We start from the raw sequence: 72,089 nt of genomic DNA on the forward strand, positions 1-72,089 counted from the left end.
AAGTTTGGAAGATCGTCCATTGAGGATGAGCAAACAGTTGGCTTTATTGGCTTGAAACTTAGGAGAATCTAGCACTGAAAGAGCTGACCATGTGAGTGGGGAGCCCTTGTACGAAGGCTGGAGAAAGAGAAAAGAATTCAGCCAAGGGAAGAACCCTGGGTTAATCAGACATTTAGGAAGAGCTTTACTCTGCTTGGAACAGGGCCAGTTATAAACAAGCACAATTATGAGCAAACACGGGAAGGAAAATATTGAAATTTCAAAATTTAGAAACTGCCCAAAGGTCAACAAAAAGAAGAATTTAATATTCTACCACTTAGTAGGATGTTATCATTAAAAATGCTATTTGTAAAAGCTTATAGTATCACAAAATGTTCATGATAGTGTCTGTTTTCCTTTTAAAGTACATAATATTTAAGCAATGTAAAAATAGGCATAGCAAAGTCTGGAGGGAGATACATCAGAAAGTTAACAGGAGTTATTTTAAATGTGCAAGTCTATAAGGTTCTTCCTTCTACTTTGTTATATCTTTCAAATTCACTAAATAATGCTTTCTCACAGGGGAAACAGTCACAAAAAGAATTTTCTTCCATCCCTTGCTAAGATAACCACGGTTACAGTTCCAGAATAACACAGAACCTGGACACATAGTGGGCCTTCAATGCATGCATGACCGTATCAATACCTGCGACTGAAGGCAGTTGCCTGATACACTCTGCCCTATAAAAAGCCTGCCATCCATCTCCTAGAGAGCCGCGTGTCCTGCCGTCCTGGATCTTGCAGTGCATGATGAACAGTTCTGCCTCTACCATCTCTGTCCACTGACATTAAAGCCTTGATGGGGCTTTACCTGGGGTTCCCAGGAACCATTCCTATTAGACTCTCTGATGGGTCCCAGGGGGAGTTAAAGCTCCTGTTGGCTCCTCTGAAAAAACAACAACCAGCAGACTGTGAGCATCCTTCTAGTCACTTGTCCTGCAGAGAATCAGAGATGATCACTTCTTAATTTAGTGTAGCAGACTCCTACCTTGACATCTCACTGTCCTTCTGACTCGTGCAGTCACTTCCAAGGCATCGGGCTCTCTGGAAGCTGGCATGGTCCATGTGGTAACTGCATCAGGGCCCCCTGCCCATTGCTGAACGTTAGCCCTTAACACTGCTCACAGCCCTTTACCTGTTCATTCCAGTTCTCAGGGCCAACCCTATTAGTACATATTAGTATCTCCATAAATAATAGATGAGATGTGAGACTTGGGTTACTTGTGCAAGGCCAGGCAGCCAGTGCAAGGTGAAGCCTCAACACATCAATATTGTTACTCCATTTGTTACTGTGATCAACTCTGTGGAGTTCCTTGGAGTGCCCACGCAAAGGGGGCCCACGGCCGCAGGCATAGCCCTGGACCCAGGCCTCTGAGTATCTTCTGAGGCCAGGCCTCAGAAGTGTGGGTGTTCGGGAGCTGAGAGATCATGAGGCTCAGCCAGGATGAAAATTACAAACAGAGGAAAGGATTTCTTTAAGTAGGGCAGGGGGAAATGTCACTCAGGGGTCCAGAAACTTCATCAGAACCTGTCTTCGAGTTCAATTTCAATTCCTGTCTTCCAGAAGTGATGGAAACAGGATCCAGAAGCCTGAATGAGATGTCTGGCCATCTGGCCAGTGCTGCCGCCATTTGGAACCCAAACAAGCCTCTCCAACAGCCTCTCAGGCCCCAATCCTGGAGCACGCTGGGCAGGGCCTCCCCAAAGAAATCCCTCCCATTGCTTGTGTATTCCTCCAGAGGTTTCTGAGCTCTACTAGACGAGCTTTGCTGTGAATGAGGTAAATGTGGTCTTGGTCCTCTGGGAAGGTAGATAAGTTAAACATTCCACACAGTGTGGAAAATGTTGTGAATTGGAAAGCAAGGACAGATCCCAGCTTGGGAGGATCAAGGAAAGCATCAAGGGAAATCTTTCAGTATAATAGGGAAAGAGGAAAGAAGGGATGGGGGATAACATTTTGGTTCTGGTTTTGTTGTTGTGGAAGATTTTGTGATGAAAAGTCTAGGGGGAAAAAGGCAGAAAAAGAGTGGAAGAGAAAAATTTTAGGTATGATGATAGTCTGTGAGCTTCAGATGGAAACCTCAGTCCTCCCTGAATCCTAGTTCTGCCCAGTCTCCTCCTCTAGAAGAGTGACATTCTATCCTCTCCTCAGACTTCCCATTTTAGGTATCTCTCTGACCCAACCAAACTCATTTAGAAATGTGGGAAGAGGAACAAGACAATAATCATTCTTTGAGGGTGACTTCTGGTTCCAGTTCTTACATTTAAAGAACTTGGGAGTCATCACTACAGTCTTTAAAAGAAGCAAAAAGCTGAACAAACTGTAAATCAATTACTTTTCTTGGAGCCTTCCGAGAATTGAGGTCACAGAGTAAATCACTACAGAAAATCTTCAGAGAAGGTGAATGCAGAGAATCAGAGTCAATATAAGCTCATCTGAAGCAGAAGCCACTGGAGTCATACACAGGTAGAAACACATAAAAGGACACTTTGACGAATCCTGAAGGATGTGTGTGGGCTAGCATGAGAGTGAGAAACTCCTGGGGTCACTGTCTTAGGAGGGGCTCACACCTAATCATGGGTTTTACCTCCAAGAACTCCATCAGGTTCTCACAGTGAAGAACAGTGAAGAAACTCTGATGTTTCTGGTGCGGGAGGGTACAGGTGGAAAGAAAGATAACAACCTTTAAAACATTTTGAAACATCCCCGAGTGTTCTCCACAACAGAGACCTACTGAGCAGGGCAAAAACTACCAAGCCTTATCCCACATGGGAGAAGGGAAATTACCGAACTGCAGCCCCCTCCAGCCTTCCTGTCTCATATAAAGAGTGAAAAGAAGAATAAAATAGAAGCACTTGTGAACATCACAACCCAGAGACACAGGCCTACTAAAAGGCTGAGATTTAATCATATCCCCACCTCCAACACCTTATCACCACATCCACAGCACACCAGTGTAGCAGTAGGATCATGGCTGAAGGAGCTACAAGGCATAGGCTCTACTTAAGGATGAGATTTAGGGAAACCTAAAGACACCAAGAAAGACAGAAACAAGGACACTAGAGGAAATCGAAGCCTCTGACGTGTACAGCTACAGTAAATATTAAACACACCCCAACACATAGGCAGATTAACATAAAACTTCACACTAAAGGTCTATTTACTTCAGTTCCTATTACCCAACACATCATGTCTGCTTTCAACAAAAAATTACAAGGCATGGTAAAATGCAAGAAAAAGCAGTCTGAAGAGACAAAGCAAGCACCAGATCCACCTTCAAATGTGACACAGATTTTGTAATTATCATACATTGAATCCAAAATAACCATGATTAATATGTTAAGTGTTCTAATGGAAAAAGCAGACAATGCACAAGAACAGATGATGAATGTAAGCAGAGAGAGGGAAACTGTAAGAAAGAATCAAAAAGAAATGTTAGAAACCAAAAACACTGCAAGAGTAATGAAGAATGCCTTTGATTGACTCATCTGTAGATTGCATGTGGCCAAGGAAAGAATATGTGAGTCTGAATATATGTCACTAGAAACTTTGCAAACTGAAATGCAAAGAGGAAAAGACTTTTTTAAAAATTTTAATATCCAGAATATTCAAGAGCTGTGAGACAGTTTCAAAATGTATAACTTAAGTGTAACTGGAATATCAGAAGGAGAAGAAAGAGAGAACGGAGGGGAAGAAATATTTGAAGTAATAAAGGCCAAAGATTTACCAAAATTAGTGACAGGTTAACCATAGGTTTTGGAAGCTCAGAAAAAAACAAGCCAGATAAATACTAAAAAAGTGCATACCTGTACATATAATATCCAAACTTAAGGAAAATGAAAGTTAAAACCTTGAAATAATCTAAAGGAAAATAAAGACCCTACCTCCAGAGTGTTTCTCCCTGTTTGGGATAAGAATTACAGGCTTCTCATTATAAATGATGCAAGCAAGAAGAGAGTGGAACGAAATATTTGAAGCATTGGGAACAAAAACCCACCAACCTAGAATTTTATATCTAGTGAAATTATCTTTCAAAAGTGAAGGGGAAATACAAACTTTCTCAGACAAACAAAAAATCAGGAAATTTAGCAGCAGCAGACCTGCCCTGCAATAAATGTTAAAAGCAGCTCTTCAGGGAGAAGGAAAATGATAACATGGATCTACATAGAGGAAAGGAAGAGAAGGAATAAATGAAGATAAAATAAAACTTTTATTTTTCTTATTCTCAATTGACCTAATAATAATGATAATATATGAGGTGTTTATAATATATGAATAAACAAAGTGAAAAACAGCAATGATATAAGGAATAGGAGAGAGGAACTGGGAACTCTCTTATAAGGTACCTGCACTACCTATAAAGTGGGATAGAGTTATACAAAAGTGGACTTAACTTAGTTGAAAATGTATATTACAAATTTTAGGGTGACCACTAAAATATTTTTTAACGAAGAAGAATTGATATTCTAAGAGAAGAGAGAAAATGGAGTCATATAAAATACTTGTTTAAAACCAGAAAAGGCAAAAAAAGAGGGGAATAAAAAAAGAATAGGTATAATGAATAGTAAACAGTTGCAGAAATGGTAGATATTAATCCAGCTATATTAAAAAAATCACTAAATATAAATGTTCGAAATTCACCAATAAAAGAGGCTATCTCAGCGGATTAAAAAACAAGATCCAATTATATGTTGTCTATAAAATACCCACTTTAAATATAAAGATATAGATAGATTAAAAGTAAAAGGATGGAGAAAAATGTACCATGCTAACACTAACCAAAAGAAAACAGGAGAAATTATATTGATTTCACACAAAGCAGACTTCAGAAGAAGGAAAGTTATCAGGGATAAAGAGGAGCATTGCATAACAACAAAAGGGTGATTTCTCCAAGAGGACACAAAATCCTTAATGTGTAAATCTAACAAGAGTGTCAAAATATGTGAGGCAACAACTGATAGGATTGCAAGGAGAAATAGATGAATCCGTTGTTATTGTTGGAGACATCTTTCCTCTATCAGAAATGAACTGATTCAGCAGGCAGAAAATCAGTAAGGATATAGTTGACCTGAACAGCACTGTCAATCAACTTGAGCTAACTGATGTTTGTAGAATACTTCATCCAACAACAGAATACACGTTCTTCTCAAACTCACATGGAATATTTAACAAGAAAGACCACATTCTGGGCCACAAAACACACTTCAACAAAGATAAAATAGAAATCAAACCAAGTATGTTTTTAGGCCATAGTGGAGTTAATCTGGAAATCAATTACAGAAAAATAGCTTGAAATTCCAAAACATTTGGAGATTAAACAACACACTACTAACACGTGGGTCAAGGAAGAAGTCTCAAGAGAAAAAAATATTTTAAACTAAATGAAAATTAAAATACAACTTATCAAAATTTGTGAGATACAACAAAAGTAGTACTTAGAGGGAAATTGACGGCATTGAATGCATCTATATGAAAAGAAAGATTTAATATCTCTGAGGGACTTTGGTTCACTTACCTGACTGATGTCTGTTTCCAAAATATTAGGAAACATGAATCCTTCTTTAGATAGCACAGTGACAGAAGAAGGAGCACCATCCCACCCATGAAGGCAAGGATGTGAATACCTGGGAAGATGAGCTGGAGCTCAGCCATGGTGCAGTAAGGCTCCTCAGATAGGGAAGGTGGTCCAGGTCATGGGAAATGCATTGCTGCCTCAGGCAGCTGGGCATTAAGAGTGCACATTCTAGACTAGAGTTCCAGGCCCACGTCACAGAGCTTTAGCACAGACACCAAAGTTTCCTGAGGGGAAGGGAGGGGACAACACAGGAGAGATGAACCCACAACCCTTCCCCCACCATCCAGCCCAGCAGATCTGTCCATACCTCCAGGGCCCCTTAGATACCTGCAACCTACCTTTCAACTCCACCCGTTCACCATACCATATATTTACCTTGGTGAACTTTTCTATTTATTCTACCTGTTACCTAGATATTACCTGAGACCGTTTACTGCTTGATGATCTCCCTTTGGACCCCACATCATCTTTGAAAGTCTGCTATGCCCAGGGATTTACACCCCCAAGATCTACTCTGCCCTCACTTACAGCTTCCCCTGATACTTAATGTGTTCTTACCTCTAGGAATCAGAAGTATACTCAGCAGCAGCCCCACCCCCAATATCTCCTCAAAAGAATCCACTTTCACCAAGAAGCATGAGAGAGCAGAGTAGCCTGTACCAATGATTAAAAAGCGTGAGAAAGAGGGAGACAAGGGCATGGCTCACCCATGGACCCACGGCAAACAACTTGAAAATCTTTAGTAGTACTTTTTTTCCCAAAATCCCTCTTAGGCTGTTCAGCCCCTAAGGGTTCTCAAATCTAGTCCCCTCCACCCAAACAGTGTCTCACCCTGCTGCTCCCTCTCTCTTCTCTCTGCCAAATCCCCTCTTTCCCTGAAACATTTTAATTTTTACTTAATTTTACAGAGCAGTTGTGCTGGACCATGACTCACAGAACCAAACTCATCTTAATTTAGGGAGTGGGCTTCTCTTTAGCATAAAGTCTAATGAGCACAAATGTCATATTTAGCGATCTTTTGTTGTTGTTGCTGTTTTTTGATCACACCTGTGGTTACTTCCTCCGTTAAAGGTTTTACGATTTTTTTCCCTTCTACTTTCTGTCTTTTCACCAAAATTCCCATCAGCATCTCAATACCTTTCTAAATAATAGTGTCATTTTCATTTATGGTACACATGTATTTATTTCATCTCCCCATGCTAGCTAGTCATTTAATAGTCCTAACTCTTACAGCTTCATTATTCAGTGCTAAACTGCTGAAATGAAGCCCTGTGTCATGTCCTCCCTCTGCCTGCCTGCATTCCTTCGCTGAGTCTCAAGACTCAGTCTGGGCTGTAGACACCCAGTCCTCTCCCTCCCATGTGAGAGGGTTTACCAGTAATGACAGCTCCTTTCCCCGTCTTCTCCTGCATCCACAGCTTCACCATCATCTCCACGCAATAGGAAGGTACACTTCAAGCCCACCCCTCTCATGGACCCTTCCTCGACTATAGGAGGTGTCTCTGTTCGGAAGAATCCCTCCACGTATCTTTACATCTCCGGCAGTGTTTTTTTTATAGCGAGTCTGGTCCTGACTGCTCCTGAGGTCCTAGGACTCACACTTGTGAAAACATCCTTTGAAGTCTGAGCAAGATAAGCTCCACCAAAAAAATGTCCAGTTGAGAAGGGGTTATAAGAATGATACATTGACCATATTCTTCAAAAGTGACCTCGTTGTAAATGAAAGGCTGAGAAACTGATCCAGATTAAAGGAGACTGAAGACACATGACAAGTAATGCAGTTTGTGATTGTAGGCTGAATCCTGTAGAGGCGGCTCAAAAAAAAGCCACAAAGGACATTACTCAATAAATTGTCAAAAGTGAGATATGAATGGGAGATTAGTTAAAAGATTTATGCCAATGTTAAATTTACTGCAGGGGATAACCTGCTGTACGTAAGAATATACTTTTTCTCAAGAAACACACAACAAAATATTCAAGGAGAAAGTGCATGATGCACAGAATGTATTCTCAAATATTTAGGAATGCATGCATATTTTTCATATATGTGTGTATGTTCATATAGAGAGAGAAAGGGGATAGAGGGAGGGAAGGAGACAGAAACAGATGAAAACAGAGGAGAGACATCGAAAATGGGTCAGGGGCCGGCCCCGTGGCCAAGTGGTTAAGTCCTCATGCTCCACTGCAGCGGCCCAGGGTTTTGCTGGTTCAGATCCTGGGCACGGACCTGGCCCCACTCATCAGGCCATGCTGAGGTGGCATCCCACATAGCAGAACCAGAAGGACCTACAACTAGAATACACAACTACTTACTGGGGAGATTTGGGGAGAAGAAGAAAAAAAAAAGATTGGCAACAGATGTTAGCTCAGGTGCCAATCTTTGCAAAAAAAAAGAAAAATGGGTCAAAATATTAACAGGTGAATCTGGATAAAGAGTATATGATTGTTTGCCATCTATGCAACTTTTCCACAAGTTTATTTTCAAATAAATACATTTTAAAAATGAGCCATTGACTGTTGTCCTGAATTTTACCTAACCTTTGAGATTTGTGGCTTTGACTCCAGCAGCTGCCACCACCAGCATACCTAGGCCCCAGAAGTGTGCAATGGTGACTTTAAAACAGTTAACTCAGGTTCTGTCTCAGGCAAGAAACCCAGGATCCTCTTTGCATATTTGAAGCGTGCTAACATTTCAACAGAGTTACAAAATACTGGAAAGAGCACCCCCCCAAAAAAAAAGATTTTTAAAAATTATACACAATATAAAAAAACAAGAAAAAGAACAAAAAATTCAACGTGTACAGCATGGAACCCTTAATTTCTTTCCTATTTGGTGTCACCCGGTCTTCGGTCTTCTGGCATTTTGAGATGTGAGTTGGTTTGCTGGCATTTCGTCTGCTCTGCTAGTCTGCTAGTTACCACACCTCCACTGGATTTCCATCTTCCAAAAATGTGTTGACATCTTTTGTCCTGTCCTCTCCTTGTCATCCTCAAGTGCTTATTCTTTTTGTGTCCTTGCCTTGTTTTAACAGCTTTATTGAAATATAGTTCACATACTTTACAATTCACCCGTTTAAAGTGTATAATTCCATGGTTTTTAGTATATTCACAGACATGTGTAACCATCACTACAGTCAGTTTTAAAACATTTTCATGGCTTCAAAAACAAACCTTGTGACCTTTAGCTGCCATCTCTCCCTCCCCTCATCCCCCCAGCCCTAAGCAACCACTAATCTACTTTCCATCTCTCTAGATTTCTATATTCTGGACATTTCATACGAATAGAATAGTACGTGGCTGTGACTGGCCTCTTCGCATGGTTCATCCATGTTGTAACATGTATCAGTACTTTTATTGCGAAAAAATACTACGTTGTCTGGATATACCACATTTTATTTGCCCAGTCATCGGTTGATGGACATTTAGGTTGTTTTCACCATTTGACTGTTATGAATAGTACTACTGTGAACATTTGTGTACAAGTTTTTGTGCGCACACGTTTTCATTTCTCTTGAGTATGTACCTAGAAGTGAAATTTCTAGGTCATATGGTAACTGTGTGTTTAACTTTTGAGGAACCGTCAGATTGTTTTCCAAAACACCTGCACCATTTTTCATTCCCACCAGCAGTGTATGAGAGTTCCCAGTTCTCCACATTCTCACCAACACTCATTATTATCTGACTTTTTTATTCTAGCCATCCTGTTTGTGAAGTGCTATCTCATAGTGGTTTTGATTTGCATTTCCCTGATGACTATTAATGTTGAGCATCTTTCCATCTAATCTTTTTAACAGTGTTTTGGGAAGGAGAGGAGTTAAGTGTTTGAGCTGCTATGTTTAACTCAAAACACAATAGTTCATTGTAAATGTATGACAGGAAAAATTTTATTCTGAATATTTGAAAACACATAGTGATGTCAAGTCCTTATCACATGTACAGCTTTCTCCTTCTGTACTCTCTGCATGCTGTAGTCACTGTGTTGTTAAGGGACTGCAACACCGTGCACTGCATTTGCTCAGGAAGATTCCTTTCTATGAGGGGTTGAGGGAGGAGTTCACTCGGGTGACTCCTCAGGCTTGACTACAGGGCCGAGCAGAACTGATGGCCAAAGCCTCTAAAGCTCAGTGCTTTTGGTCCCCATGGCTGTGTCCATCTGTTGTGGGTCAGTGTGCCCCACAGGTGTAACTGTCAAAAAATCGTGAGAACTGTGACACGGGCACAAAGCATACGTCTGAGAGACGGGTGGCAGGATGTTCTGATGGGCTTCTGCCCTTTAACCATAGTGTAGGAGATGGGCCGTATCACACGTGCCAGATGACAACTCTGAGAGCGGGGTGAGGGGTACATGGGAAGATACACTGCTCTCATACGTGTTTAAACATTTCTGTAATGGAAAGCTTAAAACAGTGAAAGTTGGGTGCCTCATAAGGAGACGGAGGGGACGAGAGGATCCCTGGCAAGGGGGCTCAGTCTGTGAAGACGAGGGTTTAGCTCTCGCAATAAGAACATTTAAGGAAGTGTAATTCCTCTGAGGTTAGGAAGGAAACCTCTTTTCATATACCAGGAAAGAAGGAAAGGAGGAATGGGAAAGGGTTTTTGTGAAGGTGTTTTGACGGAAAGTTCCTATCTCATGGCTTCTAGCTCCTCTGTGAATGGTGGTCCAGTACATCTACTGAGCAAGTGGAGACGGCCTAAGTTTGAGGAAAGTGAAGGAGATTTGAAATAAAGTAGAGAGGCAGCAGAGAGAATGGACTAAGGAAACAGTGACCTAAGCCCCATTTGTAATGGACCTTTTTAAATGTTGGTTACCTGACAGACCATCAAATTTACCTTGGAGAGGGAGGAGATGAAGACAGGAGCTAGGTGGATAGATGAAGGGTAAGTGGAAAGATGAATGGCCTGGAGTTAAAAATTATTAAGGGGGCCTGTACACCAGAAGGATCAGGGATGAGGCCAAAGGGTGGAATGTCAAACTGTGTTAATCCAGATGTCAGAAGTGTTCCTGGGGATAAGCCCTGGAGTGTGGCAGTAACTGTCCTGGAATGGAAGTAAAGGACCCTAAGATGAGATGATGTAGGATCTGAGGGGTCGGGCTATTGGCTGGTCCATCCACATGGATGTTCGAGCCCTCCACGGCCTCCTCACCTCTTCGGTTCCCTGCCCTGGGCCCTGTCCCACCTTTTGTCCCTCCTAGGGCCTCCACAGAATCTGCATTATTTTTTGACCCTAAGCTTCAGACATTGGAGGGTCAATGGCATAACTCTGGACAAGAAAATACAAGTGTGGAGTGAGAGAGGGCTGTGGTGGACATCGGTTTTGTTTTGTTTTCTCTTTTAAGACCTAGCATTCACAAGTCTTTCTGCAAGAACTACCTCAAGTGCCCTCTAGGGCACTCACCCCATGTTTGAGTCCCAGTCTATACAAGTGGAGTTGCCTTCCCTCCAGGCCCTATTGTAAGGGTGGGTATGTGTGCAGTCCATGGTGAGTCCCCCAAACATCTGTAACCTGGTGCATAGTCTAGGACTCGCCTCTGGTTCATGAGCTGCAGGTGTTCTTGGGGAGACCAACCATGGCTCCACCGAGGCCATGAATATCAAAGGAGGCACCTCCATCCTGAATGTGAACTTTAGACAGTAAGGGCAAGATCTTGTGTATTTCCATCAAGCATGGATGGAAGAAAGGCACCAAGATCACCTTCCCCAGGAAGGGGATGCCATGCCTGATGACCTCCCTGCAGATATTGTTTTAGTGCTCAAAGAGCAGCCCCATGCCTTTTCAGAATAAGGCATCAGTGTGCTGTGCAGTGGTCTGATAAGCTTCAAGGAATTGGTGCCTGGATCAGATTGAGGAAGGGACAGGGGGAACAGGACAGGGTCACAATATGGATGATGAGGCATAAACCTTTGTTCCACCAGCAAGGTCATTCCTTCCTCTCTTCAGTTTTTCTTACCTTCCCACTCCCTCTAAGGCATCTTTTCCTTACTCCCGACTTTATTTTACCCTGGGAGGTAGGTGGCTGCCTCGTCAACATTACTGCCACTGACAGCCAAGTGATGCTTTTGCTCTGCAACAAACTGTCATCAATCAGCAATCTGAAGAAATACCCAGGGAGGGGAACCACTTCCCCCAGCTGTCTTTCCAGTAAGGAAACTTCAGTGTAAAGTCTAAAGTATGCTTCCCCAACACATTAAGATGACCCACGTGACAGATTCTTAAGCAGCATCTGTGCTGTTCCTAGCCCCTCCCCCACCATCCCAGGATCCACTGCAGCAGTAACCCCCAAACACTTCTCTCCAGGGTTCACCCACCTGTGGGGTCCTCCGGTCACTGACTTATAAATCATGATGAAGCCACTGTTTCTTCTTCACTGTTATCATCTGAAAAATGTACCTGTCCTTGACCCTCTTCAGATATAGAAGACCTGTCTTCCCTACTGCTCTGCAGGATATGAAACATCCAGTGAGGGGAAGGTGTGGGCTGCTCTACATGTTCGTTAAGGCTAAGCTAAGAGGCAGGAGACAGAGCCCATCTCAAACTCATCAGGGAGGAAATGGGCTTTGGGGGGCACGTCATCTCTCTGTCAACAAGAGCTCCAGGGGACTGGCCACCTGTTAGAAACCAAAGGAAGAGAACAGTAAGAGCTGGACTAACTCTTCCTTTCCCAAAGCACAAGCCCTGAGTTACCCGAAACCCATGCCCCCAACACAGTACACAGAAAAGACTTCACTATTCTTAGAGAATCATTTATTTGGGAGAATCAATATTCACCACGAGAAGGAATTACTTGGGGGCAGGAAGTTTTCCTCTCTGGAAATGCTGGAGAAGCATTTTCTGGTGACATAGCAGAGACAGATCTCTGAACACTGTACCTTCAGCAGTGGTGAGAGTGGCTGGAGGGCCCTGGATGGCTTGGCTCCTGCAGGTGGGGCTTGGATGGGGCACATGTTCCCTGTGGGGCACAGATGAGGGATACCACTCATCTGATAGCTGGTTCCTAAAGGCCACAGCTTTCTGGGGGTGTCCGTCCTCATCTCGGATCCGTCTAATATTTGCAGGATCACTCTGGCCAGCAAAGACAGCTTCTTGGCGGCAGGGCTTTTTTGTGACTTTACAGGTGGGAACCCTGTAATTGGAAGGATATCCCTGGATGGGATCTGCCCGACCCAGCACTTCTGCCTTCTGCTGAGTTTTCCCAAACTTCCTTGGGGAAGGAAGGGGCTCTTGAGGGCAGGTGACATCTGTTGCATGCCAACGCCCTGGTTTCTCCTCTGGGAACTTCCCAGGAACCATCACGGTCTTCTGAGCTGTGGTCGTCCCAGTAAGGGCAGTTCTCTTTTTAACTGGGCCCCTGCTCTGCGCCGATGATACGGGGCTGCCCTTTTCCTGGGAATTTTCTTGGCTTTTGCCTTTTGTCCCAGGATGAAGCCATTGCAAAATGTGGTTTATCTTTTTCCTGAAGAGGCCTTCAGGAGGAGGCGGTCCCTTCTGTGATGGGGTCTGGGAAGACTTGTTCCCAACCGTCTCCTCTAATGCCTTGTTGTGAGTAAAGAAGCTCTTCCTTCTAGGTTGGGATGTCCCCAACCCTGCATCCCCTCCACCAAGCTCTTCTGCCTTGGGTCCCAGAGGGCTCGCTGTCTTTGCAGCTGGTGGGAAATCCTTATCCTGGCACCTCCTTAAGACTTGCTTCGGGACCCAAGGCTCCTGCTGCTGCTCCATGCTGATTCCTTTGTCCTCCAAATGGGCACGCAGCACCTGGGAAGCTCCCATGTCCCCAGTGGAGACACCCTGGGCATGAGTCAGTGACGCCTTGTAAGTCAAGCTCTCTGAGGCAAGGGACCTATCAGTGGGTTGGCCTTGGACCTGGCTCTGATTCCTCTTCTCTAGTTTAAACTTTAATTCAGCAAACAGCAGTTCTTTAAGGCCTGATGATTGAGGATCTTGGGGAGCTGGTCTTTTTGGTGGAGGCCTTTCAGTGGTCCCGGTAGTTTCTACTTTAGTCATCATTTGGGAGTTTCCTGGCTTGCTGGTTGTCAAGATGTTGCCAGTTTTTGACTGAAGAGCATTGAGCTCCTTGGCCCTGAATATCTCCTTGGATGAAGCTGAAGGTTCAGACTTATCTGTCTTTTTGCCCTGTCTTGTTTCTACTCCATCCCTGGAACTCACACTCTTCCCCTTTGGCTCATGTCTGGCCTTAGCTTGCCTTGCAGGCAGCTTTGGGGGGTATCTGTTCCCTAGGGGAGAAAGTCTCAGACTGGCTTTGCCTGTGACGCCATGTGTGACAGGCAGAAGAGTCTGTCTGGCACCCTTAATTTGCTGAACATCCTCTGCAAGCTCTTGGTTCATACCAGAGGGTGATTGTCTAAAGGTCGCCTGTCCTTCCCTGCCCATAGGTGAGGTGGCAGGGTGAGAATGATCCAGGACAGGGGCTGAACTTGTTGTTCCCACTTTGTCTTGATGAACAGGTTTAGAGCTTCCTCTAAAGGGCTCAAGGCCCCCAGATTTGGAGTCCACCTCAGAAATCAGGTTGGCTGAGGAGGGAAGGTAGGAATGGGACAAGGACTCGGATGCTGCACCTTTCAAATTAAAGATCTCTATGGATTCAATGACCCTGCGGGGAAGGCCCCACAGCATCCTCATACGAAAGCTTCTAATATGGGCTTCCAGCGTCTGTCGTGCACTGAAATCAATGAAGGAAAGGTCCTGGAAGGTATTCAGGCAGTAGTCCCCACCCACTGATGGTGGCAAACTCCTCTGTGTTATTTGGGTGTGGGATTTCACAGAAATCTGCAATGATTGCTTGATAGCATGCCATGAACTAGGCACAGTCCCAGGGAGCTGACCCTCATTGATTTCCTCAAACTTCTTGCTCAGATGTACTTCTAGGACATTTTTAAATTGTTTCTGATCTAGACTTGCACTTGAGGCCCTTGAATTTTTCCCTGACAGACTCGCCATGTGACTAGTTAGGTCTTTCTCAGAGTCACAGCCCAGATCGTTATCTGAAGAGCTCTCTGGGTCACTCAACAGATGAGCTTTTGGGCCGTTCTCTGAGCTATGTCCCTGATCCTTCTCTATATCCTTCTTTAGCTGAAGCATTTCTGAGCCCCTCTCATGGAAGCTTCCAGGATGGCTCAGTCCACCATTTAGATTTTTGTTCACAGAGACACATGGGAGTCCATGATTGCGCTCTGACTCAGGTATCTCTGAAAAATCTCTTAGAGGCATCATCAGTGACAGAGACTCATGGATCCTGCGGGGCAGGCCCCAGCGGTGTTGGATGAGCCTCTTTCGAAGGTGGTGGTCTAGTTTCTTCCGAAGCTCATCACTGAGAGGAAACTCTCCAGGAAGGATGGAGATTGAAACATGGGCCTGGGAGGCCTGGAGGTAAGGAGAACTGGGAGCTGAAGGACAAAAGTCTTCCCTAGATCTTTGGACCACGGAGGGTAAACCCCACAAACTTTCCCGTTGCTTCTGCAACACATTCCATTCCAGTTGTTCAATTTCAGATGAGATGACAGACTCTGATTCATTCTGGGGTCTATGGAAACACACTCCACAGATCTCGGTCTCAGGTGGAGGACCAGACGGTAGGATGGGGAGTGGGGACTGAAGGTGGGCCTGGGGTTGGACCTGAGTGAGAAGTAGGGGCTGGGATTGGGGCAGGGTTTGAGGCAAGGCTTGAGGCTGCATCTCAGGCAAGGACAAAGGTAGAGTATGGGAAAGTACTGGGGATTCTTCAGCTGTGGAGGCGTTAAATATTGTAGTGAAAATGAAGATAGAGGAACAGTCACCTGAGACATGGTCAGCAGGGGCCAAGGACTCGCTGTGCATAGATGGGAGACCCCAAAAGAGCTGGACATGTTTTTGTTGTAAATGGTCCTCTGAGGTCTTAGGATATGGGGGCTGCTGGTGCACAAGCAGCTCCTTTGGTTTCCCTTTGCTGTTCCAAAAAGACAGGGAGAATGCTGAGTCATGCTTATCAGCAATTGACTCTAACATTTTCTCTGAAGAATTTAATTGGTAGTCTGGCCTACGTTCCTTTGGAAAAGAACCCCTCATCAGAAAATCAGTCCTCTTTTGGACTTGTCTCTCCAAGAGTGCCAGGACATCAGGGCTGAGAAATGGGAGGTTACCAGGCTCCACAAGGTTGTTAGCAGGGTCTCCCCTCGAAAAGCACTCTGAAGAGTGGAGGGCAAGAAACTCTTGGTTGAAATCACATTGTGCCAAAGTGGAAGGGAACAAGTCTTTGGCACGAGCTTGCCACGAGGAGAATTCTGAAACCGAGAGGCTTGAAGGATCAGTGCCTTTGATTGGTGGGACACAAGTAGACAACCCACCAGGGCTATCTGGAGATGAGTTCTCCAGCACGGGCTTCAATAAGGTGGAAAGTGAATCAGATTGAGTCACAGTTAAAGCACTGTCTCGTGGTGGTGAAACAGACAGGGTTGGTGGTGTGTGATGACAAGTCAATGAATCAGTGGGATCCATTGTCTGGGACACATTTGGTAAGAGGTTGACATCTTGGGAAAGGGTTGAGTCGAGAGAGAAGATGGTATGCACAGACAAAGTGGCCTCTGGTTGGAGAAAAGGATCCACTGTCTGAGTGCCATGTGGTGGCAGAGGGGGAAAGGCAAGGGGTTGGGGTGGGGAATGGTCCACTGGGAATTCAGAATCTGAGGAAGGAAAAGGCCCCGGTGGCACAGAGTGACCCACTGGTGAGGGTGAGTGAAACTCAGCTAAGGGTGTCATTGGGTTAGGTGAAAGAATGGAGGGGGGCGGTGGGGAAGGCTCAGGTGGAGGGGCTGGTGTTAGGCCTCCTGGAGGGACTTCTGAGAAGGCAGAGGACAGAGTGAATGATGACTCAGTCACAGAAGCTGTGGAAGCCAAAGAGGACACAGAGAGAGTATCATCTTCCAGGTCCTCCAGGAACAGCAGCCGATTGACCTCCGCAGCTGTGCTATTACACACCTCACAGGAGGGGTCTGGACATAAGAGTTGACGAAAGTGGGTGGTATCGTGAAGCTGGCCTGAGGGGCTGTGGGAGACAGGAGATACAAAGCTGCAGCCAGGACCAGAAGAAAGGAGGACCTGCTGGCCTGGGGTGGGGGGAGGGGCCACCTGAAGCCTGCTGCCCCTTCACATTGCCCCACATCCATGACTTCACAATACACTCAACAGCCCTCACCCCAAGGCCTTCATTCACATACCCGTTCCTATGGCAACCCCCTGGCATGACTAGGGCAGGCTGCACTGAATCCCTGGAATTGCATAGAACATGCTAAAGAGGGATCAAGAAAGAAGTGGAAAGACTGGTTACCCTTTCAGAATGGAAATCAGCTTCCTTATGTCTTCTGTTTCCTTCTTGTAACGTCTCCAACCTGGGCAACCAGGAGAGTGGGTTATGGAGGGAGTGGGTAGAAGCATAGATGTTAGACAGGAGTCCCTTTATGGGAGACCTTTGGGACATTAAACTCTGAAAGCCCCAAGAATCAGCAGATGAGGTCAAATGGTCAATGATATTAACAAGGTTCATATGTGTATGTTGCTTCATTTGAAAAGTACTTTCACATACATTATCTCATGTGATGCTCGAAACCACCATGTGAGGAACACATGTCAATGGTTACCTCAAAGATGGATCTGATCATACAGGAAGTCAAAGTACTTTCACAAGGTCAGGAGACAGAAACTCTGACTCTTGATATCTAACATGGCCACCTCTTGGGCAATACCCATTGTCCAGGTCCATCACTGCTTCATGCCCAGAGGTGGGCAGAGCAGGAGTCTGAGAAGCGTTTCAGGTTCTGACTGCCTTCCGATGAGCCTCTCCTCTGAGGGCTCTGTTTTCTGACAGGGACTGTGGCTAGCACCTGACATCCTCAGAGGTCATGGACCTGGGACCTCATGGAAAGGACAGGAAGAGTCACCCTTGGAGAGCTCAGGTGGAATAAGCAGGACCTTACCTCCCGATGTTCCACCTTTCCTTCTCCTCTTGGCTGTGCCCTTACGCTGAGAACAAAAAGAAAAGAATCAGAAGCTGGGACTCATTTCTCTGCCTTCTCTCTCTAGGAAACTCAGATACGCATTATCCCATGAATAATATGACTATTTTAATTAATAGAACTTTGTGTTCCTTTCTGTTATTAATTTTTTTAAATGACAAAGTATTTCAATTGTTCCTTCTTTGAAAAACTCAAAGAAAGATTTTGTCTATGAGGTCTACACTTGGTATTCTGAGTCAGAAGTCCTCTGCTCAAGGAGGGCATAGACTCTGAGGCCGACAGACAGGTCTGTGCTCCCTCAGATAGACCCTGTGTCCTGGACAGAGCTCAGACTCCAGCCTCTGCTCAGAGGCTCAGCCCTGCTCTTCTGATCTGCCTGATACAAATGACGCCTGACATGCGAATGTGACTCACGATCCAGCGCTGGGAACTCTGTTCTCCTGCAGAGATCCCAAACTCTCTAAATAACCCAATCTGGGGCCATGAAATCACTGTTTGGGATTTTATCTCAGAATCCTCCACCACACCCAGATGGTCTGTGAGCTTCAAAGGGAAACATTCCCTGCTGAACCCCTAGCCCTGCCCGGCCTATGCTCCTAGAAGGATGCTACTCCCTCCTCTACTCAGACTTCCCATCTTAGGTGTCTCTCTGAGCCAACCAAACTCATTTTAAAATATGGGGATTAAGATAGAAACAACAATAAAGAATCACTGTTACAGGCTTCCCCAGCATTCCTTACCTTTTGGAAAGCTTTGGTTTTCCAGAAGGTTGATAAAGATGGAATCCCCACCAGGTAGCACAGGAACAGAAGGAGCAACCACAACCCACACAGGAAGGTGAGGTTGGGGTCAGTATCTAAGAATGCTGAGCAAACGCGCAGACACAACTCAATAAGGCTATTCAGAAATGAGAGAACATTCCAGTGACTGAACTCCATTGTCTGAATCGCAAGACTGCCTGAAGCAACTGAGCTCTAAGAGTGCCAGTGCTTGCCTATAGTCCCAGGCCTGCATCACAGAGCACAGAAGAGTCACAAAGGGTTTCTGAGGATGGGGGAGGGGACATGAAGAGGGTGTGCCCACAGCCCCTCCCCCAACCACCAGACTGGCAGATCTCTCCACTCCTCCTGGGCCCTCTAGGTCCCTCTGCCCTGCTGTTAGACACAAAATTAGGGTTCTTTTGCCCAATGCACCAAAATAGCCGATTAATTATGGCATCAGCCTTTGGGAAAAGAGATCAGCTTTATTCTGAAAGATCCATCTGCAGGGAGAACAGGCGGCATGTGCCCTCAGATCTGTCTCCTTGATTCAGAATTTGGGGAAATTTAAGAGGTTAGGGAGAACAGTGTGGCACCTTGAAACACTGGGGGCACGGGTTTTGATTGGTGGGCTTCAAGCATTTATGGTAAGGTTTTACACATTTATGATTGGGTTCTGAACATTTATGATGAGGTTCTACACTTTTATGATAGGGTTGTAAACATCCATGATGAGATGGGGAAGGAATTTTAACACCAAATCTTCCTGAATGAGGGACCCCTTGCTTCTGATAAGAGTCTGACTTCTAAGTTTCCGTTGTGTCCCAGTCCTTGGGTTCCGTGGGAAGGGGGATCCGTGGTTCTGCAGTCATTTTGGGTCAAGACGTCTTTTGTGCATGCTCTGGCTACATGACTCTGAAGATTGTCTGAAGGATAATTCTTAGTCACTCTGTTGATAAGAGATGGAGTCAGTTGAACTAGTCCCGGAGGGCCCGGGGTGACACTGCCTGTAGTCCTATTTTCCAACTCCACCTTTTCATCAGATAATATATTTACTTAATGGAATTTTCTGCTTGTTCCATCTGTACCCCACATATCACCTGGGTCCACCTTTACTCTTTGGAGAACTGGACTTGGGTCTCACCAATTCTAATGCCTTGCAAGTCTGAGATACTGCCCAGAAGTTTTGCTTGTACCCAGACATTTACACTCAGGATTGTAATCATTCCCAAATCTATCCTTTCTATAGAATGTTTTTTCCTTACATGAACCCAGATACACAACTTAAAGTTCTACACTTTAGTTTTGTGAATACTGAATAGCAAATTTTAGGGGTTTTTTTCAGTCAGCCTTTAGCATCTTCAGAGAGGATGACTCAAATAATTAAATGAATAATTCATTATTCAACGTTCACAAAACTAGATAAATAAAATATATTTATAAAATAAATGTGAATAATTATGCCTTCAAATGATCTTGGGGGTAAGTCTGTAGCACTTATTTTTCTGAAGTTAGTGAAGCTTAACCTGCATAAATACTTTCAGACACGCACACACACACACACATCCTTTGACAAACCAAATGACAAGAGACTTTCACATTGAGGTATATGGGGTAACCATTCGTATTCAAAATTGATTTGACTTGAACTCAAGAAGCCTACCTTACGGCCTCTCAAACATGCACTGTACCTATGCTTTAACCATTAAAGTGAAGAGTGCAAGCTCTTAAGATAAGAATGCACACTTCCCTGCCTTATGCGCTATTGGTAACGCCCTCGTTAGAACTGTTAAAATAAGTCCCCTTTCCTGACTTCAGGATCATGTTGACCTGCTAGTTTGCAACTGAATACCTCTGAAACTTTGATGAAAATATATCCTGGGCATGTTTAATGTATGTTCTTTGTTCTAAAAAGATATAAGTCTGTACTGAAAATCATGCTTCTGTGGAATGCTTTCTTCCTTTCTGGGAAAGGCCTTCCTGGGTTATAATCCTCAGTCTGGCTCAAGTTAAACTCACCTTATTTCTCTTATTTATAAAACGGTTATTGGTTATTTTGCATCGACATAATCCAGTATTTTCAAATCCAACAATAAAGCATTTTCTCCCTTTATTTCAATCTTTTCTTTTTTATTTTGACCCCACTTTTTCTTACTCTTCCTAAAATACAGACAGTCCCCGCCCTCTACAGGTGTACACATCCCTTAGTCAGTGCAGGCTGCTGTAACAAAACACCACAGACTGGGAGGCTTAAACCACAAACATTGATTTCTCACAGTTCTCGAGGCTGGGAAGTCCAAGATCAAGACACCAGCGGATTCAGTGTCTGGCCATGCTCACTTCCTGGATCACAGACACTTGCCTTCTCCCTGAAACCTCACGTGGTGGAAAAAGAGGGTGAGGGAGCTCTGTGAGGTCTCTTGTATGAGGACACTAATCCTCTTCATGAGGGCTCCACCCTCATCACCGAACCACCTCCCAAAGGCCCCATCTCCTAATGCCATCACATTGGGATTAGGTTCCAACATGTGAACTGGTGGGACACAAACATTCAGTCCATATACTCCCCAAAGGCTGGGATACATTACATTGTGCTAAGCTGTTGATCCCCTCAGCCCTCGGGTTGCAGGTGGGACCCAGGAGTGTCAAAGCCCAGGGCAGAATCTCGTCTTGTGCAGCCTCATCTGAGTGCCCTTGTGGGCCCTGTAAATATGATCTCTTCCTAAGAGCGCCTTGCCACGAAAAAGGCTGAGAAGTTCTGCTCTGTATGATCACCCCACGTATGTTCAAAAATCAACCACCTGTCACGCTTTTTTCAGGCTCCTCTTGTCAGGTTTAAATAATCCCAGTACTTCCCTCCCCTCCTGTAATGCCCTTGCTCTGACACCCACAGCCCAGCACTGACACCTGATCTCTGTGAAAGGGTGAGACAGCCTTCACTCTGGTGGGGTCTCCTTTCAGTTACGCAGGGAACAGGTACCCTTCCTGGAGGACAAAACCTGCCGGGAGGTGCCACTTCCTTCTCGCCTTGATAGGCAGCCTGAGCCAAGTTTCATTTAATAAATATTTACTGCTGGAAACCAGAAGACACAAGTACCTGTAGGTCATGTCTCTGTCCTTGAACCATGAGCTGCGGTTTTAGGTAAAAGCCCTGCACAGGTCAAGAGTGACACCACTGCACAGGAGAGCCCGGGCACATCTGGGAACAGCCAAGCGATCTCAGGAAGAGATCAGAGAAGGGACAGACACTGTGGGTGACAACTGCTCAAACACACCGGGCTCCTCAGAAGGGCGTCCCTGCAGCTCTCCCCTCTCCAGTTTCTGATACAAATCAACAAAGATGGTCAAAGAGCAGCTTGCCTCCTTTACAAGGGCACGTGTTGGCTAGATATCCTTAACATACACCGTGTGCCTTCAGTTAAAACCTACCAGAAGTGTCAATAAAAAGGCTTTTCCCCAAATGCTGGTACGATTCCTTTTCAGAACAAGGAACAAGATTCTAAAGGTACAACTTTTTTTGTTTTTTTCTTTTTGTAACACCAGAAAGAACCCCATCGATGTTTAATGGGAGAGGTCCATAGCACTTGCCCCTCCCACACTAACATCAACAGTAAATAAGAAACTTATGTATCTAATTTCTAAAGCACTTTACTTTCAGCGATCTCAGTGGATTTTCACAACCACCCTGGGACGCAAGCAGGACAGGTATTATTGTGCCCCTTTTATCAATGAGTAAAACTGAAGCTCAGAGAGGGTGAGTGACTTCCCCAGATCATTCAGCAAGTGAGTAGCAGAACCCTGACTACTAAATCCCCTACATCCTCAATGTGTCTATTTTCAACAATATTAGTAAGAGACTTCTTGAAACAAAAAGAATGCCAGAGTCCTAAAATTAAAGCAGTTGTGTGGCTAAGAATGTTCACTGTCTCCATTAAATGCTGGGAAATTTGGGGCCAGCCCAGCGGCATAGTGGTTGGGTTCACACGCTCTGCTTTTGGCAGCCTGGGGTTCAGAGGTTTGGATCCCAGGTACAGACCTACACACCACTCATCAAGCCACGCTGTGGCAGAGTCCCACATACAAAAAATAGATGAAGATCACCACAGATGTTAGCTCAGGGCCAGTCTTCTTCACCAAAAACAAATAAAGCTATTGTTGTTATTCTGTCCCCTCTTAGGTACATTTTCCTTTGCCCTCTCAGCACCAATGTCTTTGTAGTGTTTTTCTCTACTCCCCTCTGAAAACCTGCCTCCAAGAGCTGTGTTACACTTGACTCTCAGTAAGGCGTAAATGAATAATAACATTTGAAATGTCACCCCTCCAGGAATGCACCTCACACATTTTACATCTCTCTCACCCTAAGCCCTATAACAAAGCCCTCACCAGACCATTTCAGGCAGCCATGCAGAGGTGGCAGAGATGGCTTATGGCAGCGTGAGATCTTCTCCCCACAACCCCATGACATCTTCCCAGTGGACTGACATGACCACAGAAGTCTGGTCCTGGATTTCAGACGGCACTTGCTTCTGTCTCCCAGGATTGTGTTTGCCACAAGCTCTAGTAGAATAACGTGCTGCCATTGGAGGAGACTCAATAGGGCTAAGTCATTAGTTTGGGATTCTCAGACATTCTCAATTTTCTAGGGACAGTCCTCTCACATCCTGACCACTGTCCCGGGCATGAGCCACATGGGGACAGCTGTTTTCAGGATACCAAAAAGCATGAAGAAGAACAGATTCTGGGGCAAAATCCTTTAAAACTGCATTTAAAACAATAGCTGTACCATGTCCTGCATTCATTCACAGAATAAACTTTTACTGAACTCTACTATGTAGTATTTCTAGTAGAAATATCAACAAAATAATGCAGTGCCTCTGCCCTCGGGCAGGTCATAGTTCAGCAAGTGAGACCTGTAACAACTATGATAAAGTGATAGAAACTGTAAAAGAAGTAGGAATAAGAACACAGTGAAAACACTGATAAAGGAGCAATTAATTCTCCTGGCCAGAGGGAGAGAGGAGAGGAGTCAAGGAAAACTTGAGAGTTGGTGCCAAGTGAAATAGGCCTGGAGGTCACTTGTCCCCTTCTCCTCTTCCCTTTCTTCCTCTTCCTTCCCCTCTTCCTTTCTTTAGACTTTATTTTTTAGAGCAGTTTAAGGTTCACAGCAAAATTGAGCAGAAAATACAGACTTCCTCTATGGCTCCACACACACACACACACACACACACACACACACACACATAAAACCTCTCCCACTATCAACATCCAGCACCAGAGTGGGAGTGGGACATTTGTTGACATTGTCAAACCTACATTGATACATTGTTATCGCTCAAAATCCATGGTTTACATGAGAGTTTACTCTTGGTGTCATACATTCTATGGCTTTGGGCAAATGTACAATGCCATGTATCCATCATTGTAGCATTATACAGAGTAGTTTCACTGCCCTAAAAATACTCCATGCTCCATGTCTTTATCCCATCCTCCCCACTAACCCCTGGCAACCACTGACCTTTTTTACCATCTCCAGAGTTTTTCCTTTTCCAGAATGTCACTCACATAGTTGGAATCAGACAGTGGGCAGCTTTTTCAGATTGCCTTCTTTCACTTAGTGATGTGCATTTAAGGTTCCTCCGTGTGCTTTCATGCCGTAATAGCCCATTTCTCTTTAGCGTTGAGTAATATTCCTTTGTCTGGATGCACCACAGTTGGTTTATCCATTCACCTTGGATTGCTTCTTATTTGCTTCTCAGTTTATGCAACTATGAATTAAGATCCTATAAACTTTCTTTTGTTTAAAAACCTCTTTATTGAGACATGATTCACATACTGTACAATTCACCCATTAAATTGTACAATTCAACGGCTTTTAGCATATTCCCAATGTTGTACATCTATCACCATAATAAATTTTAGGACATTTTCATCACTCTAAAAAGAACTCTGTTCCCCTCAGCCTTCACCCTTCCATCTTCTCATTCCCCCAGCCCTAGGTTGCTTTCATTCTTTCTGAACTTGGGCATTTCTTTCCAAAAAGACAGTGTGATAGGCCCTGAAGATACAAGGAGAAACCCTATTTGGTCTGTGCTTTCAAGGAGCTCGGAGCTTAACTGATAGTCAAAGAATATTTGGAAATATATCGTAGCGCAGGGTTGGCAAACTTTTTCCATGAAAGGTCAGAGAGTAAAAGTCTTCGGCTCTGTAGGCCGTTTGCTCTCTTTGCGACGGCTCCACTGCGCTGTCGTAGCACAAATGCAGCAGGGACAGTGCTGACATGGATGGCGGGGCTGTGTCCCATAGGGATTCATTTACAGAGAAAGGCTGCTGGCCAGATTTGGCCTAGAGTTTCCTGATCCCTGTTTTAGACCCTATTAGAAAAATGAAGACCTGAGATGAGCATCTCTCAGAGGAAGAGGGAAAAAAACGGGTGGATCAGTCTTTGGTTAGTGTGGTCACTTGGATAATCAGAAGCGTATTCCTTGGTGGAGATTTTTTTAATTTATTAAAATTCCAAATAAGACCTGTGGTATCTCTTATGAAGACGTGAAGAAATAAAGAAGTTCCATTTAATAATAGAATGGCTTTATTCATTTAAAATTATTTTTAATACAAGATTAGCCATAGTCATAATTCATTCAATGAAGAACAATTGCCAAATATGTAAACGATGTTGTAGAAATCCACAGGGCAGAGTGGAGAAAGCCCTAGAGGGAAATAAGAAAAGTCTCATAGAACGTGTGCAGTGCAAATGTGACCCTGTCATGCCCAGAGTTCTTAATTTTCAAATCATCATGGAATATTCTGGAAAACCACTCTTACACCAAAACCTCAACAAAGACTCTCTTTCTCACTCATGTTCCCTCCTGCAACTAAAAGTGTATTGAGCAGTGGAGCAAAGAAAGAAGTCTGGAAAATGTGATGGAAGATCAGAAAGCACCATTTTAATATTAAGTACACTGATGTTCTAATGAAATCCTGGCCTTACAAAAAGAACTTGTTTCTGAAAAGTTGATTTGAGAAGCTCATTTAAATACAAAGCCTTTGGGGCAAGAATGCTACTGGCTCAGCTTGTATGACAGAGCAGCTTATCTCCCAAAGGTCACTGCACTGTCCCTTATGATGACATTAAACTTCAGTGTCCTAGATGTTAGGGAGAAAAGTACTCTCTGTTTCATTGTGAAACCAAAGACCGGACAGATTCAGCTACAGTCAGTAGCACAACCGTTGCCAGCATTCTCAAAATGACTTTAATTTCCAGAGGCGACAACAGAAGCAAAACTGAGGAACTGACCACCTGGCAAACTTCACTTCCACATCACCAATGCCCCTGCTCTGTCCCCAATACATACATTGCCTTTTTTTTTTAAATTGAGGTCATAATAGTTTGTAACATTGTGAAACTTTAGTCGTACATTATCCGTCAGTCACCATACATTGCCTTTATAGTTGAATCCCCATCAATATATCCCAAAGACATCAGTTGATAAATATTAATATATCCCTTACCCCTAATTAGTTATTTACAATTTCAAAGAGGGCTCCTAGATCAAAGTGTCTTTAAAGCCTTACTAATGAGTCTGTAACAGTAAAACTTCAAGCATCATAAGGGATAAAATAGGTTTAGTGGAGAAGGGAAGTCCGTTCTTCCGCAACTAACACTATTAGCTTCCCAAACACTTGAGAAATAGTCTTTGTGGATTGAGATAGTAGTGCCTTACTGGCTGTCCATTCACTATATCAAACACTTTTCTCATCATTTTAACACAAATTGTTATGTCATTATAAGCTTATCCAGTGGATTTGATTAACTAAGTGTCTTCTAAGTGAGTTTACTCAAAGCCTCACTTTTGAGAATATGAAATGAAACAAGAAACACACATCTCTTGGTCACCCACTCTATTTATTCTATGATGCTAGGTGCTGGGAACACTAAGAAATATAAGACACGGTTCCTGTCCTGAAGGAGTTTGCGTGGTCAAAACAAAAATAAGTAGTAAAGCAAATCAACATGTGGTCAGTATAAATCCCCACAACAATGCAGTGACACACTCACCAGAATCACTCCGTTTTTCACTGGTTTCCCCCTGCATTTAGAATAAAGACAAGACTTCTTCACAGGGCCCATAAATTCCCATATGCCCTATGTGACAGCCTTTTCTCTGCCATAAGTCCACTTTTCTCCCTGCTCCACATACCATCCACGGTTCAGTCCCTTGTTCTTACTGTATGTCCTCCCACCCCAGGACATTTGAATTGGCCTTTTCCTGAGCCTGGAAGGCGCTTCATTTCCTTTTCTTCTTAGAGAATTCCTTCTCATGATCAAAACTCATATCAGTTGTCACCGCCCCACCCCCATTATATGCTTTCATTGTCCTCATACGCCTATCCTTTCTGGTATTTTTCACTGTAGCAAATCCTTTACTCATTACATAACTATTTAATTACTATATTTCTCTCTACTCAAAGCTCCATGAGGCAAGGGTCATGTCTATTGTTTGCTTGTCACCGAATCACTGATGCTTAGCATATAATAGAGCCTCAGTAGATATTTGTCTGAATAAACAGGTGAATGAATGAATATGTGGACTTATAGAAATAAGTTAATCCGTATCTTTTTTATTTGATAATAACCATTTAATATATAGTTATTAAACGTTTCAAGTTCACTCAGCAAATATTTATAAAATCCCTACCATGTACCTGGCACTCTGCTGGCGCTGTAACGTAGAGATGAAGACACTGTACCTGTCCTTGCTGCCCCCTGAGAGAGACAAATGAGTAAACAAATAATTACAACACGACACACATTGTAGGTAAGAGAAATCCAGAGCGCAATGAGAGCACAGAGGCAAGAATTAACTCTGCCTCAGGAAGCGGCAGAAGACAGACTTCTAAGGAGGTGGGCTTTGAGCTCTTGAAGAAGAAATGGAAGTGCAATGGGCAAATCAGTGAGAGAAGCCATTCCATGCAGAAGGTGGAATGTGAAAAAGTCAACAGTTTTGAAGAGCTTGGTATACCCTAGAAGAGCAGATAGTGAGGCACCACTGTGCCTGAGAGTGTGTGGGAAGGGAGTGACTTGAAATGGGGTGGAAACTGTGGGCTGAGGTGAAGAGACGAGGACAAGACAAATCTGAGGTTAGAACAACACACCCAAGTAGGACTGAAAGGCAGTTAGTGGGACATAGAGATGAAGGTTGGAAAGGTGATCAGAAAGAGAGAAATGCCTTCACAGAAATAATGGGGGATACATGGGAATCAGGGACTCCCGTCTCTGGTCACCTTTTCAAAATCATACTTCATAGGACTGTGTTTCCCACACTTCCCTAAGGGCAACTGTCACATGGCTGTTAAAATGCATATTCCAGGGACATATCCCAACCCCCCGAATCAGCATCCCCAAAGGAGAAGCCTGAAAATCTAATGTTTAACCAACACCCCAGGTAACTCTTAGTCTCAGGGAAGCTGGAGAAACATTTTCAAAGGGAACTCCCATTCCTCCCGCAGGTAAGCTCAGCATCCTTACCCAGCTCTGTCTGTTGGCCTGTCAGGGATGCGGCTGGCCAAGAAAACATCAACTTCCATTAAGAACATAATGACCCTTCTCCCAAATATAACAATAAAATACAACTGTGCTAACCCAGGGAAAATGCAAGTGTGGTCTGCGTATCTTTGGGAGAATTGCACATGCCACTGGAGGAAAATTTCAGCCAATTATGCTCAAAAGGTAAAGAAACTGAACTCTGAGCAGAAGGAAGAAGCCCGTGAACTACTTCCATGCATGCAGAGGCTATGGGTGATTTCCTTGGCCTCTAAATCCATTTGCTTCTCCCCAAGTGACTAGCTATCAATTGAATCACCAGTTGAGGTCCCAAGAGCTGTGTGGCCAACTAGAGAACAAAGGAATTCTTTCAACACTTAGTTGCTGGGCTTTTCACTGATAGAGAATGCAGAAAGGATGTATACACATCACACAGCCAGTCTGAGTTTGTCTCACCCCGTGTACTGGAGAAACACTTTCTGTACTATTGAGAAATTAGTGTTCAGACTTTGAGTTGGCCATTCTGTAATCATTCGGATAGCAACACTTCATTTAGCCCACACACTTCCTGTGACCAGAGGGGTCACCACTCAACTGTCCACGATGCAGATATAAATGGAATCTTGGTGTCAGGAGCCTGAACCATTGCTAAGGGAAAGTTTTACCTTTCTTGGGAATCCAGCTGGGTAACCGCCTCCACCCTCAGAACTCATTGGAAAGCAGTGCAGTGGAAACTTGGGTTGTTCATGTACAGTTTCCTTCCTGGTTTTAGCTAAATAATCTCATATCTCTGTGCCTCAGTTTCCTCACGGCAATTCATCATAAATGCTACCTTTTTAACCTGTATCATATGATACTATAAAAATAAAAGATGATTTAAGAGTTTGCTACATGATACCCAAACTACTTGTTGGCATCAAACCATATTTAAACGGAAGTTTTTTGTTCTAGTGGGCAAATATGTATAATCTATTGTTTTTCTCATTTTTAAATCAGATTGAATGAAGCTAAATTTACCATAGGCACCCTATTGGAGGCAATAGCAAACTAGTTGGAGGGAAAAGGTTTGTTCAAAAGAAGGACACCTGAGAGGTAAATACTACTATGTCTATATTTTCTCTCTCTTTCTTAATGACATTTGAGTGTAAGATAAGATGCTCTTAATAAAAGATTACTTGTTTTCCAAAATGTTGTACTGCTGATTTGATAAAAGAGGTTCTGGGAAAGGAGAGCTATGAAAATGGAGAGGGAAGTAAAGTAATTCCTGTGTGTTACTGAGCTGTAGACAGATTTTTTACAAATATCAGAAATTGCACTTGGTAGACCAAATAGATGTATTTAAATGAGGATCCCAGGAAATGCTGGGCATTGCTTTGTCGATGGTCATCTCTAAATTTAGCGGATATTATGTCCGGTCACAAAATGATCCTTGGGGTTTTCCAAGGTTTCTTGCCCTGGGGTCGGAAGTAGAATTTCTCAAAGAGTGTTTACAGTGGATGATGATAAGAATTATACAGAAAAAATAAAATAGGAACTCATGTTCAGAACCCACGTATATGTGGACACTTGATTCATGACAAAAATGTTACCACAGGAAGTGGGGAATGAATGGTCATTACAATAAATAGTGCTGAAACAACTGGAGATCCACAATGAAGAAAACATGTTGAATTAAAGATGTTAAATCAGAAGTGTTCACACTGCGTATCTGACGTCTCACAGTCTGGAGCAGCGCTTCTCAAAGTGCAGTCCCTGGACCACTTGCATCCAAGTCACCTGGGTGATACTTACAGATACAGGTTCCTGAGCCTGCCTTAGACTTGCTGATTCTCTAGGAGAGACACCTAAGAATCTGTATTTTTTTTCTAAAAGATTTTATTTTTCCTTTTTCTCCCAAAGACCCCTGGCACCTAGTTGTATGTTTTCAGTTGTGGGTCCTTCCAGTTGTGGCATGTTGGACGCCGCCTCAGCATGGCTTGACGTGTGGTGTCATGTCCACACCCAGGATTCGCACTGGTGAAACCCTGGGCCACCAAAGCAGAGCGCGCGAACTTAACAACTTGGCCATGGGGCCGGCCCCTAAGAATCTGTATTTTTATCAAACTCCTATAGATAACTTTTAGTGCACTAAAGCTGGAGATTAATCAGCAGAGTGTTTTGCACTTAGGAAAACAACTATGTGAGTCCCAGCTCTGCCACTTAGGGGCAAGCTAAAAGAACCTCACAGGTAGGTTGTGATGATCGAATAGGATAAAGCATATATAGTTCTTAGTATAGCCCTGGTTCATAGTAAAAACTCAACAACTGTTAAAATTACTCTCCATATGCAGTAAGCCTACTAGAAATGAAGTGTTGTCGATCACAAATGATAATTTTTATTGTAAAATTATACCAGTAAGTTTGCACTGGTGTTACTGTATATGAAGGACAGTGCCTTTGTCAAGCCTATTGACGTATAAGTGGAGAGTCTTTGATCTTGAGAACTGTTTGGAGGTACTACCTGGAGAACAGAGCTATTGATTCATATACTCCCACCAATGAAATCGCAGTCCCAACCAAAAGATGCAGCTTTATGATTTGTGCATGTGATGCAGGGGGGACATCTGCCCAGTGACCCTGATGAGCTAAATCACCTTGGTGACCAATGCAATGGCAGATTAAGTCACTCAGCAAATATTTCCTGGAAGATTATAATGTTCTAGGCACCGTACCAGATGCTGAGCCTTAAGAAGAAAAAGATATGCTCCTTCCTCTCCAGTAGTACATAGTTTATGAGATATTGCAGTGTATCATCGTTGCATTTGCATGTAATACATAGTATTTCTCAATTTTTTGTTAAATGGCTAGAAAACTGGAAAAGTCTGTTTTATGGACAGGTTATATATGGCTATTCCTTCTGAATCAGCGATAAAACAAAGATATTAAACAATAAATGCACCTAGCTGTCTTTCCTCCTTCTGTCCCCAAAAGCAAACATTTTTGTTTGGAACTTTGAAAACGTTGCTCCATTTTCTTCTAGCATCCAGGCCTCCTGATAATAAGTGGGATGCAACGAATGAATGAAGGACCCCACTACGGTGAGATAAAAGCTACCTCACCTCCTCCCCGGTCTGTACCTTCCTCTGCTTGCTCTTCAGCACTGAGGACTATCAGGGCTGGGAAGCAGACAGCCGCTTCAGAAGAAAGGGATATGAAAGCCTTTTCGACCATTTGCCTAGTTCTAATAGCTTTGGAAAGGTACAAAGTTGAAATTGCTGATTCCAACATTTCTTTTTCGCCTTATTTCTGGATTTCAAAATAATGCATCTGTTTTACATATGCAATACAGTGAAGAAGTTAAGAGCACTGTATAAATGTAAGACACAATTATGTATGCAGGTAGTCCCATTAACCTTGGTGATTGAGAGTTGGTTGTACATTTCAGGTTTAATTAGTTTTGATAGAACAGTGGCTCACACTTTTCTAATGGGTAGGGCCGGATAAGGACATAGAAAACGTGCTTTTGGTAGATTTTATTTTTCAGTCATCATATCAGGGTAAAGCTTGAAGTCCCTCCAAAGCCCGAAAGGGTGGCAAGAATGCTGATTTTTCATCAACAAGTAAGAATAGGCAAATGGTCCTAAACTTTTGAATTTTCTTGCTTCAAATCATAGATGATAAGAATATAATTTCTCCAGAAAAATAACTTAGACTGAACTAGGAAGAAAGACTCCCTGGATAACCTAAAAATGAAGTTTTCTATTTATAGGTTGTTTTTAATGTTCTTTATAGCCCCAAGTGCTACCAGAAAATGAGTTGTTTTGCTTTAAAAGTAAGGAATCAATGCAATGCCTTATATTTGACAACCTGTCCTGTTGCGTTTGTTCCTCACTACAAATCTGTCCGTAGATATTATCATTGCCACTTTATAAATGGAAGAATGGAAGCAAAGCCATTAAGCGTCTTTCGCAAGGTCTTGGAAGTAGTCACCAAGAAGACGGTCTGGCTCAAGTCTCCTGACTCCAGTTTACTATTCCCCACAATACTGTTGGAAAACCACATGGGGAAGGGAAGACTCATTCCTAGTACTGTTGTTACACCACCAAGCTTCAGAAGTCAGGCAGATATTTTACATTATGGTTAAATTGGCCACATTTGCTCAGTGTGTACTATATCCCAGGCCCTTTGCTTTGCCCTGGGAGGATTCAGAGAACGTAAAAATCATGTTAGACTTTCCTGGCTCTTATAAGCTGGTGGGGATGGGAGACACACACATACAATTGGGGCTATAATACAAGGGCTGGGGTACAATGCACTAAGAGATAGGAAGCTCTGTGGGAGCAGAGGAGGAGCAGTATCTGAAAACATTCCAGCAAAGGGATCACCTTTCATGCCGAGATGAACTTGGAATGAGCAGGATTTAACCGAGGAGAGATTGAGAAGAGGGAAGAGGGGAATAGGGTGTCGACCAAATTTTATCCACCTACTACTTTATCTATTCAAATTTTATCTACCATGGCAAGAAATTAGTAGATAATGTTTTTAAATTACTTTTAAATAGAAGTATTCGCCTATTAGTTATATAAGTAGAGGTCAATGCAGGAAGAACTACAATAGAAATGGCTAAAGTGGTTTCTGTGGGGAAAGGAACTGGGGGGATAGGAAGGATTGGGGTTGTGAGGTGGGGGAGGGCCTGTTGTGGCTCTTTGTAAACCCTTCAGTACTATTTGATTTTAAAGGCACAGGTATGAATTCCTTAGATGAATATTAATTGTCAGGTGGGCTTTAAAGAATGAGTAAGTTTTCTACAAGGAGAGGGAGGAGAGGGGGCATTCATAGCAGAGGACCCAACATTAACAGAGAGAGGAGGGAGAGCAGAGGGAGGAGCAGGTAACCCATGAGGATGACAGTGTGGAACACACCTCCAGGGATAGGGACACATGAGCTGGTGCTCGACTGCAGAGGGGCTTGGATAGAAGGACATGCACACACACTCACTCACGTGGTTGTTGGCAGGAAGGCAGTCAAGGGTGCTGGGCGAAGGGGTGATATGTTCAGCACTGAGCTCTATGTACAGCAGTGGTTCTCACCTTGGAGGTGACCTGCTTGTTGAAACAAAATTGCTGAGCCCCACCCCACAGCCAGAGTTCCTTCCTGAGTAGGTCCAGGGTCAGGGCCAAGGATTTCCATTTCTGATGAGTTCCAGGCAATGCTAATGCTGCTGGTCTGGGAACCACAACTTGGCAACTGCTAACAGAGTAATCTAGCAACAAGGAGAAGTTGAGACTAGAGTAGTGCAAGAATGGAGGTCAAGGGACTGTTCCACCAGGACAGAGCGGAAGGAATGGGGCCCTGATGGGGAGCTGGTGGGAGAGTACAGAATAGTGATCAAGAGAACAGACCAACTGCTTAAAGGACCGGGGACCGTAGAACCATTGTTCTGGGTCGTGTCAAATCAGAAACCACCACTAAATCCCCAGTGCCTGTGCCAGGTACACGAGAAGCACCTGAAATCCATTTTTTAAATGGCAATCCTGTCTAGAAATTAAGCTGTGAATTTTATCTGACTTTCCCTTCCTTCCCCATCAATAACCTCATTCTACTGCAATTTAGGTTACAAGAGCATCTTCCTGGGAGAGCATCCATATCCTCACCTAGTCAGCAAGTATATCTATCTGTATATGTAAAATCATACTAAAACTGATTTCCTTATTATTTCATTTTAGAACGTGCTTGGAGGTAAAGTGTTCAAAATAAATACAGAGTACAGGAAGCATACATCTCTACTGAGTGAGGCAAAAAATGATTAACTTCCCATACCATAGAAATACCCCATGAAAACCTAGAGGAATCCTTTATCCACCAACATTCCCTGAGAATCTACCATGTGACGAGCGCTGTGGATGTGCATGGATGTAAAGATGAATAAAACATGGACTCCGCTCACAGCAGTTCAACATCTAGCAGTCTTTGTCCTGAGCTCTGAAATCTGCCTAAGGAGTGGGTTTTCTTTGTAATAGAAATTCTAAAGCAAGGACAGAAGAAGACAGTTACCTTTTCTAAATTGACCACCTCTGTTGTCTCCACTGAGGAGAACACTTGGTTCTGGGTTATTTCACTGAGCTCAGTCAGGTTTTGCTGACACACACAGACAGTCGGGGAAGCATCCAGCCCCTGTTTACTCCCTGGTCTTAAGTCTAGTGAGCGTTTTATCACTTACACCTTTCAGTGCCCAAAGAGAGTGCCTCTTGGGGTTTTGAAAATACCATTTCCTTTGCTACCTCCCCAAATAACAGGGTCACTTCGGGACCAGTGAGTGGTTGGCACTGGGACATGTTTCCCAGAAGTACTAACAGTTCTGGAGAGGAGCAAGTGTTTTCACAGCTGCAGCTCTGGGTGCTGAACTTTCTACTGTCAGTGAGAATCATGTCCCACTGAAACTATAGAAGTGCAACTGACCCTCAAAGGGATAAGGTGACAGGGAGTGGTGTTTACTCCAGTCAGAGAGCAACTAAAAATGATTTCTGCAGCTGGGAAAAACAAAGACAAGGGCTGAAGGTCAACTTCCTCTTTGATTTTGGCTAATCAGCAGCCCAAGTGGCCTTTCTCAAATGTTTCGGGTCTGCTGACTCTTCCAGCTCTATAAAAGACCCCACACATTTCACCAAACTAGACTCCTGGGCACTGGAGGGAAACGAAAGGAAAAATGTCCCATCTCATTAGAATTAATGAAGTCATCCATGGCACCCAGCTCTCCCTGCCCTGTCCTCAACCTCATCCATCTCCAAATGTTAGGAATTTTATTTGTTAAATGCTGCTCACTTCCATCCTCATCATTCCACCTTGGCCACACCAGCATATTCCATGCTGATGTCATTTCTCTCGTGGATCACTGCAGTAACCTTCTCACTGGCTTCTCACATCCTAATTATCCCCCTCCAAACCATTCTTCAAATTAATTCACAGTAACTCATTCATTCATAGTATTAGTTCCCAGTAATTCACTCACAGTAATCGTTTGACACTCAATTGATACTACTAAAATCAGAATACCCTACACGTACACATAAAACCTAACTTAAAATTTTCCCCTGGCTCCTCATTGCTCCAAGGACTTAACTAGCTGATTTGGCCCGGAGAGCTCTGCATAATCTGTGTCCCCTGTGCTTTGTCCTCTTCTTGGTGCATCACATTCCTCCCTCCTCATTATCTGCCCCCATCACCCAGATTCCCATGCCTTGAACACTCCTCCCTCCCTGCTTTGCTGAGTTGTCTCCTCAGCTTTTAGTCTTCACTCATATCAGCTCCTGAGAGACACTTGAGGAAGAACTTCTCCTCCCTGGTTAGGCCAAATCCCCATGTTTTGAACTCCCTGCACACCGTCAACCATCTCATGGACCCCTCATAGAATGTATCACAGGACATTTACAGGATCTCGTGTGATTGCTTAATTTCTGCTTGGTCTCCTCACTGGACTGTAAGATCCATGAAGGCAGGAACTCTACCTCCTTTTGCTTTTCATTGTATTCCAAAGCCTAGCACAGTTTCTGGCACTTGCTAGGTACTAAATAAATTTATTCATTCCAAAGGAAGGAATGAAGGAAGGAGGGATGGCAAAGAGTTACTACTAAAATAAGAAAGAGGAGGTCTAGCATACTAAATGAATGATATCAATAGGTAACTCATACTGGACTGCCAATGTTAGGTAAAGTCCTAAGATATATTTATAACTTATTCTTCATGGGAACCCTATGAGGTAGTTATTGTTATTATCCTCACTTCAAAGGTGAGGAAACTGAGCTGCATAGAGATAACTACCCCAAATCACAAGCTGGCAAATGTAATACACCTCACAACTGTGGAGATACTATGATCACACATACCGCAAGAAGCCAGTCTGACCTGGGAACCATTTTGTTCAACTCCTTTTCTGAGTTTTAGCAACTACTGCTTTTAGGGATCAGGGATTCACCACTTTGGAATTGAATTTTGAAAGTGAAAAACTCTGTCCTCTTTACAGATGTGTCAGCCTCCTCCATAGATGAAGATCAGAGAAGCTCTTCCCAGGGTTTCAGCTGCTTCTGTCGCTCTTCAGCATGAAATTTTTCTACATGAACATAAGGATGGACCGATTAAAATGAGCACAGTGTAAAGCAATAGCCCCATCACCTCAGTTTTGACTGTATTGTGTTAACGTGAGCAGAACAGAAATTGCAGATACTAAATGACTGGAGGACAGAAAGAGAGAAAGAGAGAGTTCAGAGTATGGGAAGAAGAAGGGAAGAGCCATTTCCTAGGAAGAAAGATTGAATAGAGACATAATTGTTTAGAAAAGAGAAGAAGGAATGTGCTGCCCTCCCAGTATCTACAGGAAGCCATGAGCTGTGCACGCCACTGTCAATCAGTGTGTTTAGGGCCTAACCTGGAATAGAAACCCTCATGTTTAGACAAGACAGAGGCTTCTGGGGAAGGGAGGAAGGGAGGAAGGCCACTACAAGGAAGGAACAAATCACTTGTTTGGAAATGGAACTCTAGATGGAGTAATTCCCTCTATTTGAATTTTTTGTGAAGACTGATAGTCATTTCACTGCATTAGTAACTACTGGAAAGATGACCAGTAGGAATACCTTAGCTCTGTGATAGGAAATAGAATTGAGTGATCCACCACCAACAAAATGGAACCTGACTCCATGTGTGGGATCTACGTAAAGAGGGGGAGGCAGAAGATGAAGAGGAGGAGGAGGGAGAGGAGTTGTGGTACGAAGAACTTGGAAAAGTTGTCAAAACCATGGAGTGTACCGTAGAATGAGACACAGGCACAAGCTCTGGGGTCCACCTGCTGGGGTTTGAATCCAGGCTCCATCATCCGCTAATTGCAGCCTCCCTGACTTCAGATTTCCCATATTTAAAATTGGAATTATAATCCTATCTAGCTCATAAGAATTTTTTTAAGGATTAAAGAAACTAATGCTTGTTAACTTCATAGCACGTAGTAAATGCTCAATAAATATTAGTGCTACTGCTGCTGGAGATGATGTTCTGTCACCTGAGAGCGTAAACCTCAAGTACCAGCTATGCTGAGTCATGTTGGAATCCACCAGGAATAACCAGGAATAATGCTTACTGGACTCTCTTCTGGGGGAGCACATCACCTAACAGTGAGCTTTATCCCTCCAGTGCAGAAACCCCAGGTAAGATGCCATCTTCCAGAACTTGTCCATTCTAGGCTTGTTCTAGGAAATCATTCTCTTCTCTCCCCTTTAGCTTCCATTCTCCATCCTTTTTCTCTTCACTTACTTTTCTACTTTGTGCTCTATTTTCCAGTCCTTTGAAACCTCTGCTCCTCTCCCCAAGTGAGGATCCTGTCGAGACAGACTAAGCGGATCTGTTTCCTCTCTGCTTTGAACACTGGGGCCAAGAGGGAAAGTGTTTCCTTTGGGTGGGTGCCGAGTAACGTCGGGGAGTCGGGGGAGAGTTTTTAATGACACGGAAAGTAAGAAAATATTTATGTTTCATTTTAATTGAACTTGTCTTAAGCCCACTACATTTTACTAGGTGAGCAAAAAGGAACACTAGAGCACTGGGAATGAAAAGACACACAGCTCTGGTTCTGTGCACAGCGGTGGAAAAAGCAAATGAGGCAAAGAGGAGTCTAGAAGAGACATCTTATGGGAAGAGTTGCCCCACCAAAAACCTGAGCTCAGTAGCACTGCCTTTCTCTCCTCGTTCCCAGGATTAGTGTGGATTCTGTCTGATGGGCCCATGACATTGGCAAGATAATGCACAAGTTCGTTACTTTGAATACATTTCTATCTGTTGGGTCCACTGCAGTACCTTGAGGAGCAAGTTTATAGAGTGTCACACCCCAGTTATACCTAGAAAAGTGAGTGTTGTGACACGAGAAGACTTACCTTGTTAGGTGACTCTAGAAAAGTTAGTACTGTCACTGTTTACTAAGAATCTACTGTGTGCTGGGTACCGTGCTAACTACTTTCTGCCCATGATCTCATTTAAACCTCCCAGCAGCTCTGCAAATTAGGTATTATTAAATCTGTTTTACATACGAGTGACATCACGCAATCTACTTGGGTCACAGAGCTGACGAGTAGTAGTAGGAAGAGTTGGGATTTTAACCCAGGATGGTAAGACACCTACTCTGCGCTCACATTGCAACAGCCCCACCCATCATCTACCTCTAACAATACCTGGAAAGACTCATTATCATAAGATTTATGAAAATAACAAACAGAGCAGCGGAGAAGGAGAACTCTGTGAGTGTGTAATATGATTAAATGACATATAGAGGGACTAAGATAGAAACATCCAGTTCCTCTCTCTGCTCCACTAGAAGGCTTCTGTTCATTGTTAAGCTTCTCTTCTTCCCGGGTTATCCAGCTTCTCCTAATCCATTTCTGTGGACACCAACCTTTACATCCCAGCTGTGCCTCTGTTTTGTCATCTGTACAAGCATCCTGAACTCAGAGGGTTATCAGGATTAAGAGAATTAATGCATTTAAAACACTTGGAAGAATGCCTGGCATATTATTGGTATTTTGACAATGTTACCTATTAGCATCATGCCACCTCCTTGAATAGGACTCATATTCCTATGTGAAGAACTGACTTGAGTCCATATTGATGAACTTGCTTGAAAATAGGACATTATCCTGATATTGCCAAGGAGACTCTGTGTCTCTCCAGCGCATCTATAAAATGCTCTTACCTGATCCGCTTATGAACGCCCGGAAAAGGCTCCCTCTCTGTCCACAGCCCCTTCTAGCTCCTTTGCATCCTCGGAGGAGAGTCAGGGTGTGTGTTCTACTCCCTTGGCCACACTGAGATGGGGAGGATGTTTTCAGGGCTGATAGTAACAAAAATCACCTCCTGTTTGTGGTCCAAGCTACAAATGGATTTTTTTTTCTTTTTTCTTTCTTTTTGAATGTAGCAACTCAGGAATGCTTCTTAATGTTAAGCTTAAGTAGGCCTTGGACACTTAGACAAAGACAACAATCATGGCCAAATTGGTCTGCCTTTTCCATGCATCTTCAAAAATGATTTTCTGTCTAGCGTGGAGCATCCTGACTCACGGAGAGTCAGTATCTCAATGTCATGCTTCTTCCAGGTGTCCATGAAGGCTCAGACTCTTCACACTGGAGAGTCCTAGGCTCTTCACAGAGTCTAGGAAATCACCCAGCACAATGCTCCCATTCTACAGGTGGGGAAACTGAGTCCCAGGCAGGTTAAGTCAGTGCCCGAATAATATTTTTCCTCTGATATTTTGTCCTATCAAATTTATCTTTCTCAAATTATAAAGATCTCCCACCCTCTCCAATAAAGATATTGCTAAATTTTCTAGGTGAAATTCCTCAGACAGTTCATCACTTGTCTTGATAACATGTGGAGGGTGGGAAGGGGTTTCCATTTTGATATTTTTGAATTTTTTCTCTTTTCACCTAATTTTTAACCCCACTGTTCCCCACGGGACAATCTGGTTTTATAGGTCAAAAATATTAAATATTGGCAATTTTGTATGTTTCAACCTAATACCTAAAAGTCAAATACAGGGGCCAGCCCTGTGGCATAGTGGTTGAGTTCAGTGCACTCTGCTTCAGCGGCCTGGGTTTGCAGGTTCGAATCCTGGGCACAGACCTACACCACTCATCAACCATGCTGTTGGTTCCTCCACATATAAAGTGGAGGAAGATTGGCACAGATGTTAGTTCAGGACCAATCTTCCTCAGGAAAAAAAAAAGTCAAATACAGTCTCTATTTCTAGGTTTAGGTAGTCAACGATACTGTGAATTTTATTTCTTGCTTCTTTATTTTCTTGGCATACAATATACTTTAAAGTAAATGTTACCAAGCCAAAAGATTTACTGTGTAAATAGCAGTAAATCGTATACAGATATGAGTTAATGGTTTATTAATATGCGTCTTGAATTTCAGTCTCTCACAACACATCTAGAGCACCAGTTTTGGGGTCCCCAGCACTTCCCTGCCTTGTCTGACATGGACACAGTAAGGCACTAGGGGGAGGAATCAATCTACTAAAGAAGTTCGAACCTGTTTGTGACTAAGCAGAGAACTGCAAATTAAATTTGTAGCAATATGGAGTTGATTGTTGTGCCTAGCAATGACACTGCCAGCAGCCCAGGCTTGGGCAGAGGTCAGAGTTGTAGTGGGCCCTGACAAATGTCCCCTCTCTCCTGATGGGGACCAGCTGGCCCTTCACACGTAAACAAGGAACAGGGAGCTCCGAGTTTGCGATGTCAGCGTGTTAGTGACAGTGCCAGGGAAGGCGGAGAGTCAGGGAATGTGGCTACTGAGCCTACATTTGTTCCCTCAGAGAAAGTGAGTGACTCAAACCACTATCAATCACTCACAAGGGCAGAAAGTTACAGGCAAATCGCAGGCCTCATCAGACATTTCTTGTGCCGATACACCCGTAAGACAACCGACGGGGAGGACTCCCACAGAGTGGTAAAAGTTTATGAGTGAAGTGATTAAAAGCGGCTTTGAATCCAGCTTTTAAAAGTGTGAACAAAGCAGTAACTCAGTAGCAGTTTCCCCAGGACCCCACAGCCAACTATTTCAATCCAGTGAGGGCACACGGAGGGGCAAAGCCTGCCTAGGAGAGGGGACGGCAGTGCCACCAAGCCAGGGGCTCAGGCTGCGTTGGTTAGAGCCTCCTTTGTGTCACCTTGAGCAAATGACCCCACTGAGACTCAGTTTCCTCAGCTGCAAAATGGGAGACACCTAAGTCAGTGTTGTGGTGAGAATCAGCGGTGCCTGGTCGTTAGTGTCCTCCAAGCTTACAGAACAGGGCTGGGCATGCAGCAGGAGGTCAGTAAACAAGAAGCAGAATGAACACTTATTTAGCGCTTGCTCTGTGCCAGGCATTGTTTGAAGAACTTTAAGTGTACCATTTATTTAATTTTCTCAATAACACAAAGGCAAGCGCTAATATTATCTGTGTTTTATAAGTGCGAAAACTGAGGCATAGTTGTAAGTTCCCACATCTAGCAAGGGAAGGAGTTGGGCCTCCAACCCAGGCTCTCAATGCATCCCAAAACCCATGCTCTTCACCAATAAGTGGTGACTACCCTTTGTCCTGAGAATGGCCCAGCGAAGACAAGATGACCTTAGAGTCCCTCCTTCCCCTCCCTCCAACTCTCTCCACCCTAGGAACCCCCTCTCCGTGCCCTCACAGGTGGCCTCAGGTCTTTTAGGAGCTCCTAGCCCTGCAGGGATTGCTGAGGCCGAGCTAAACTGTTCTGGGTGGAGGGGACACCATTTGAGAGACTTCAAGCTTTGCTCTGGGAGCTGAGCCTAACCTTCATTTTGCAACTGATTTACTCTACCCGAAGTCAGCTTTGGCTACCTTCTACGAGAACTGGATGGACTCAGGAAATCCTCAGCTGGCCAACCAGAAAATTAAATAAGAAAGTCGTCAGGCCCCGAAGCCTAATTTTCAGATGCCAAGCAATTTAGAACAATGAGTCACTCTTTCAAAATAGAAATAGTCATCATCCAGTGTTTAAGTTCTTGCAGCATAACATAGTGTACTGGCTAAAAACAGCCTAAAAGCTTGTGTTTTGGGCCTAGCTCTTGCTGTGTGACCCTGAGCACATTTTTTAACTCTCTGTGCTTCAGTTGCCTCATCTATCACATGGGAAAAATAATAGGCTCTACCTTAGAACTTGTTGTAAGGATTAAGCATCTGTATGTAAATACTTTAGAATTCGCCTGGCACATCATAAAAGCTACATAAATATTAGTTTTTATTATTGTTAATTTGTTCTACTATGTTTCAGTACAGGTAAACAGACTTTGCAGTAGTGTCTTTAAAGAATAACTTTGCTGATGCTTTATCCCTTTTGAAAATGGCTTCTCTATTTTTACCATCCCACTACCCACCATCACCCATCCCCTATAAACCCCCTCCTCACTATCTCCTCTTTTCCTTAAAAGCAAAGGAAATTACATTGAAAAGCCTTGTGGAATTACAACACTCAACATGCTCATAAAAGTCAGGAAATGCAAAAGTTAGAATTCTCTGAAGACGTTAACTCAGAATCGTGGCTTTGACATAATATTTCAGAGGGCGCAGTGGAGCTTCCTGAAGTTTCTGGTGGTGAGCTTTGAGGCCTTCACTAACGGCCCCCTCCTCACCAGCTGCTTCTGTCTTGCAGAAGTCCCCCTACAGACATCAGCTGGCCTCTGGACTTGCCATTTCAAAGGAATACCACCCTTGCCCCCAGACTCAACCACCTCACAGGGTAGTGGTTCTCAGACTCGAGTCAGCATCAGATTCCCCCGGAGGGCTTGTGAAAACACAGCTCGCTGGGCCTTGCTCCCAGAGCTTCTGATTCACTGGATCTGGGGTGGGGCCTGAGAATTTGTATTTCCAACAAGGGCCTGGTGATGCTGATGCTGCTGGTCGGGACCACACTTCGAGAACCACTGCCATGGGCATTTCTCTCCATATCAACCCCTGTCCTTGCCCTCAACCCCCATAGACCCCTACCAGCCGCATCAAAAATGGAATGAAAAATTCTGTCCATGGATGTACATTACTGCTCAATTTTTTGAGAAATGGAAAACAAATTCTGTTCAAAGCCCAACACAGCCTTGACAAAACAAGACTCACTTTGTTTCAGCTGCTTCACTCATTCCACCACCCACCTTTATCCTTCCAGTCAGTTCCCGCCTCTGTTGTTGCACAGATGGTCAGGATTGTGTGTCTGTTTGTACACCGCCAGCCCTGCTTGTTTACATGCACACATTTGTGTGTCTCCTTCTCCCCCATTAAACTATAAAGTCCTTGAATGTCTTTCTCTCTAAGGCTCCACAGCACCTGATGCGGAACACAGTGGGTGCGTAATCCATGCGCTTGACTGATAAATGTTAACTATTTTCTTGAACCTGGAAAGCAGAGTGAGGAAACAGATATTGCCGTGAGAACTTTAAACTTTGAATCAGGGACCAAAGTGTGTTTATCTTTGCAGCATTAATGTAGCCAAAAGATGACTTTCCACTCACATATAAATATGCGATACGTTGCCAATGAGCATTTTAAATGCTTTGATGCCATCCTCAGAATGGCACAGAAATACCATCTGTGCATCTTCTTCTCACATAGTTATCAAAAGTGAGTAATTTAACATAGGAGAGTTTGTTGCATCCTTACAGGGAATTGCAAGAGAGATACCAAGTTCTAGAAACATTAGTGTAACTGTAATCAACTTTTATTTTATGGGAACTTCATGTATGTCCACCAACTACATCCCAATTTTTTCAGAATTAAATAAAAGAATGGTTAGCCTTGAATGGTTTCTGAGAGTTAATAATTAACCCGGAAGTTATTATTATTATGTACTGATTTACAAATCACATGAACTTGAATCATCAAAGGATGAGATCATTATTGTTTTATCTATTGAACAGCCAAGAGTTGAACTGCACCAAGTTCAGGACACAGTATATTATCAGTCTTTCCCAAGCAAGCAAAGCTGCGAGGGAGCCAATCAGAAGGCAGAGTTTCTGTCTCAATGTCCTCTGAGGTCTAGAATGTACATTCACCATAATGACATTGGAGGTCAAATATTTACCCAATTCTGTTGAAAGAAGTCAGCGTTATACCTAGTTCCAGTTGACGTGACAACGTGTGGCCTTTTAAGATTTTTTTTAAAGGGCTTAATGCTACATCTAACCTTCTTCTGATCCTATTCTCTTCCAATCATTAAGTTAAGGAGAATTTTGCTGGTGCATTCTGAACACGTGGTTTCTTTCCGTTTAAATCTTTCTAAAGTTCAACCAGGGACCAATAATGAGTTTTAACTGAGAACTAAGTGTAGACTGTTTCTGAATTTTTAAAAAAGTGATTTCATGCTATTGTTACTTTCACCATAAAACATAGTGACACGCGGGTTGATTTCTTTCCTTGGTCTTAGTCCCACTGGTACTTTCCTCCGCCCAAGTCAGGTCTTGGTTTATAAAAGAAGCTGCACCATGCACTTGACCTAGCCTTTTCTTACACATACCACGGAATTACAGGCAGCACACTTCTCTCCCTTGCAATTAGTTAATCTTTTCCCCCAAAGAAACTAGGACAATAGAGGCCAAAGGATATTCTTTTGTCTTTATAGGTGAAACTCATAGTTGCCATATCATATACAGATTTCAATCCAGACTCTTTTTTTTTTGTTTCATTTTTTCAACTGAGATATAATTGACATATTACGTACATTTAAGGAGTACAAAGTGTTGATGTGATATATTACAATATGATTACCACTGCAGCATTAATGCACACCTCTATCACATCACATAATTATCATTTCTTTTTTGTCATGGGAACAATTAAGTTCTAGTCTCTTAGCAACTTTGAAGTTTGTAATCCAACGTTGTTGACTATAATCACTACACTGTACATGAGGTTTCTAGAACTTATTCATCTACTAATTGTAAGTTTGTACCCTTAAACAACTTCTCAATTCCCTGGTAACCAACATTCTACTCTCTGTCTTTACGAGTTCAACTTTTTTAGATTCCACTTATAAGTGATATCATATAGTATTTGTCTTTCTCTGTTCAAGTCAGTCAGACTCTTAGCTCATTGGGATGGCTTTAAAACCAAAAAGGCAGGTGTTTCACATTAAAATGTGCCAAGAACAGCTATGGTCAAGAAAATTGGGAAAATAATCCAGATCCTCCTCTGCTATTCCAGAAGCAAAGTTAAAACTGACTTCAAAGGAAACCAATGCTTGGATCAATTCCGAGGAGATGAGAATTCAATTCAGTTCAACCACTGCCGGAAACTGTGGAGAATATGAAAGTAATAGTCAACACAAGCCCAGTCTTTAAGAAGGTTGGAGAACATTAAAGGGATGATAAGAGAACAAAAGCATTTGTGGCAAAGTACTTTTACTCTTCCAGGATCTTGTTGTGGTTTGTTGTCTAAATTGTGTTGAGTTTCCAGTAAATAGATGCCTCCTAGACGTTGGAATTTAGTAAAAGATTATAATCAGTAGTGTAATTAAGCAACGTGTTTTCATTAATAAATACAGATTTTGAAAAGCCAGTTAATAGCCCTTTGCTGAAGAAATTCTTAATGAGAAACAAATATATTTTTAAATCTTTTTGTTTGTTTACTAAATTTAACTTTGTGGGGCAAAAAAAGAACCAGATCTTTAATGAAAACACCTGGAACTCAGCCCATTTTTTGCATTTTGCTTAAAGGAGAATTCAGGCAATGTAGCATTTCTGCAACTGGGCATTGGTTCATTTGCCACAAGGTAAGATTCATAGAGGGTTTAAGCTATTCACACACAAATTAATTGGGGTTGTTTTAGGCTGAATATTCCACAATTTTTTTTTTTTGCATGCCTCACGTTTGTCCTTGGTTTTTAGTCTTTTTTTACTCCGTTGTTGCCTACTACAAAATTAATTTCATCCCCATATAAAAGTCTTCTCAAGTACCCAAATATAAAATTTCATCCATCAGCAAACTTTCAGAATCTCTCTAGCTATAATAGTTCCACGTGTTTCTAAAGACATTTTCCTTTGAAATGTAATGCTGTTGTGAAAACATGCCTCAGAAACTGTTCAAATTCTATAGTGTTCTTCTCCAGTGCTCTGAGGGTACTATTCAGGGTGATGGATGTTACTTGGCCATATGGCGGAATACGCACAGGAGCTTTGGAATTGGTGGGTTCAAGCCCCATCTCCACTACTCAGTACCAGTGTGATCTATGAAATTTCACTCTGCTCTTCCAAACCTCAGTTTCCTCATCTGTAAAATAGGGATGTAATAAGAACCTCATGGGAATCACTGTAAAAATTTAAGAAGATAATGCATGTAAGCGACTTTGAAGAGTGTCAGCATACAGGAAACACTCAATAAATGTGACGTTGTTGATTGGCGTTAAGTTACTTCCTTCCTTTAAGAAAGGCTTCCTCTTATTGTAGTGATCATTTCGCAATGTAAACAAATATTGAATGATTGTGGTGTACTCCTGAAACTAATAGAATGTTATATGTCAGTTAAACTTCAGTAAAAAGTAAATAACTAAAACATCAATGGTAATTTTGTCTATTAAAAAAAAGTCCTCTTTTCACATCAGTTTAAAAATATAGCAACATTTCCCCCCAGAAATGGCTCATCCACATTACTCTGCTACAACACAGTGCCTAACACTTGTTCACCTACAAATTGATCTTCACTCATTCAAGGTATTTATACATATCCAGTCCACAGTATTTATTGAGTGCTTACTTCATATTGGACGTGGCACCTAGGAAAGAAGGTAAGTCTTCCTAGTAAGATGATAATGCCATCCCTACTTTTCAGGAGCTCACAATTTCATGGAAAAAGGTGGATAATTTTTTTAAATTACAATTCAGTGTAAAAGAATTAAGGAAATGGCTGACAGAGGAATCTTTTTGAAAGAGGACATCTTGAAGGATGAATAGGAGTTTGTCAGGAAGAAAGGATGGAGGCTGGGGGAGAAGGAGACTCCATGCAAAAGTCTTGGGAAAGCCAGGTTATTAATCAGAAGTTGCCTAACGATGACAAAATCAGACAAAAGAGAGAAAATAAATGGCAAGGGGAGCATTCTTGCACCTAAGGATTGAGGGGGGCTCTGAACTGTCTCTAGCTGTCCACAGAGAACAGCTCTCACAGACCAGATTATGTCTGTTATCCACGTCTCACACCTCTCTGCTTGGAAAGCAACAAGCCTTGCCTCTATGACGCTGTTTTCTATACTGGCCACCTATACTTTCATGAGATATTGTTTCTTTTCTTTCAAATTTATACTCTTTATTTACTAAATGGCTTGCTTATAAATGTAAACGATAAAATCCAGGTGACTTTAGGAAAGAAACAAAAACAAAAAAAATGCTCCTCTAATGTCAGTTCTTTTAACATACCTGCTTTAACTCTGTATTCTGTCCTTGTAACCACCCAGAGGGGCACGTCCATCTTCTGATAAGAGCTGTCGAGTGCTCATACTCGTTACACACCAGTCACTTTCCCTCACCTCAGGCGATCCTCCCACCAGCCTTATGAAGAGGAGGTGTGACTCTTTTCCACATTGTATACAGATGCACATACACAGATCCATGATGCACAAACAGAAGCTTGGGGAAATCATTTGCCCAAGGCCACACACCTGCTCTTGACAAGGTGTAGACTTGACCACAGGTCATCTGACTTCATAGCTGAAACACTCCACCACCCAGAGCAGTGGCTCCCAGTCCCAGGTCTTGAACTGGGGCCTGGCAGTAAGGACAAGTTCACCATCTGTTGTAAAATGAAAACATAAAATCCAAAAAGCCAACGTAGTGACATTTACATAGAGATAGCTTTATTAAAGCATAGTTCTTTATTGGGATTATGTCTTACAGTTTTTTGATATCATATTGTCGTTTATTTTAAGGAATGATGAAATTGAAGACGGTAGATGCTTTCTTCAAAATGCCCTACTTACAAAGCAAAAAAGCCAAAAAGCTGGCATCTGATGTCAGTTTTTTAATTTACAAAACTTGTTTTCTTTCCCAGAAATTCAAATCTAAAATTTACTACTGGGTGAGCAAATATCTTCCTCCCTGTAAGGCACATGTTTATCTTCTGTTGTTCACATGACTAGCCATTGTCATCTTGAACTTTCAATTTTTCATTGCCTGAGTTTTAAGTGCTGCCACCTCTCTTCCCCAAACATGGACCATTTCTTAAATGCATTTATATTTACAGGAGGAGAGTAAGTGAACAGATAATATAGTAGCTTTCTTCTGCTGTGGTTTCCACAAGAGTGAAAAGTCCAGCCTGTTCTTATCATAACTGGCTGGAAACATTCCACACTGGCGATGTCAAGTCATAACAATGTGGAAAAAAAAAGCCCACTTTGCTCTCAGAGCTACACAGTTCTTCTATAGAGAAGACATTCTTAAAAGCTGTTTGCAATATCCTACATTAATTTCGTCTGGCAAGGCATCTCATACAAAGGGGTCTTATAGATGGATTAAATGTGGTTGGGTGCAGAAGTACAGTAAGCCCTCTGTCACATGCTCTTGAGGGTGGACGCCACAAACAGGGGCTTCCTTCATAAGGGTTCCTTGCAAATAGCTGACTTGAAGTTTTGTGACCAGTAATAACCTCCTTAAAAATAAACCACTTATACCATCTGCTTAACAGTGCCCTACAAATTATACCAGGAATGCATGGCTTTTCTACCCTGGCAAATGTCTTCCAAGTTGACAAAAGGATAAACAGAGGGAGGAGGCAAGGTTTGGGCAGTGCTCACTCCTTCAATGCCTTCCCTGCGCACCACGATTGTTTGGCCTCTGCCTACGCTCAGCGTCTTTCTGGGCAGGAATAAGTTTGGGACGGGGAAGAGCAGAACCCACCTCTGCATTTCTAAGACCAGACAAATCAAAGTCGGACGAGGCTAGGTTAGAACGAGCAGGCTGAGGAGCTCGAATGAGCCCTCAGACCTGGAGTGGCCCAGGAGGGTGTCAGTTGTCATCCGGGCTTTGATTGCTGAGCCAACTGACACACAGATGCAAGAGTGGAAAAGTGATCAAAATATTATTTTAAATATCTGACAAATATGTATTAGAAATAACTACTTGGACTGGAGACCAATAAGGTTTTTATGTTTTCCCTCAAAGTGTAGATGTAGGTAAATCCGTACAGGGAGAGCGAGATTTGCAGAGCAATAGTTATCCAACCCAACTCACATCCATTGAGACGCGGCGTCACTTAGATCCTGCTGAGAACATGAGAGAACCCGGCCACATCTGAGCAGAAACAGCTAACTCAGCCTGCTGAGCAATGAGGACTGTGGGAGGGACTTCTAGCACTTCACATTTTCCCTCTCAGTGGGGAGAGCCCAAAAGAGGGTGAGAAGAGACGTCATTTCTACCCAATGCCCCTCAGAGAGGAAAGCTTCTTGGAAAGGGTAAGGTAGGCATGTGGAGAAGCAGACAAGCAAGAAATGGCAGCATGAGGAGCCCAGAGATCTCCCCAGCAAGATCATAGTTTCTGTAGAGCAACAACTTCAAAATCCCTCCAAACTCAAAAAACTTGCTTAGACCACCTTTCTGATGGTAAGAGAACCAATTTGGTCCAACACTTATTCTAAAGTGCTGTGCCTTGAGTCACAGAGTTACATAGTTTTATTTGGCTTTTCTGTAGTTGAGTAATGCAAGCAATAGCCAAGCTAATAAATAAAACTTAATTGAGCCTTTCTCTAATGAAGCCAAAAGTGACAACGACAGTGGAATGACAACATTTTCGAAAAGAAAACTCTCTGTTCAGGAAATAAGAAAATTAAAATATAAGGAAAAATACTTGCACTTACACTAAATAAACCGTGTTATGTTGGGCGTCATCCAAGCCAAGATTTTTCTCCAGGAAAGTGCAAACAAGCTCATATGGAATTACAGCCTTCATTCCTCACCCAGTGAGCAGTCTCCCAGGAAGTCCGTCTCCACTCTGTCCTGAAGCACCAGAAGCAGAAGGATGTCCCACTGCTGGCTCCAGCTGGCTGTGTGCTCTCTGAGATTAGAGTTTCAGAGGAGAGCATTACAGTCTCGTGTGTGTGTGTGTGTGTGTGTGTGTGTGTGTGTTGGAAGGAGCCAGCAGCAGCATCCAGGTGCGCAGGGAGCATCCCAGGTCCTACCCCTGAAGGGTAGCACGAGCAGCATGTCCCCAGTCTGTGGACCAGCTTCTGGTCAGGTGAGCCGGTGGGCTGCTAGCCTGTCTTTAACACCCTCTCTTTCCTCTCAGGTCCTCTCAGCCCTTGCTCAGACAAGAGAGGGGAAAGCAGGCAGAGGTGACACAGGGCCAGGCAAGAGGTGTACTGTGCATAAAAGAAGGAAGACTGAATTCCAGCCACTCCCAAATCCCGCGTGATTTGTTGTTCTCCCTTTCAGAAGATTGTTCAAGGCAAAGCTGGGAGCTGACAGTTAGAAATATGATTGTCAGGATGTTGAGAAGAAGGTATGTAGTGGGAGTAAAGAACAGATGTGAGGCAGAGTCATCTGGATACTTGTCTCTGCTAAATCCCAGCTCAGACGCTTCGTTGTTGCACTTGGGCCTCAAATGGTGGCCTTTGGCTGACATTTTGGCACTTCTGGGCTTTCTCGACTGTATTACAGATATTTATGTTGGTAGTTGGGCCTCAATGTCTTCAAATGGTAAAAAAAAAAAAAAAGTCTCTTATTTCATCAAATTTGCAAACAATAACTGCAGAAAAACGCAAAAAGTCTAGAAGCCTAATTGAGTTTCCCTCAAACTTATCATGCTCTCCCCTTTTTCAGTTCTTTCTAGGTTCCCCGAACTGCCACCGTTTTTATTCTTTTCCTATAACGTATTCAGACACATTTTCCCTGGGACCTATGGTGAATACATCCCTTTTAAATCTAGAAATTAACTGCTCTTGAACATTTCTCAACGCAACATGCTTCCAATTCCAATTCCAATTCCAATATAATAAGCTCCTATTTTGAGCAAAGTATCCCATTTTGTGCTTTGGAAAATACAACATGCTAGTCCTGTGTATTTAGTTATCTATTGCTGCATAATAAATTGCTTCAAAACAGCAACTCAAAGCAATAAACGTTTCATAGTTTCTGTGGCTCAGGAATTGAGAAGCAGTTTAACTGGGTGGTTCTAGGTCAGGGTGCCTCACCAGGCTACAAATCAAGGTGTGGGCAGGAGCTGCATTCACTTTAAGTTTCACCTGTGGTGGGATCCACCGACAGGTTCACTCGCATGTGCCTTTCCACAGGGCTGCCTCCATGCTTCTCCATGTGGCCTCTCATCCTCCAATGCCTCCCTAGCAGGAGAGCCTGAGATAGCCTGGGCTTGTTTACATGGCGGCTGGGCTGGGGAGGGTGGGAGGAGAGGAAAGGGGATGTGGAGAGATGAAGAGAAGGGAGAAGAGGAAGAGAGAGTGAGGAAGGGGAGGGGAGGGAGGCTGAGAGACAAAGAGAGAGAGAAGGAGGGAGAAAGGACAAGCAAGAGAATGTGACCAAGGTGGGTGCCAGCCTTTTTATAACCTTATCTTGGAATTGGCATCCCATGACTACTGCCATAGAAGTAAGTCAATAAGACCAACCCACACTCAAGAGGAGGGGAAGATGCAGGCTGGGAATACCAACAGATGGGGAGCATCAGGGACCATTTTAGAGGCTGCCTACCACAGCCCAGCCAGGCTCCACATCTTGGACAAAGATTGGCATATACAGACACATCAGCTGCAAGGAAGTTCTGCAACAATGGTAGAAGGGAAATACTCCAAGATAGTAGGAAAAGGAGAACTTAATTTCATTTGGGAGATGCTGGGAAGGCTTCTTAAAGAAAGCAAAATTTCAACTATGTCTCAAATAGACCTCAAAAATGCATTTTATGCAGCCAGGACAGCTTGAGCAGGGGAGTTGGGGGGGAGCAGTGGCAGGTGCAGAGAATTTGCATTTCAGGCAATGCTGATGCCCTTGGTCCAGGGACCACACTTTGAGAAATGCTGGCTTGAGCAAAGGCTTGGAAGTAAAGTGTATTTGGAAAGTAACAAATAGATTTTTTTATTTGTCAATTTGGACTGATTCAATTAGTTTCAAGATCCTCTTAGAATCAGTGGAAATGAAAGGTATTAGTCTGTACTTAATGAATCCCCAAACTATCAACTTTTAGTGCTGCGAAGGATCCAGAGAATCTAAATCCATCACATTACGAATGAGGAAAGTGAGAGTAGGGGACGAGCTCAAACAGATGGTTAGTTTTCTTTAAAATCAGATGGATTTTGTGGTTCCCTCACTCAAGGGCTCCTGCAAGAAATATACTAGAGTCCTTTTCCTTTGGAGTCTGAGTGCTTTCTATTTGAAATAAGCTAATGAGTTTGTGATCGACTCTCCCAATGGAATATTCACTCTGTATAAAATGCCCCTACGTTGGTATGGAAGGGAGGCTGAAAGAATGCTCAGAACACCTCCGGGTCCATTATACACAATTCCTTGTGCAAATGCATCTGTGTAACTCCCGCCTGGCTTCTGCAAAATGAGAAGACTTCAACACACACACACACACACACACACACACACACTCACATCTCAGCCTTTGTTGTCCTTTTTCTATCACGAGGCTTCCAGCGTACAAATTTGGTTACCTGAACTTCTCTGCAAAACTTGGATTTAGAATGCTATCTTTTTAAAGTCTAAATAATTGGTAAAATCTAAGTGCAAACTGGGAGGATCCATCTTGACTCCTGCAACATGCTTTCTTTGGAAAGAGGGTAGTGAAACTATGCAGTTTATTCCTTGCAATGTGTGCACAAAACTAGCTTGGGGCCTTTGTTCTATTGTCTGCACTTTTGTCACCTTTTATTTGACTGTACTTGGGGAAACAGTATGAAGACATTTAAAAGAAGCCCAAGGGAATCTCATTTGCACATTCAAATACAAACGTTTTCAGCATTATTCCCCTCACCCTGGCTTCCCTTACTCTCTCTCTTCCCCCAATTTACCACCTTCCACCCCGCTCTGACATATATTCCTGCTCCAAAAGCAGAGACAAAGCTTCTGAAGGCAACTGAACTGTCAGCCCCTTTCCACTGTGGTTTCTGCGTAAACTTACTTAAGCCCAGGTGTCTCTTTAATTGTGGCTTTCTGAGAAGTCCTGGAGCTCACCACCCACACTTCCTCCCGAGGTGGGACCTGTCCCAAGCTGTAACCTCGAATAAGAAGATAAACTACAGACAGAGTTTAGCCAAAACCTCACTGCATCTTCTCCCACACTCAGACCTGGTTTCTGAGCATCCCTTTGACAACTGGTATGAGAAGATGCCGCGTAACTAATGTCTTCTTGAAAAGCTGAGAAGTGATGAGAGCAAACTGTAAATCCATTTTATTCATTGCCTTTAACACTTCAACCACAGGTTGTTTCCTCTTCTCCCACTGAGCACCACTAATGAGCTGCATCAGGTGTACAATGGAAGCAGTGAACCACAGATGGAGAGAGAACACTTGGGAGCAAGCCCACGGGTCAGAGACCCTGCCTTCCCACTTCCCAGGGCTAGGTCAAGTGACTTAACATCTGCAGGCCTCAGGTTCGTCGTCTGGGTCTTAGGTTTCCTCACCTAAAATGGAGGTGGTAAAATGGAGTTGTGGTGAGGATCACGGACTCTATGTGAGTACCCGAACATCTCATCCTCTCCCTGGGCGACAGCAGGTGTTCAATAATGGCAGTCGTGAGGGACCGGGCAGTAAGCTCAACACGTGACTTCTCTCCCAAAGAAGCTCACAATCTTTGCCTATGTTGTTACCAGCTGGCTTTTATTTTTCACCGGCTCAGAACCACTTTTGTGTATCATACTCTCAATTCCAGGTAAACTAGAGAAATCCAAATTTCCCTGAACATTAGTCCAGGGTCAGCCTCTGACTGAAAACCTCTGCATTGCACTGAAATGCCCAGTGTGCTTTTCCCAACCAAGACCAAGTTATTAACAACATTATTTCCCAAGTCGTTAGTTAGGAACTGTCAGAAAGGAGTCATTCCCTGTATCTTCTGGGGGTTGACAGAAAAAATGAATTAAAAAATGTTGGAGGCAGAAGCATCAGCCACTGACATATATTCATCAGAAACAAAGACGACTTTTTAAAAACGGAATCTGTGGTGCACGCAGACACGAAAAGAAAGACACTTTGGCTGCAAAATCCCCCATCTTCTCTGGGGAGGCCCCTGCCTCCGCCTGCTGTTCATCAGCCTTGATTTTGATGGGGCGATTTTTAGTCAGCTGCCTAGATCATTTTGGCACAGACAAAAATCCTTTAAAAAATGTTACACTTCATCAAAGTGTATCATGAGACTTCACGGTCATTATCTCAATGGCCGCTCTGATGTGCTACAATTGGCAGAGACACAAACGGTAGGGGGTGTATGAGAAGAAAGCCAGCGTTTCGTGCGGAAAGCTGGCAAGCCCCGCCAAGCTTCTGTCAACAGCTCTGCGGTCTGATCCGATGCACTGAGCGTGCTGATGATGCTCTTGTTTCTGGAGGAAGTAAACAAGAAAATGAATTCCACCGCGCAACACAGCCTCTTTGTATCTTCAAAATGGTGTGACTGGACCCGAGCCAGCCGCGTTGAAAGTTTGGCCATTTATGTCATCAGGGCCCCAGTACTGATGGAGGCTTTGATTGCGACTTGGACCCAGCTATAAGACCCTTCAGGGGCAGCCACGCAGCAAATAAAGGCATTGATTGGTTGTTGGGTCAATTTAGCCATAAGGGTACAGAGCATGGCTCTTTTGAAAAGCCTAATGGATTAGCTACACAACCAGTCCCACTGTAGGCCTTATTTTTCAAGTAACTTCATGATGGTTTTCCAGCTTGGCAGGGAACTAACTCTTCCTCCAGAGCGAGCTTCAGAGCTGTTCTTGTTATCAATAGTAGGGCACAGAGGATTAGACACAGCGGGCTTTACAATTTAATGAAAACAGCTGTTGAAACAACAATTAAGGCAAACAATAGTTTGCATGGAAAACTATTAATTATGTAAAGTTATGCAGAAAGTGGAATACTCTTTTATTCAGGGCCTTCTAAAGCAACCGAGCCGCCTTCATTCCGTGGCGCTCAAGTGTCGGGAAGTGGGGGTGCTTGTAGGAAGCAGCCCCATTGCATGTGGGTTGAATGTGAGCAGAGCTCCAGGCTGCCAGTTTGCTGCAAAGCCAGTCACAGGTAAAATATTCAGGAAAAGAGTATCAGTTAAATTTACATTACCTTGGGTACCTCAGATCTTTTCATACAAACTCAGAGCTGTGTTTTCACATGTATCTGAAATTCAATTTGAGCTTTGTAGTTGGGATCTCTACTTTTGCTTTTTTTAAAATAACATTTCTATAATATGCCCCTTTCCGGCCTCACTCACCCTGAGAAGTTATTAACAACAACATTATTTTCTAAGTCATTAGTAAGGCACTGTCAGAAAGGAATCATTGTCGGGGAATTGGTGAAAGAAGGTTTTCATTCCATTAGGATGGACTCTCAACCATTCCTCTCCACCTCCTCCTCTAAATGAACAACTCATCTCTCCTTCCACTCTCTCCTCTTGCAGGGGCTTTTAAATTCATTGCCTGCCTCTCTGCAATTTCCATCCTTGACTAACAGTGCTGGGAACTGACTTATGGCCCCTCACCTACCCTGTGTTCCACATCTCACTTTCTTCCTGGTGTGGGAATCACCAAGCCAAGAAGTCCCATTAAGTAGGTTATTAACTGTATACATAAACATTGCCTCCTGCCTACAGGTAGATTTATTCCTTGTTACTTCCAAGTAACTGGTTTTAACACTCTTTCCAGCACGCCCAACACCTTTTATTTGACTACATTGTTTTAGAAAGTCCTTTGGGAATTTAGCTAATTTCATGCTGGAACTTATTAAGTGGGATTTGACACTCTTTGATAATTCCAATAAACCATTAGTCAAGTCTCACTCCCTTCAGGGAAGGAATGAAAGCTTTATTAGTCAGAGGGTCTCTATTCTAAATATGTCACCTGAATTTAGGAGCGTGTCTGTGGTGAAATGCAATTGACTTTGTGATTGAATAGAACTTTCCTGGAAACTGTAAGAAAGCTGTCACTGGCTATCAACAGTAAGAGCATCTGCTTTTTTCAGAAAATTCTCATTAGGTTCACCTGTGCATTTTGAAATAATTCAGTGAACTTAATTTCCTGACCTGTGAATGTTAATAAAATGAACAACACACACACACACACAAATTCTTTCTAAAGTATTTGGTTTAATCCTTTCTTCCACCCAGGATACAAAAATACAGAACAATGTCCTTCTCTTCTATGAATAGTTTAAAAATCTTGAGAGATTATATCTTTAGAAGGCCATAGAACATAACTGAGTGTGCAAATGAAATTCATTACTAGGGTCACAAACAATAATCCAATTAACATGTATTTGCATAATGCTTTGAAAATCATTCTAAACTCAAAACCACATTCATCTTTGAAATATAACGCAAAACAAGGACCATGTCCCAGCATATTCCAGTTCACACTTTGCACTGGAGAGTACAAAACAGCATCAAGATCGCAAAAGCAATTATTCCAGTTATCCAGATGTGATTTTTCAATCATTCTAGGAATTTTTTTTTCAGCAGTCCTTATTCCGTGGCACCACTCACAGCTCTCATGCTGGCATGGTGCTTACATCTCTTCATTATTAATTCAGCTCATGGAGCTTAATTGGACAAGGCTAGAGCGAATTTGACAAACATCACAGCACCAGAAAAAGCAATCACTCTTTCAAGATGAAAATTTGTTTGATGTCTTACTGTGTAACTCATTTACTCTCCTCGGGAGTCATGTGACCTGAATGTTAATCAGCCATTGATTGGTTTCTCTCCTTGGACAGTCACGTGACTCGAATATTAATGGGCTGGCACTCGGTAGCGGTTCTGTTAGGCAACCTTGTGATTGGCTGCCAGGTTAAGATACGGAGATAAGTGGGTGCTTGATGAGCACTTGACAGAACTTCACAGAAAATTAAGGCCCTAAAATAGCATGAGAAAGTCTTGTCAAATCAAGCATGATTATCATTGAATGCTTAAGGAATTCATCATCTGCATGAAATTGATACACTTCAGCACCAGCAGGCCCTGGAGTCAGCAGGGACTCATCAGATTTTTATTTATATGTGTTCACCAAATCACATTAATTCTGAGAGCTAAAACATGCTAAGGATGAAGGTTATTTTCTGTTCAATCTAATTTATCTATGACAATAATCATCACTAATAATGTGTCAAATTGGATAGCAGTCATTTTATGCATGCATGCTGATTTGGAAAATAGTGTTAAACCATCCCGCGGTAATTAACAACCGGGAAAGGTATGCCAGGCCCGAAGTAATCAGCATATCTAGATGGAAAATTAAGTTTTATAGAATGGATTTATAGATACATATCCTTATTTAATTCGGAATATAAATTATTCCCGGTAAAAGCCGACATCATTTTTATAACATCATTAAGGCCAATAACCATTGAGGGACTCGCATCCTTAATTTGCTCCATCCTTCATTTTTTCTCTCATTTTCTGTGGTTAACTTTCTAATAGGTGTCACTTCCTTCTTGGCAAGTCCTCGTGTTAGCCGGGTTTGGTAGGGCTAAGAGATGAATGAATATGCATTGGTTTAAGTGTTAATCATGGATGAAGGACGCCCCATCATACCTCTTAATACGCAATGCTTTATAATTATTTGTGGGGTTGGCAGGAGGGCATGGCAGAGAATACAAAGAGGGGGGTGGGGCCGGACTTGGCCTTTTGGTGATTTTCTATTCTTTCTCCTCACAAAGGGACAATAGGAAATTTTGCAGATTAACTCATAAGGGATTAATGTTTCTTAGGGAATCATTTAAGCCTAAATTGCTTTTGTTGAAATACCTTTTACGGAGCACAACTTGGTTTGTTTGGATTTTTTGTAATAACCTCCTGCTTTATAGGGCATTATTGGAGTAATGGAATACTAGAGTAATGAAATCTTAAAGAAATGTTCATACCCTTTGGTGAGCGGTGCTAAAACGTTTGAGAGGAGAATTCCACCTCAAAAAGAAGGGGGAAAATAAATGCGTATAAACTGTTGTTTCTTTCCCATCACTCCCCCTGGCCCACTCCCATCTTAATCTCCTGTGCAACCAGGACGGCCCCTTATTCTCTCCCCCTCTCTCAGGAGGTCTCTTTATTGATTAAATGAATCTGCTCCAAAGGCTGGCTCCCAGGCTCTTTGATCTAATCCGATCTGATTTTATCCTATCGCTTCAGCAGGACATCGGGGAATTAACAATAAGCAGCTTTACCACAAGTGTTTAATAACTCAACACAATCTCCTTATGGCTCCGAGCTGCTCATGTTCCCATCCAGTCCCCCGGCAAACAGTGTAACAGATTGGCCATCCCCCCTGAACCTGAGGAATTTTCATGCACTGTGAAACTAATCGCTTCAAGTTCCTTCATAAATCACACAAAGCAGATTTTAGCATCTTAACAAATTGAAAAAAAAAAAAAAACCCTAACCAGCAGAGTGGGTTTGGGGGGTGGGGGGTGGCAGAGAAGACTTGCCTTGCAGCTAGAAGGGGGTGGGAGAGGCAGGCGTTCTGATATTGCACTGGGGGAGGGGCAGATGTAAAATGACTTGTCTTCTCATGCAATATGTTTCTCATCTCCTTAAATTTTAACGTGAATGAAATAATTTGGGCAGGCTCAAACCTAAAAAACGCTCCAAGCTCACAATGACCTTATTTTGTTTTTCCACTGTGATGGAAACGATGTGGTTTCAAACAACAGGCCTCCTATTGTTGTTCCTGTGACAGCCCTTGAAGTATGCAAGAAGCACACAATTAAACAAGGATTGTGCGTCCCGCGTGGTGCAGACAGCTGAGATGTTAGGCTGAAATGGTATGTTCTCTGGATTTCAAGCCAGCGTACATACATAAAGGGGCGTCTTAAATGATCACTCAATTACAAAAGGCTATTCTTGAAATGCCATTTTTTTTCCCAGGGCTGTCCCTGTATGTACATCCCTATCTCTAAATTGCAATGGCAGAACTTAATTAATATCTGCCTCCCCTCCAAAAAAATGTGTCACATCCCTCTTTTCTAAATACCACAAGCACAGGTAGTGAAGGTGATTCTGTCCTTTTCTGAGGGCAGAAATTTTGATGTGATGCTCACACTTGCGCCAGAATAGACGGAGATGGGAGTCTGCGAGAAACTGGGAGGCGAAATGGGCTTGTGAAAACTGCCGGATTATTAGTGCCAAGGGGAAAATATCACTCTAGCACTAATCTAAAATAAAACATCTCTTAGTTGCTCTATTTAATACCTACTGTACATCAGAATTACCTATAAAAACATGTTTCATAACAGAGAAACAGCTCCATCTCTCTCCCTCGGTCACGGCTCCCTCCATTACCCTGGCAGTTCTGTGATTTCTCGCTACATCAGCAGAGTAACGAAGTGCCCTCGAACTGAACATCCGGGGGCAGAAAGAATTTTATGACTCCGGTTTAGGCCAGATTACTATTACTATAGTGAGATCTTTTTCCATATCCCTGGGGCCCAGGGTACTTTCAAACTCACTCAGATACAGCTGGATGCTTCATTATTGCTTTCCTAAGTAAAAACATTTATTTTTATATCCTTCTCTCCACCCACATCCATTCATCAGTATATCCAGATTTTCCCATCATTATATGAGCCCAGCATTTTGAGACACCTCCCCCTCTCTCTGTGCCCCACTCCCCCAATGTCTACTCTGATCTTGTGATCTACTCAATATGGACTGGAACATGAGCATGAATAGTGTTATTATTTTCTCTTTGGCAATGCCTTTTGCCTTAATTTTTTTTTCCAGATAAACTATGTCATAACAGAAGAATCCCTGTGAAGTTCTCCAAAGAACTCTATGCTGCTTCCAGACCGGGGAACTGTAATTATGCCTTGCATAATTAAAACAGAAAGAACGTCCCCTGCCAACTGTGAGTGCCCCTGTTTACATCACAAAGAGATAGCAAAATGTACTCAGGAAGGTTCCAGCCAAAGTAATTGAGAGGGCTGCCTGAACCCACCTGTGCCGGTTAGGAGAGGGAGAGGAGGACCCGTCTAGAGGCATGTTGACTTTTCCCACCTGAGCGTGATGTCACAGAGTTCAGTGACTTTGGGGACTGGTGTTGACTGAAGTCTTGTTGAACATTTAGTCCAGGTGCTTCTACTGGAGAGCTTCAGACCTGTCACTCCACTGTGTGGTGGCCTTCAGATGTTCTGGATCCCTGCACTCACCGGCCAAAGTTCAGAGCATTAGGCCAGTGGGGGAACATGTTCTTGACATCAAGCACAGCAAAGAGGAACTGCCTGCAGTTCGGTCAATTCACAAGCTTGTCTTTCTTCGGATCTTTCTCTGTAGGCTGCTGCAGTTGGAACATGAAAAACAAAGAGAGACAGACAAACTGAGGAAGACAGAGAGAGAGATAAAAGAAAGGGCATTGAGGAAAAAGGAAAAAAAAAAAACCAAAGCCACAAGTTGAAAAAAAAAATCCCTATAAAATAGAAGCGCATTATGTTTTTGTATATTTTCAAAATGTAGCCAAACTAAACCATTAAATGAGGATTTTGTTTCACAAAGTCTGCAAACTATTCAACCGCTAACCCACTATACCCAGAATGCGGTGCCAACCAAAATATGTCAAGATTAGTAGTACTCAATAAAATCTCAAAACCAAATGACATGCAAGCTGTATTTCATGATTAGAGAGCTTCCTTATGTCAAGGAACATACATATTAACTTGTTTAAACACAGCGATGGGCTGTCACTCTGTTTGTCAAAAGCAGAGGAAGGAGAAGCTAGTGCTTACCAAACCATCCAGATGATACTTCACGCTTTCTATCCGCCTGGCAGACAGCATGGACACCATCCAATTTATCTTCACATCCTCTGAGAGAAGAGGAGCTGAAGGAGTGGGATGGGGAGAGAGAGAGTGAGAGAGACACCACCTCCCACTTTACAAGATAGGGGAGTAAAAGCAGCGTTTGCAATCCCCTTCCCCAAGGCCCTGACACAAGGACAGAGCTGGGATTAGAAGTGAAAATGCCAGGGCTGGCCCGGTGGCACAGCAGTTAAGTTTGCACATTCCGCTTCGGCGGCCCGCGATTCGCCAGTTCGGATCCCGGGTGCAGACATGGCACCGCTTCGCAAGCCATGCTGCGGTAGGCACCACACATATAAAGTGGAGGAAGATGGGCACGGATGTTAGCTCGGGGTCAGTCTTCCTCAGCAAAAAGAGGAGGATTGGCAGCAGATGTTACCTCAGGGCTAATCGTCCTCAAAAAAAAGGAAAAAAAGAATTGAAAATGCTTACTTTTTTCTACCAAGTACCAAGTCACCAAAAATTACAAAATGCAAACACCTCAAATCGGTTTTTTTTTAATCCTCGGAACTAACATTTGCATAATGCTTTAACAACTACAAAGGGCTCATTTACATTTTCTCACTGAATCCTCACCATTCCTGTAGTATTAACCCCATTTTACAAAAGAGAAGCCCAAGTCTCAGAGAGATGAAATGACATGCTCAGGCAGCTACAGCCCCAAACAAGTAAAACCAGGACAGGATGCTTCTGTCTCCCGCCTCCAAACCAAATGGGAACTCCACAAAACAATGCTGTTCGTCCCAAGGCAGCGTCTCTTTCTGCACCAAAATGTGTGAGTTTGAGCAGCATTCTAAAAAAGGAGAGGGGTAATTATTTCCTTCTCTGACTGTCAACGGCAACGAGCTGCTGTGTGCTTCTACCTGGCAAGAGAATGAAAGGGAGGCTGTTAGCTCATTTACAAAATACCGTAGAAAGGTATGTGACTGTGTTAGGAACACCTGAGGGGGCTTTCAGATGGAGAGGAAAAACCAGAGCTGGTTTCACCCATTATTTGGGTGCTTCTTCACTTGTGTGAGCCTGGCAAGCCCACCCTGATGCTGATACAGCAACAGGGGCTGCTCCCACACGCAAACGTTTAGCTGCTTCCATTTTCCCACCCACCTGTCCCCCTACATCCACACATATCCTTGTTCTCATCAGCCCTCGTAATGCTGAGGAACCACTGTCTCCCTTTAACTGCCACGTGACTGCCTCGGGGTGTGGTGGAAGAGAACTGGAATTCAAACCAGTGTCTCCTCTGACATATTACAACACGGTTCCTTCCAATCTGCCCTTCACTCCTCAGCCTGAGGGGGCCAGCAGAGCCTAAATGTGCTGGTAGTGTCAATTCCCAGCCATCAACCCCCTCCTTGGCCTGATGAGAAGCCAGGCCTTTCAAGATCTGGGTGCTGCTTAGCATTCTAGCTTCAGCCCCTGACACTCATCCACATACACCTGACTCTGCTCTACTTAACAGATGACTTCTGTTAGGAGCTGAATGCGTCCCCCCAACAAAATTCATGTGTGGATGCCCTAAACCCTAGTAACTGAGAATGTGGCTATATTTGGAGACAGGGCCTTTAAAGAGGCAATTAAGGCAAAATGAGGTCGTATGGGGAGTCCTAATCCAACAGGACTAGTGTGCTCATAAGAAGAGGAGATTAGGATACAGAGAAAGATCACATGAAGACACAGAAAAGAGACCACATGAAGACACAGTGAGAAGGCAGCCACCTGCAAGCCAAGGAGAGAAGCCTCAGAAGAAACCAACCCTGCCAACACCTTCATCTTGGACATCTAGCCTTCCGAACTGTGAGCAAATTCATTTCTGTTTTCTCAGCCACTCCATCTATGATATTTCGTCACAGCAGAAGCCGCCCTTTAGGGTGCCATTCCCCTGGTAACGTCTCTGCCCCCTGGAGTTGTGCATTCCAACTGCCCTGACCAGGAGGGTCTCTGAGGATACCCTACAGGGGTGTTGCCCCTGGTTCAGAAACCACAGATTACCCCCTGGAGAGTCCTACAAATCAACGTTGTATTAACATTTCGGTTTACTAAAGTTTTACTGGTCTTAATACTTCCGGCTGGGATCACCATGTTACCTGTGGAGTAGAAGGATTTCCTATTCTGTATTCAAACCGGACTTTTCCGGGTTTGTTTGTTTGTTTAATACTGTCTTCAGTGGAGCACCATCTCCTCTCTTGTTTTCTTTGATTCAGAAATGAACATGAAACAATGACTTAATGGGGCCTGGTAAAGACACATCTAGTTGGCCTGCACCTGCAAAGACTCCTCTTCCAAGACTGTTCGATGACCTACTTACCTGAGCTGGGAGCAGAATGGTTAAAGCGCTCGGAGGAAATCCACTGTAAATAGCAAGGCTGTGGTTAACCTAATCCCCTCCAGAAGACTCTCTCCTGAAGTCCCTGTAATCAACCCTGTAGTATCAGGTGAAGGTTCTTGATTATCTCCCTGTGGCATTACGTCTCGCCACACAGTTGATAACAAACTGATGGATTATCAAACAAGATTACAGCTTTAGCAAATAAAATCATGTTTTGTGTTAAGAGAGAAAATGCTTACTACCCCTATCTGCCTGGCTAAATATTTACTTATCACAGGCTTTCTAGGGTCCCTGTTCTTTCGAATCTGATTTTTAAAAAACAACACAGAGGTTAAGTTAACAAAAAGGGAACACACTGTGCTGTGACACTAAGCTAAATGCCCCTCTGGGAGAAAACAGGGGCTGCCTAAAAGGTCCGACTAAGTCAATCCAAGGGCTCAGGTGCTAGTGAGATCAATTGTAACACGCAACAAAAACAGCTGCGTGTGTTAGGAGGGGTCCACACACCAGCCTTAAAGGGAACGTAAGTGAAAGAGAGTAGAAATCCAGAGCATGCATGCGGTTGTGTGTGTGGGTAAGAAAGGGAAGCTGGGCTTGGATAAAGACTCATGCTGATCTAGTGCTTTACACCTTTCAAAGCCCTTTCTTCTCAGGACCTATATTCCTCTCCCCATCCCCCATATCCTGTTGTCTCCAATCTCTCCATTTTACGGCTGACACAAGTGAGGCCTGGGAGAAGTCAAGTGACTTGCAAAAGTTCTGGAAGGCAGGACTCAGACCCAAATCTTCTGATTCCTAGTGCGGCCCCCTCTTTGCTCCACCATGGGGATGCTCTCCTAAAGGACAGGAATGGCACAGGGCTTTTTTAAAGTTTCGTGTATTCCTATTGACAAACCTGAAGTTAAATTATTATCTGGTTTAAGACTCGTGGGTAGAAATGGATGTAACTCAAAACAGGAAACGGGCATTTAAAAGTGCTGATCTTTTAAGAGAGAGAGAGAGAGAAATAGATTGGTTCAGAAGGTTTATACCGGTCAGTCTGTCTGTTACCATCCCAGGCAAGAGTACAGAGCACCGATAACAGCCAACAAGGCTAGTTGTGGCACAAGTTATTTCAGACGATCTGACTTCCTTCTAGGAACGACAGATCTTGCAAACATGGAAGGGCAGAGAGGCGGGATTCTCTGAATGTGAAATTCAGAGAAGCTCTTGGTTCCAGTGACTTTCTCACCTGCCACACACAAAATAGCACTGGGCTGACCTTCGCTGCAAAGGAATTTCTGTTCAGTAGACTAGGGAGGTGCACAAAGGCACGGGCACCATGCTCTACGCTTCTGCCTACGCTTTGTCGTGAGGCATGTGGTCTTGCAGGCAAATGGACCAGAGGATCCTGGAGGGAGCACATGCTGCCTCTCAGGCACCACCCCCGAGCATCCAGGCTTCTACACGCACATTGGCCACCCAATGAACACTACTGAGGGGAAAAAATAAGAAGTATAACACAATAAAAACATAATACTGTATTTCTCTTTTGTAATGGTATATCATCTACAAAATGTATCAAATATAAACTAGTGAAATCATGACTTTTCCCTTTTAATAATTAGAAGTTTGAAAGGAGATAGAAAATTTTAAAAATACAGTAAACAATTCATTTCAAGTTATCTACAAGTTTATATACATATCAGCAATGGGAATACATCTCCCCTCCCCCACAATCTTTTTCCCCCATCTCCAGAAAGATTATCTCTTTACAGTTTGGTGTGTACCCTTCCAGTTCTGTTTCTATTATATACATGTACCTTCTTTGATTATGCATAATATATTTTATATATACACACACACTCTATGTACTTCTACCGATATCCGGTTTAGCTTTGTTTAATATTATATAGATGAGGTTATATTTCATACATGATTTTGCCACATTATTATTTTTTTAATATTACATGTTAAAGATCTTCTCAGGTGAGTAGACAGAACTCTATCTCTTTCTTTTTAACTGCCACTTAGCATTCAAGAGTATGGGAGTCCCATAAATTATTATGGATCCTCCTATTGATGGACATTTAGGTCCTTTCCAACTTGGGGCTACTATGATCAACAATGCCATAAACATTCATGTGTGTATTATTTTGTGGGTGTGGTGAAAATTGTGAGTTGAAAGAAATGGCTGGTTTTAATTTTAATAAACACTGCTAAAATAGCTATCAATTTACACTTCCACCTACAGTATGTGTCAGTACCTCTCTTCCTACCCACCTCACCAACACTGGCTACTATCAAATTTTTAAGCTTTGCAAATTGCATGGGCAAAAACTGCTTCCTCTTATTCCTTTTTCTGTTATTTGTCCATTTTCTATGGTTTTTAGGGAGTATTTTTAATGAGTTCTCGGAACTCTATATATTATCAATCATAATCTATTTTGAATTACAGAGATTATGTAATCTATTTTGAAATGTATATTTTGAATTGTCATAAGCTTTTTTGTCTTTTGTCCACAGAAGTTTTAATTTTATATTATGAAAATCTGTTGATCTTTTTTGTAATGGCCCTGAGTTTTGGAATCTTAAAAAGGACTCTTTCCACTATGTTTGTACACTTACCTCCTTGACGCACCTGGAATTCATTTTTATGTATCTAAGAAATAGGGCTCTCACAGTATTTTCTTTCCAAATAAATAGCTAACGTTCCCAGCCCCATTACTAAGTAGTCCAAACTTTGCTCTCTAATCCGAAATGCAAACCTTTCCGTGTAGTAAATATCCGCACATGCAGGGGACTCTCCAATGTCTACTGAATGATCTCGCTCTCTCTTCTCCAGTCATTCCAACACCATTTCAATTGCTATGTCTGCACATCAGGTTTTGATATTTGGCAGAACAAGTCCTCCTTCAGTGTTCTTTTTTCAAAATCTTCATAGCTAATATTGTACATTCTCTCATTTTTAAAGCTTTTACTTTTCACATCAAAGAGATAAATATTAATTTTAAAATATGTGAGAGATAGAAAGAATAACAATAAAATGAATACAAATGCAACCCACATCCTACATTTTGTCCTCAAGAAAAATTTTAAAATCAGTGTATTTAATTACATTAAAAATGCCGCTGGAATTATAAGTGGGACTGCATTGGATTTATATATTAACTGGAGAGAACTGACATCTTTTAAATATTAAATGTTCTGAAACATGGTATTTCTCTTAATTTTAAGATACTTTCCATGACCATCAGTTAAATTGTATATTTTTCTTCATTTAAGTGGGCACATTACCTAACAATTTTTGTTGCTTTTGTGCATACAGCGTTTTAATGATCTTTCTAATTATTTACTGTGGAGATCCAGAGAAGCTAATGGTTTTTACAAGTTGCTATTGTAATTCTTACTAAATACCCTTAAGAGTTTTAATGTTTCAGTTGATTCTTTTGGATTTTTAGACAGGATATAATGTCTATATACACACACTACAGTCATGAACTGCATAATGATGTTTTGGTCAACAATGGATCGCATATGTGACAGTGGTCCCATAAGATTAGTACCATATAGCCTGGGTGTGTAGTAGGCTACACCATCTACGTTTGTGTAAGTACACTTTATGATGTTAGAACAACAATGAAATCGCCTAACAATGCATTTCTCAGAATGTATCCCCAACATCAAGTGACATATGACTGCATGTATTGGGCAGCCCTACACTTGCCAGACATGCCAGGGCCCCACATGTTTGTTCTGGTCCTGGCTACAGCTTTGTACCTCCTGTCTCCCACAGTGCCCAGGCCAGCATCACTATACTTTCTGCTTTTGTCAACTGTCATGTCCAGACCCCTCCTTTGAGGTGCAATAATAGCACAATGGCTGAGGTCAATCTGCTGCTGTTCCCAGAGGCCTTGGAAGATGCTACTTCTTCTGTATCCTCTTTGGCTTCCACAGCTCTTATGACTGAGTCATAATTCACTCCATCCTCTGCCTTCTCAGCAGTCCCTCCAGGAGCCCTAATAACAGTCCTTCAGACTGAGCCTTTCCCCACCACCCTCCTTCAGTCTCTCACCTAACCCAATGACACCCTTAGCTGACTTTCTTTCATCCTCACCACCAGGTCACTCTACGCTACCAGAGCCTTTTCTTCCCTTGGATTCTGAATTCCCAGGAGACCATTCCCCACCCCAACCCCTTGCCTCTCCCCCTCTCCCACTATATGACATTCAGACAGAGGATCCTGTTCTCCAACCAGAGGCCACTTTGTCTCTGTATACCATCTTCTCTCTTGGCCTTACCCTTTCCCAAGATATCAACCCTTTACCAGATTTATCCCAGACAATGAATCCCACTGATATCTGTTTCACCACCACCAGACTGCCCATTAACTGTCACTGAATCTAAATCGATTTCCATCTTATTGAAACCTGTTCTGGAGAACTCATCTCCAGATAGCCCTGGTGGGCTGTCCACTTGTGTCCCAACAATCAGAGGCACTGACCGTTCAAGCCTGTCAATTTCAGAATTCTCTTGTTGTCAGGCTCCTGCCAAGAACATGTTCTTCCCCACATTATCACACTCTTATTTTCAGCGAGAGCACGTTTCTCTTCAGCTACCAGAGACCTGTCTCTGGGGAGACTCTGCTACCAAGCACATGGCGGCCAGTAGCCATTCTTTCCTTGGCCTTAATATACAGGCTCTCTTAGCGAGACGAATAAAAAAGATCATGGCTTTCCAGATTTTAGAGAGGAAAGAAAAGGAAGAGGGAATGCTTTCAAAACAAAAGTGGTCAGAAAACCAACAGACATCGTCAGGGAATTCATTGCAGCCACTTGCTGTGCAGGATACCACAGCCCCCACAACTGGCTGGGACATCACAGGCAGACCAGAGCAGCTGTGCCTTTATCAGCAGCTACTGTATGTCAAGACTTTGATGGGAAACCTGCAGCAGAAATAGAGCAAGCTCTTCTGGGGTCTTCCCTCTCCACACAGTGAGTCCCCAGGGGCCACTCTCCTGGTCTCTAGTAGTAGTGCCCCACTAGAGTCTCGCTTTGTCTTATTCAACAGAGTCTGTAATGCTTCTGCAGTCAAAATGTGGGATTAAGAATCTCCACCATTTCCTCATTCTCACCCTCCTCCCCTCCCCAGTGTACATCCCCAACGCTTGCCTCAAACCAAGCCCCAATCCCAACTCCCACCTTTCATTCAGGCCCAGTCCCAGGCCCACCTTCAATCCCCACTCCCAATCCTACCTTCTTCTTCTCCATTCCAGATTAGGGACCGTGGAGTGTCTTTCCATAGATCTCAGAATGAGTTAGACTCCCATATCTCAACTGAAAATCAACACCTGAAATAGTACGTGCCGCAGAGGCAACAGGAAAGTTTGTGGGGTTTAGTCTCTATGTTCCAAAAATCTCAAGAAGCCATTTGTCCTCAAGCTCCCAGCCTTTCACAGGTCAGCCAGTCGTCCCATACTTATGTACCAATCTCCATCCTTCCTGGTCATTTTCATATCACCAGTGAACTCCAGGAGAAAATGGAGCTCCACATTCCAAGGAGGCTAATCCCATGCTGGTGCCTCCACACCTGCAGGAATCTAGAGTCTCTAGCACTGATGGAGCTTCAGTGTAAATGCACAGAAACATCTCAGCAGAAAGGCAGACATGCTCACTCACAGCTCTCTGAGCTTCAGGGCCAGAGTAGCGAGGACCTAGTGAGGACGGAACTGAGTCTCTAGGAAGCTTCCATGAGATGCTCCCAACAAAGTTTCAGCTAAGGAAGGACATGAGGAGGAATCTTGGGGTATCCTAGGAAAGAGCTCAGAAAACAGCCTTCCAAGGGTCTCAGAATGCTGCCTAGTGAAGAGTCTGGGGCTTGCCTCAGAAACAAAAATTAAGTGTGTGTGTCAGTTAAGCAATCACTCAGGGAGTGAATTCTGAAATGTCTCAAGGAAGGACACAGACCAGAATGAAATGAGAACCACTCTTAGAGCATATTTTAGAAAGAAGTTTTGGCAGATCACTGTGGGGAGGATCCCTCTAGGTGTGTGTCCTTCATGGCTGGCTGAGGACAACCCATCCCTTCCTACTGGGAGTTTCCAGACCAACATGGAGAACACAAATTCAAACAACACACTAGTAGGGAGGGTGTACTGCCAGATGACAACTCCAGAGCTTTCTTTTCTTGATCCCAATACCTGACAGGTGCTAGAAGCCCATATTATAAGGTTTCACGTGAGTCAGATGTGGGGCCTACCCCTCAAAGTTCTCAAATCCATAAAATTCTATATGTTGAAATTTGAAATCAACAATTCAAAGTAACATATGCACCCCTATGTTCATTGCAGCACTATTCACAATAGCCAAGATAGGGAAGCAATCCAAGTGCCCATTGACTGATGATTGGATAAAGAAGATGTGAAAAAAAATTTTTTAAAAAAAGAAGACGTGGTATATATATATATACAATGGAATACTACTCAGCCAGAAAAAAGACAAATTCACCCCATTTGCAATAAGATGGGAGGACCTAGAGGGAATTATGCTAAGTGAAATAAGCCAGTCTTGAGAAAGACAAACACCAGATGATTTTACTCATATGTGAAATATAAACAAACACACGGACAAAGAAAACAGTTCAGTGGTTACCAGGGGAAGCGTGGTGGCGGGTGGGCACAGGGGGTGAATGGGAGCACTTATGTGGTGACAGTCAGGAAATAATATAAAACTGAAATCTCACATTGATGTAAACTATTATGAACTCAATAAACAATAAATAAAAATTTAAAAATTTAAAAAATAATAATTCTATATGTTGAGAGAAGCCAAACATGGCCTCTTCCCCAATTTGACTTTCTCTCCTCAGCCACCTGTATTTGTGGGGTGGAGTCCAAAGCCGAGGTTTCCAAGCCCCTTGAGGGAAGCTCTAAAAGTTTACAGGGAAACAAGGTGACAACAACAAATTCAGTCCCCATCCTGGATCGTCCTCTCCCTGCTACCTCATCTGTAGGCAAGAAGGACAGGGCACCCTGAAACCATCCCACTCTGATATCGACCACGAGCTTGCCAAGGATGTCGAGACAAGTTGAGCATGGCAGACAGATTTTAGAGCCCCTCACACACAGCATTACAGACAAAGTAAGTCAGAGTGAGACTGTTCTAGACAATAATAGATGCAGCCCAGAGGTGCCCACAAGGCAAGCTGGGGCTGGACATGAGCCAAGGGATGAGACTGTGAGTTCCAGTGATGGAGCAGAAATGATTCAGGGCCAAAGGATGGTGCAGAAGAATTTAGAACATTTTTCCATGTCCAACAGGTACAGGCAGATATTCAACAAGGCTGAGGAGCTGTGTGCTCTTAAATCACAATCTTGTGACGTCTTGACAACCTGTGACTTGGGAAGCTCCCAAATGGTAAATGTCAATATGAGTAAAGTAGAAACTACCTTGACCAGTGAATGTCTGTCACCAAAAATACCAGTTCCCCAAGATTGTGAACTATCAGACCTTAAAAGAACAGCTCCTTACTGAATTAAAGGTTCAGTTGGGGAATGGGGAGCATAGCCAGGCTCAAGGCTGTCCCGCTGACATGTCCCTTATTTCAGATAGCTTGCCTTCTAAGTCCACTGTGACTCGGTCCCAGAGCATCTCCAGTGGGGACAAGGGAGTTTCCCAGGTGCTGCACATCACCTGGAGAACACCGGGATCAGCATGGAGCAGCAGCAGGAGCCCTGGGTCTCTAAGTGTGTCTCATGGAAGTTCCCGAATAAGAATTTCTCATCAGCTGCAAAGAGAGTGAGGCCTCTGAAAGCTCCAAAGCAGGAGAATGTGGAAGTGAGGACTCAGGAGTAGGGACATCTAAAGCCAGAAAGAAGAGCCACTCTATCGAGGACAGAGAATTAGAGGGCACTTCCCCATCTCTGTCACAGAATGAACAGTTTCTTCCTGAAAGTTACTTCAGAAAAAAGAGGAGGCAATTTTTTCAGTGGAGCAATTCCAAGAGAAAAATCATAGGGCAGCAAAGTCCCCAGCAAAAGCCCAAGTTCATGTCAACCTTTGCGCAACATGAACACCCAGCTGAAAGCACAGCTCTCTTTGTGAGTTGTGGGCCTCCTGAAGCTCATGAGCTCATGGCAACCAAGGGAAAGATCCTAGAAGAGAAACTGGCATGTGGGTACAAACCTGAGGCCATGGAGTTAAGTCAGCAGAAGGAGGAACTGCAGACCCAGTAGAGCCTGACAAGGGACATCCCGCCAACTATGGGGCTCTCTCTGACTCCCAGTGAGGGGAATGGGAAAGGACCACATCCTACAGCCAAGACCCCGCCTCTGCTGACCAGAGTATTTATAAGTGTTAGCCAGAACAGAGACAGGATCGGACATCCCTGGAAAGTTGTGGCCTTCGAGGACCAGCATTTATGCCAGAGTCAACCCCCTTCCCCGCCCTCCAGGGAGTTTGTGCCCATCCAAGCCCCAGCTGCATGCATCAGGTATGCCAGGTCCCTCCGGCCACCCTCACCCCTGAGGAAGGCACTGGGTTCAGGGATTTGACTCTTCTATTCAAACAGAAAACGCTTCTCCAACACTTCCAGGGAGGAAAAATGTCCCCCAAGAAATCATTCAGTCCTTCTTGAGAAAGCATCACAGTTTTCATGAGAACACATCCTCTGATGAGAACAATGGTTAGCCACAACCAAGAAAACTGATCCTCCTCAATTTTTTCTGCTAACAGAGAGTGGTGTTCTCTGCATCATGCACTGGGCATGTAGGTTTGGGGTACTCTGGGGCTTGTGCTCAGGGAAAGGAAGGAGGGAGGTCAGCTCTGACTGATTTCCTCTTTTGGTTTCTAAAAGATGACCAGTCCCTTGTAGGGGACCTGACAGTGGCCATCTCACTTTTATCCTGGGTCCTTTATTTGACCCAGCTCAGATGTCCTCTATTTAAAACATTTAATTTTTTCATAAAAAGTACAGAAAGTTTACTCTAAAAACTGCAGTCCTTTTCAAAGTGGGCAAAACCCTTCAAGTCCAGAACTTGGCTCAACCTGTCTTCCCATCTGCTCCCTCACTATCCTCAACTATACACAGCTGCAGGGTGGGATGCTTTCCTCTGGTATAACACAGCCAGAATTCCCCCTTCTGGCTTCAGAAAGTTTTGGAATTGGAAGTGTGGAGGTGTTTAGGCCCTGAGGTGAGTGGTAGGGGGAAATGTTGCTCTTGGATCTCTTGGTGAGGAATAAATGTCACCTGCTCCTCAGAGCCCTTCTCTCCCTCAGGCAGTCTGGGGTATGGGCCATGTCACCACCCCTCACCTGACCCTAATGAAAATGGGGAGCAGTTCCCCTTTCCCCTTCCTCTACCATTCCCAGAACAGTAGGGAGAATAGAACTTGCAGCTCTG

The 72,089-nt window shown here is 43.3% G+C and overlaps 1 protein-coding gene across 1 annotated transcript; it reads right to left on the reverse strand.

Moving 5' to 3' along the window:
- Nucleotides 1–12,395: 12,395 nt before the first annotated feature.
- Nucleotides 12,396–50,713, reverse strand: SPATA31D1 (SPATA31 subfamily D member 1). The gene is made up of 5 exons (XM_046663887.1): nucleotides 50,644–50,713; nucleotides 18,358–18,482; nucleotides 17,579–17,624; nucleotides 16,584–16,650; nucleotides 12,396–15,555 (listed from the first exon to the last, which is right to left on the reverse strand). The coding sequence occupies exons 1-5, from the start codon at nucleotides 50,711–50,713 to the stop codon at nucleotides 12,396–12,398; spliced, it is 3,468 nt and encodes a 1,155-aa protein (XP_046519843.1).
- Nucleotides 50,714–72,089: the final 21,376 nt, after the last annotated feature.

This window comes from Equus quagga, chromosome 6, assembly GCF_021613505.1.
Source record: "Equus quagga isolate Etosha38 chromosome 6, UCLA_HA_Equagga_1.0, whole genome shotgun sequence".
In the NCBI taxonomy this organism is placed as follows: Eukaryota; Metazoa; Chordata; class Mammalia; order Perissodactyla; family Equidae; genus Equus; species Equus quagga.

Coding starts and splice junctions, on each gene's coding strand:
- SPATA31D1 (XM_046663887.1), bottom strand. CDS start 50,713: ATGGAGAAGCATGGAGGCAGCCCTGTGGAAAGGCACATGCGAGTGAAC. Junction 17,625..18,357: donor AAACCAAAGCTTTCCAAAAG/GTAAGGAATGCT, acceptor TTTTGTTCTCAG/CGTAAGGGCACAGCCAAGAG. Junction 15,556..16,583: donor GTCCAGACCCCTCCTGTGAG/GTGTGTAATAGC, acceptor TTTTTGGAACAG/CAAAGGGAAACCAAAGGAGC.